Source organism: Archocentrus centrarchus, chromosome 18 (genome assembly GCF_007364275.1).
Source record: "Archocentrus centrarchus isolate MPI-CPG fArcCen1 chromosome 18, fArcCen1, whole genome shotgun sequence".
Lineage (NCBI taxonomy): Eukaryota > Metazoa > Chordata > Actinopteri > Cichliformes > Cichlidae > Archocentrus > Archocentrus centrarchus.
The window spans coordinates 8,942,034-8,993,541 of NC_044363.1; the positions used below are offsets into that span (position 1 = coordinate 8,942,034).

The 51,508-nt window shown below is 41.2% G+C and overlaps 3 protein-coding genes across 3 annotated transcripts; 2 read left to right on the forward strand and 1 right to left on the reverse strand.

The window, feature by feature from the left end:
* The first annotated feature begins 6,473 nt into the window (after positions 1-6,473).
* On the forward strand, positions 6,474-12,164 carry LOC115796693 (uncharacterized). The gene is made up of 5 exons (XM_030753066.1): positions 6,474-6,606; positions 8,498-8,755; positions 8,870-9,127; positions 10,457-10,618; positions 11,871-12,164. Exons 1-5 carry the CDS (start codon positions 6,537-6,539, stop codon positions 11,906-11,908), a joined length of 786 nt encoding a protein of 261 aa, XP_030608926.1. The 5' UTR covers positions 6,474-6,536; the 3' UTR covers positions 11,909-12,164.
* Positions 12,165-21,272: 9,108 nt separating this feature from the next.
* On the reverse strand, positions 21,273-31,498 carry LOC115796685 (uncharacterized). Its single transcript, XM_030753051.1, has 3 exons — positions 31,435-31,498; positions 31,231-31,274; positions 21,273-23,165 (listed from the first exon to the last, which is right to left on the reverse strand). The coding sequence occupies exons 2-3, from the start codon at positions 31,236-31,238 to the stop codon at positions 21,575-21,577; spliced, it is 1,599 nt and encodes a 532-aa protein (XP_030608911.1). The 5' UTR covers positions 31,239-31,274; positions 31,435-31,498; the 3' UTR covers positions 21,273-21,574.
* A 12,835-nt stretch (positions 31,499-44,333) lies between these two features.
* Positions 44,334-46,558, forward strand: LOC115796978 (uncharacterized). Its single transcript, XM_030753474.1, has 3 exons — positions 44,334-44,338; positions 44,969-46,272; positions 46,332-46,558. Exons 1-3 carry the CDS (start codon positions 44,334-44,336, stop codon positions 46,556-46,558), a joined length of 1,536 nt encoding a protein of 511 aa, XP_030609334.1.
* Positions 46,559-51,508: the final 4,950 nt, after the last annotated feature.

Sequence of the window (51,508 nt, forward strand, 5' to 3'; positions counted from 1 at the left end):
CTCTCTCCAACTGAGGTTATAATGTAGGATGATGATCTCTTCGGCTTTCATGGTGTTCAGTGTCAGGCTGTTCTCTGAACACCAGGCTGTCAATGTCAGGACCTCGTCTCTGTAGGCTGCCTCATCTCCACAGTACAGGAGGGGGCTCAGCACACAGTCCTGTGGGGGGGGGGGCCAGAGCTCAGTGTGTGGGTGGAGGAGAGATGGGGGGCCAAGTCTCACAGTCTGGGGCCGGTTGGTCAAAAGGTCCTTTATCCAGGACCATGTGACAGGGGGGCAGGGTGTGCAGTTTGGTGGTGAGAATGTCCAGAATGCCTCAGGCCCCGTTTACACGACACCGTTTCAAAATGAAAACGGTGTCGGTTTGATGCGTTTCGCCCTCCTGTTTACACGACAACGGAGTGAAAATGTTGTGTTTTGGAAACGGGGTCCAGAGTGGAGCGTTTCAGAAACGCACCGGCTTACATTCTTGTGTAAACGGTTGACAACGGGGTGATTTGAAAACGGGTGACTCGCACATGCGCACTACGGTTGCGACCACCACAGTTTGTCACGCATGCGCAAATTGATAAACTGTACTCTCGGATTCTCGAGTGCTTCTTGTGCTTTTCTTGTGTTTTTACCTTTTTGTAATTCAGCGTTGTGTGCAGCAGCGATCCAACCTCATCTTCAGTCCACGGAAAACCTCTCACATTGGCCGTTTTGTAAGTAATGAACAATTTGCCGCGCTTCCTACTGTGTCACTCCACGCATGCGGGTCTTGCATAAACAAGGTTTGCAAAGAAGAAAACAACACCAACTTGTGGCCTGGCATGGGAACTACATCGTTTTATCGTTTCACGCGTCACCGTGTAAACGCAGATCGTTTCTGAAACGCTATCGTGTAAACGGAAGGCTGAAACGCATCAAAATGTGGTTTCCAGTGGAAACGGGGCCTGATTGTAACAAAACCTGAGCTGTAATCCACAAAAAACACAAAGTGTGGGTGTGGGATTACTGCTTGCTCAGAGCAGATGACTCTTCCTGTGGTGTCTCAAAGTGTCATTAATATTCATACCCATGAAGAGTGTGTGTGAACCTCTGTCCACATCTGCAGCTCTTCTGCTTTGCAGTAACAGTTTTCTTTTCTGATTTGCATGTCATTAATGTTCTCACATGTACTGTGATTAACTGATGTGTCTCAACCCGATGTTGTTGAAGCTGCAGCTGCTGCTCTGAGCGTCCATCCCGACAGGTCGGTCTTCTTTTATTATGAAACCGTGAATCTGAGCTGTGCAGTGACGGACAACGGCAGTGTCTGGACAGTGAAGAGAAACACCTCCACAAAGTCTGCTCTTTCCTGCGAGGTCTGGGGCCAACTACGTGGGTCGTCCTGCAGCATTAAGGGTGTCTACCCATCGGACAGTGGAGTGTACTGGTGTGAGTCTGAGAGCGGGGAGAGCAGCAACACCATCAACATCACAGTGAGCAGTAAGCGTGCAGTGACAGACTCGTGTGTTTCAATAAAACATTGGAAATCTGTCTTTCTAGATAAGTAAGCATTTTTTTGTGATTGCACGTTTAGTAGGAACTCAAACTTGTACTAATGTGAAACTAAACACATTGTGAACTGTTAAAAGTGAGGTCACAGTCCACAGTCAGAGACCATAGATTATCTTTTTGTGTTTCAGCTGGTGTGATCCTGGAGAGCCCTGCTGCTCCTCTGACCCAGGGAGCCAATGTTACACTAACATGCTCCTACAAAGAAAAATATGCAAAGGAGTCGACATCAGATTTTAGTACTGCTTTCTTCAGAAATGGTAAATTTATCGGAAACAAGACCAAAGGACAGATGATCTTTAAAAGTGTGTCCAAGAAGGACGAAGGATTCTACAAGTGCAAACACCCCACACGAGGAGAGTCACTGCAGAGCTGGCTGGCAGTCAGAGGTGATGATGATGATGACAATGAAGGTCAGTTTCATGAAGCTTTTTTGTTTGATGGTTTGGTGAAAGCATGTCAGTCTGCTTTAAAACTGTAAGCTTTAAAGAGCAAACTGAATCACCGAATCCGTTCCCATTTCTGGAGCATTGATCAGGTCTTATTAGTCATATTTTCACGTCAGATTTTGACCCACATTTTGTTCCAGTTTCTAAACCTTACAGAGTCGTTTTCAGCCTCCTGTCATGTAGCCCACGTGCTTGCTTGTTGTATAAATGGGCCAGCTGTATCCAACTGTAACAGTTACTTACCTTTGAGTTCCTAACTTACAGGTTTAAAACAGTTACTTCCCCACTTTCATTGAAAAAACACAAACTTAAACCCATGTGTGTTCCTTCAGGTCTGTTAACTTTTCAACACAAATCAATAGTCCACAATGAAGTGCTGCCATAACAAAATAAACACGTTGCAGGCCTGATTCTGGGCGCGGGTTCGTTTCACACACTGGGACCAAACAGATTAACAGGAAATGGACCGTTTGCCTGATATGGCGGCGCGAGAGTTCACCATTTACACATGGTTCCTTCAAGAGCAGGAACGGAGCATAAGGGCACCTGCATTGAGTTGTTGTTTTCCAGAGGAACCCTGAGAGTTCCTGTTAGCTCAGAGCACTAACTGAGTCTTTCCTCTCGTCTCTGGGCCAGAGGGAGCCCTTGTGTTGAGCTGCGTTAGCTAACCACAACTTTCAGTCAATTAGCAATGCTAGTTACTGCTGGGTCCCTCGTTACTCTCCACCTCTCCACCAGGCTCTCTTCCACCTTCTGCCTACTTTACACCATCATAATCCACTCACCTGTCAGCTTGTCCCACCCCCACCTTGAACCCATCAGTCACTTCTACCACCCACCTCACCACGCTCTTGCTGTATTCATACATGTCCTGCACCACCTTCAAATAACTCGGTGCCACTTTTGGGTTCCTTACACCGTACCACATTTCCTCTCTCAGCACCCCATCATATGCTTTCTTAGAAGTTTGTTCTTAGCAGTAGAACCTAAGCAAGTTATTTTTAATCTGCAAACGATTTCAGAAATCATTATCTGAGTATAGGTCACAGTTCTTTGTTCTGCACTTTGCAAATGAAATAAACAGTAACAGAGGAATGAGTCACCCACATGAAGCCTGTCAGGTTTGTTGTTTTCACAGCTGTTATCTGTAGATCCACCTCAGGAAGCAGTACTGTAGGCCAGGTGAAGCGTGGTTTTAACAGATCTCGTGTCTCTATTGTTGAACACTCTGACTCCTTTCACAGAAGCTCTGTTTCATTGCTTGTCCTGAAATGTTTTTGTGAACACACACATTAACTCTGCATTGTTTGATTACAGATTATTACATTATTTCTTAAAACTTTCCTTCATGCAGAAAAGCTGAGCCCACAGCTCCACCTGTCCACACTCTCCTCCTCCGACATCTCCAACCAAACTGCTGAGGCGTGATCCTGCTCTTGATCCTCGTCACTGTTTTGGTCATACTGTCTGTATACATTGCCGAAAGTGTGTTCAAGGTAAGCGAACTGGGCTGTTGGTTCCACATATTCATGGGTTTTTCATGTGACTGTATTCACACAGTGAATGGGAGACGAAACGTGGGGATGGGTATGAAAACATTAGTGGCTCAGGGTGTCTACCAATCAGGAGGTCAGAGGTCATACCAATTATCCCTGGACAAGGTACTGAACCCAGAGTTGCCCACATTGTGGTGTACTGTAACCATGTGCTAGAAAGTGCTCGACATAGAGGACAGTGTGTAACTAGGTGAATGAGACCTGTGGTAACAACCTCAAGGTGGCATCTGTTCGGAAACCACACAGAGTAAAAAAGGTTATTATGCTTTTTCAATTCACTTTAACCACATTAAGGAAAGGAGGGCTACCGAATCACACCTTGTAAAGTTAACTAATTACACTGCGTGATGCGGTCCCTGGCTGCGGCTGATGAAGTGACTTTGATGTGTGCGAGGAAGGACGTTCACGTTGTTTGCACCAAATATCACAGCAGCGTTTCCAGCTGCTGCTGAGTCATTACTGTAACAACAATTATCTGGCACTCTTCCTGTGGATAACGAGGTGTCAGCAGAGCCGGAAGTGTTGTTGTTATTGTTGTTGTTGTTGTTGTTGTTGTATAATGCTGCTTATGCAGGATCGAATTCTGTCTTTACAAAATGCTCCACTACATAAAATTTCTGTTCCTCCTGCAGCTTGAGCTGAGGCTGAAAGGAAAGAGCCGGATTATTTCTGACTGTCTGAGGAAGACGAGCAACAGCGATCAACATAAAAGCAATACTTTGATTTTGATCTTATGTCTGTTAGAACTGCTTATTGTATTATTTTCACTTTCCATTCTAATGTATCTATCTGTACTGTACTATTGATTAAAAAAATAAAATAAAAGTAAAGTAACACCTCAGGATACTCATTTCCTCCCTGTGGAAAGTAATTGGCTACACTACTGTTGTGTTACTCTGTAACATGGCCTGGGAGGCTCTGCCAGCTGTGGGATAAAGAAGTAGCAGTTACCAGGCAGGCAGACCTTTGGGATCATCAGGATGACCCACTTTGAAGGGGAAAATAATGTGGTGGATAAACACAGGACTTTGATCCAGGAGACTGAAGTTGGTGACAACTCATTTTTGCTTTTTGCTTTTTGTTTGTTATTTTTTAACCTTATTTTCAGTTTTTCAGGCACACTTTGGTTCAGTTGAAGCATGAACGCTACCTTGTTAGATTAGCTCGGGTTGAATTGTTAGGCACCGAAGAGCCTTTCTGAGAGACACCAGGTTTTTGTTGCTATAGTGGACAAAAAGGGCCTGCACCCAGAAAGATCTGGAACACTCAGGAATGATCCATGACACGTCCAACTTTAAGGATCTGCAGTGTATCCATAATGTTTCTGGAGAGAATACAGGGAAGATCTGATCTGTCACAGACATTTAATATTAATATTAATATTAATATTATCTGGATATTATATGGATATGTAACAGATGCTCATTCAGAGTTTGGGTTTTTCAGGGTCAAATCTTGTTCGTTTACAGAGAATCTCAAAACGTATCCATCAAAGACCGTCGAGATATTGTCCGTATCTGTGACGGATACAGAGGTATCATACCTCGGATAGTACTGTATTTTAGGGCTTTTATTCCAGTGATGGATTTGTGTCTCTTCATGCAGGTTCAGGTTTGTTCTCGTTCAGCAGATGGAGAATAAATACTTAACAGATCTCCAATAATGAGCGAATCTTTCAAGTTTCAACATTAAGGGATCAAACTGACAATCTGAATCATGTCTGTGATGGATCCATGTACGAGCAGGTGTGTTTGTATATGTATTGATGCTCCCAGTCCTACCTGCATATCTACAGGCAGTGACAAGGTGGAAATAAACTTGCCGGTGAGGAACTTTTCTTCATCCTTACAGTTGATGTTTTCAGGACCTTTAATCATGTAACTTCAACTTTTATCAGATGTTTTGCTTTGATTTATGCTGACAGTTGATTCATGTGCAAACACTGTGACCGATGAAACACTTCTCAATAGATTTAAACTATCAGCTTTTATTTTGATGCTGCCAGTTTGTTATACATTTGTTAATGAAGAGTATCTTTAAGCTTGAGTTCAGCTCTGTGAACAGAAGCGCTTGTTATTGTCTGTCGCCACCTTGTGGACACTTTTTATGTTGCACTAAAGCAGATGCTTGTTGTAATTAATATAACCATTCTCTTCCACTTATCCCGCTCAGGGTTGTGGGGGTGGGGGGGCTGTCATAGGGTAAGAGGCAGGGTACACCCTTACAGGTTGTCAGCCTGTCACAGGGCTAACACAGCGAGACAGACAGCCACCCACAGTCACACCTGTGGGCAGTTTAGAGTGACCAGTTAACCTAACCCCAGAAACCGCATGTGTTTGGACTGTGGGAGGAAGCTGGAGTGCTCGGAGCCCTTCTAGCTGTGAGGCAACAGTGCTAACCACCACACCCTTAATATAACTTATAGTCTCAAGTTAGAGGGCTTTCATAAATGCACCTTCTTCATGCCAGCTGCACGCTGTCCTTACAGCATGTTCAGAGTTGTTTTGTGGATTTAACAGCCTGATTTTATGGCATGAAATTGAAACACACATTTCAATTTAATATTTACATATATTATCATATATTTACATGATATGAGCCACACTCACAAACAGGTGGGACGCTGCGCTTCTATGAATTATGGGGCAGCATTATCTCCTTTCCTTTCACAAAGGATGGTCAGTGTCTCCTCTGTTGAAGGAGGTAACAAAGGAAGCACTCGAGCACTTTTCCTTAGTATGCAAACAGATTTGTTTTGGCTGCCACAGAGATACTTCAAGGACACTTCACTCAGTCAGGAACTTCCCCGAGGAAAAAATGACTATCTGAACACAGCGCCGGGATATTCAGACATTAAGTGACGTAGACACACTTCCTTAATTCATCAAGAAAAACGGGAACACAACTTCTGATTTTCTTAGAAGAAGCAGAAAAATTGCTTCATACCCCCCACACCCTGTGGACTCGGTCTCTTTGATTACGGGTTTATAACATGAAATACATGGAGTCTTTTCTCCCTTTCTCCCTGTGGACGTTCGTGCTCTGTTTGGATTTTGTTACAGGTAAAATATTTTTCTATTACAGATGTTAGTCTTGGTTTATTTACACCTGAATGAAGCAGCAGGATCAAGAGTTACTGATTCTTTTCAGTCCAATGTGAACTATTATGTTCTCATCATGTAACTGCATGTTTTATCCAGTCGATTTTCATCTATTTTTTTTAAAAAAGCACTTAAAGCCACAAAGTATCAAGATGCTGCTGAGGGTTGAAGCCCTTCTGCAGGCCTGCCCATGTCTCCTCGTGTAACAGACTATCTCCTGGTAGCTCTCCCACACTCCTGAGACTCTGCTGGGAGACAGAAAGTCTTCTTGCACAGTCCCGTCCTGGAGGAGCTGGGCTCCCTCAGTGGGCTGCAGGTACTGTCTCATGTTAGCAGCAGTGAGGAAAGTCCATCAGGCGAAATAAGAAGGGAGCAAAACGGTTCAGCTGTGTGGGTTTTGTCACCTCTTGTCACTTTGATTTGCACCACAGCAGCTGAAATTGATGGATTATGTTTCATAACTGCACAGATTGATATCTGTGAAGTTTAACTTTCTGCTACACTGTGTTTGCATACTTTTCTGTGTAGTGCATTGTTATTTTAGTAATATTAACAGCAATAGTAAATTATTTAATAATGCAATGATTTAATAATGTACATTATTAGGACCCAAGCACAACCTGTGCAAAGGCCCTATTGTAATTGCTTTTTTGAGGGCCTAAACATGCTCAAAAACTCATGAAATTTTGCACACATGTCAGGTCTGGTGAAAATTTAAGTATTTTAATGGTTTCAGGCATGGCCCTTTCAAAATGGCTCTACAGCGCCACCTTTAGTTCAATTCCCTCTACTGTGTTTCATGTACATGTATGAAATTTGGTACACATATGTAACATGTCGAGACGAACGAAAAAGACACAGGGTCCAATGGCCTACACCCAACAGGAAGTCTGCCATTGTGAATCAAATGGCTGATTTTAGCCATTTCCTGCCCTTATACGCTCTCTAATAACTCAGAGGTTTTGGATGTTATCAACTTCATATTTGTTTTGTCTTATCTACACACCCGGGGGAATCTGAATTTCAAAAATGGTGAGTTTTCACCGGAGGGCGTGGCCGTGACACCACAGTGAATTTCGATCATTCGCCAGGAAATTTTGATTGCCTCTCATTCAAACCTGCATTATCCAATCTGGATCAAACTTTCGCAGTAGGATGACGGTTCACCCCTGAACCCATACATATGATAATATTTACTGACAGTCGCAGCGCCACCTAGTGGGTATAGGAAATGTCATGTTTTACATTTTGAGGTACAGCTCTAAGGTGGTTGAGCAGAACCATCTCAAATTTCCCCTGGAAAGCCTTCAGGAGTTGGCCTTACACTGTTTTCAAAACTGTGAGTTTTCGCCAAAGGGTGTGACTTAGGTGTTTTGCAATGAAGACAAAAATGGCAGTAACTGATAAGCCTTGTTTCAACATTCTTGACATCATCCTGGTCAAAAAAGTCAATAAGACCCATGCTCTATTTTGCGTGATACAGCCGTGACCACACCCCAAATACTGCATTGGGTTTATATGGAGAGCAAAAGATTTAGTTTCACAGAAATGTATGAAATTGGTTACGGACATTCTGTACACCATCACAATCAAAAAACCTGGATCGACCTGCGCCGGGTGCGAGGGCCCGATCATCACCGCTTGCGGATTTTAATTACAAATAAAAATCCAAATTAGATTAATATGATCATCTGTAACATGTGTAACTCTCATTTGTGTCTGCTGCTGTGCAGCTTAATGCAGTGTGGTGTCTAATGGAACATGGAAAAATAACAGCAAAGCTTTTCATGTCATTAACGTCCTCTCATGTACTGTGTGTTCACTGATGTGTCTCAACCCGATGTTGTTGAAGCTGCAGCTGCTGCTCTGAGCGTCCATCCCGACAAGTCGGTCTTCTTTTATTATGAAACCGTGACTCTGAGCTGTGCAGACACCGAGGACACTGTGAAGAGAAACACCTCCACAAAGTCTTCTGTTTCCTGCGAGGTCTGGGGCCAACTACGTGGGTCGTCCTGCAGCATTAAAGGTGTCTACCCATCGGACAGTGGAGTGTACTGGTGCGAGTCTAAGAGCGGGAAGAGCAGCAACACCATCAACATCACAGTGAGCAGTAAGCATGCAGTGACAGACTGTCTTTAAGTATCTAATCTGAAACTGAACACACTTTGAACTGTTAAAAGTGAGGACAGAAACCACAGTCAGAGTTTGTCTTTTTGTATTTCAGCTGGTCTGATCCTGGAGAGCCCTGCTGCTCCTGTGACCGAGGGAGCCGATGTTACACTAAAGTGCTCCTACAAAGAAAAATATGCAAAGGAGTCGACATCAAACTTCAGAGCGGAATTCTACAGAAATGGGTCTTCAATTGGAAACGAGACCAAAGGACAGATGATCCTTAAAAATGTGTCCAAGGAGAAGGAAGGCTTCTACAAGTGTAAACACCCCACACGAGGAGAGTCACCACAGAGCTGGCTGGCAGTGAGAGGTGATGATGATGATGTTCAGTTTCATGAAGCTTTCATTTGTTGTCTTGTAGTTAAAAACATAAATCATCCTCAGTCAGTTTTTGGTGACCACAGCAGCCAATAGTTCATCATTTCAAAGTAACTTTTGGAAACATTAAAGGCTTTAAACTCCTTCAGCCAGCCACACAGCAACACTCTCCCACTCCTGGAAAACACACTGATGTGTTTAATGTGCAGAGTTTGCCTTTGAGTCGTAAACAGCAGTGAAACACAATCACAGAAAAGTCATATGAACAAATCTGGGATCAGAGTTGACAGCAGCGTGCACCGATTTAGCTTTCCAAGGTAAACAAATAAATAAAAATGTAGTAAAGTAACTTTTCTTCGTCCATGCTACTGTAGCAACACTTGATTGTTTGTGGGACACATTCACAGCTTTTAATCATTTATTAAAACCAGGCAGCCAGAGGCTAGGACACACTTCTACAAACCAGCTCCAATTTTTTAAATTTTGCTGGATGTGAAACTCAAAGTTTATCGAATGTTCTGAAGCCGAGAATCGGGGAAAGGTTTCATCTTACCCAATTCGGCCAAATTGGTGCTTAAAAATGAGCAACGATTGAAAGCAAAGAGTGAATGTAAACAGAGCTTCCAGTTAAGTTTTCAGTGACAAATATGAAGCTTATGCTGCTACGGGTCCTCCAGCCTTCAAACATCTTGTAGGCCTTTAAAATGCGGCTGATAATCCAGAAAAGTTAATGATGCAGCAGCCACTGAGACAGGACGCTGGCACAGAAGTTCACCTTATGTGTAATGGTGAGAAAATGTACACAGGGCCATGTTAACCGCTGTGCCGCACCCCCTCTCCTTTTAACAGCTTCTTTTAACTTTTTGTTACCACTTGCATTTCCAGCCTTTTGCTGTCCTGTCTCAATGTTTGTCAGATGTGTTGTTGCCAAATGAGATTGCAAATCATTGCGATCTGTTCTCCTTTACATCTTATACAGTGTCACGAGTTTTCTTTAAAAAAAAAAAAGGGGGGTTGCATTTAGTATTCATTGTGGGGAAAGTAAATCAAAAACAGGAGTGGAGAATCACACTGATGATGAAGAGGTGTCAAAAGCTCACAGAAATTCACGTATCAAATATGATCCACTGGACATTAAAGGATTAAAGACTGCACATGATGGATTCAGTGATATTACAGGTCGAGTGAAACACCTGCTGATCTGCTTCCAGGATTTATTCATTTATTTTCTGTGATTATCCACAGTGAACTCTGACCGCTGCATGAAATATGTATATATTTTGTTTGTCTAGTTAATGACAAAACTGTTCCCTCATCACAGACAGACCTCAGTCTACGACTGCCCCTCCTCCTACTACTCCTACTCCTACTCTTCATCCTCTTCTGATGTCTCTGCCCTGCCTGGTGTCCACAGTCCTGCTGTTCATCCTCTTCACTGGTTTACTCATACTGTGCATATGCAAATATAAAAAGAGGACTCGAGGTAAGAACACATGTATAAATGCCAATTATATTAGAAAATATTCATTTTCCACAATGGATCAGATGTCAGGTCCGACACGGTAGCTGCTAAACAAATGTCAAAAATCAGTAACTAGTTTGGTCAGGTGTGTGAGACCATGGGTCATTTTCACTAAATCTCAACAAACTGAGATTTCAGATGCTACTTTCCCACCGCCGAGGAACCGGTTCGCGTGCCAGTGCCCGTGCTGTTCCCAATGAACCGGCGAAACGCTTAAGAACGGGCCCGCGTTCCCACCGCATTTCTGTGAACTGCTCCTTTACGCATGAGCGTGGGCGGGTCCTCGTCTGGACACGGAAGCCGAAGCGCACAAACGTGGGAGAACACGCTCCCCTTTCTTGTGCTGCAAATACGTTTTACAGTCCAAACCAAACTACTGCAGCATCTGTGTGCAGCACAGAGGGAAACACAGACAGCGATTAGAGCAAGACGACAAGTACGCACTTTGTGTCCTTTTATCTGTGATATGAACTGATACAAAGCAGCAAGTTCAGCCTTAGAGCCCAACCTAATTCACAGCCGTGAAAACTGCTTCGCTTTTCTCATGTAATACACGTGTAATATGGTAGAAAACATGATGTTGAGACGGCAGAGTCACGCCCTTCTGTCACTTTCGTCACGCGTTCGTGGTTCCAGACCAGCTGGTTTGCGGGGCCGGAATTGAACCCGTTTTTCGGCCGAGCACCGAGTGCTTCAGCGGTGGAAAACCCGCCTAATGGTTCAAATTACTGCACGTGCTCCGGAACCCTGTTGGTGGGAAAGAGGCCAGAGTGGAGGTTAAGCTTCAACCTGTTGTTGTTGATGGTTCAAAATTTGCCCTTTTGTGGGCTCCTCCAGTTGTGCAATAGATGCCGGCTGGCTTTAGCAACACCTTATTACACCAACATGAAGGAAACCTCAGACAGTTCAGTCTGACCACAGGGGGCACAGCCACAGAGGTGTAGAGTCAAGCCTCTCACCTCTGATACAGGCCCCTTGTTGTGGCTTTTGAGGTGACCAAAGGTAATTGTGAGTGTTAATGTTCCTCAAGTGATTCAACACAAACCGTCACAGCAAATGAAAACACAATTATCAGATATTCTTGTTGTGGCTGATGAGGTAGGCCAGCCATAGCTCTCCTGGCAACAACAGGAAGTGTTGCTCATGCTTACATGAAATTAAATTCTGCTTTTTTAAATTTATCCAGTGCATCAAGTTTCTGTTCCTCTTGCAGCTCCTCTTGCTAAAACAAAGGAGGCTGATTGTCTCTAACTGGAGCATCTGAGGAAGAACAAAGATCAGCGTCTCACCGGGTTTACAGCAAAACCTGTTTTCTCCTCCTTTATCGCCTCCCAGCAGCTGTTAGCTTACACTGTTAGCTGCTGATTTAATGATCCACTGCTGAGCTGAAAACTGCCTTTGATGAGTTTTATGTTTGAGAGACAAAACAAGAAATGTCAAAATGTTATTTAGCTTCATGCTAAGCTTTGTATGCTAATGTAGAAATCCATCCACTCTCTTCTGCTTATCCTGTTTGGTGGTGGGGTGGGGGTGGTGTGGTGGTGGTGGTGGTGGTGGTGGTGGGGGGGTTATCCCAGCTGTCATATGCCTCGTTTCTATTAGTACCTACTCAGCGTGGCTCAGCACGATTTGTAGGGAATTCCATTAGGTCCTGGTACCAGGTACTTTTTTAGTACCCACTCCAAGCAATCTGAAAATATGACCTCAAAGAACAGCATGCCACTGATTGGCCGGGAAATGTCATCACCAGTGGAGTTATGAGAGTGACTCCTTCACCAGAATCAACCATGCCATTTTGACAACAAGAAGCTGGACCAAACCAACACCGTGGTCGATTGAGGAGGTGCAGACATTTCTGTGCTTGGTGGGAGATGAGATGAGAAATGAGAAAGTTTATCATCAGCTCTCCTAGCTAATGGCTGCTCACAGGTCCCATCGCACAACACAGCAGTGTAGACAAAAGCTAACACACTTTGAGTTCCACACAGATCATGTCACAACACTTCTGCCTGTGTTGCTATATCGACTCCACCCACACTGAGGTGGCCCTCAATTGTAATGGAAACGAAACGAAACCTTGGCCAGTCAATCCACACTGAGGTACTAATGGAAACGTGGCAATAGGGTACTGGGTACACTTGTACAGGTAGCCAACCTCTCACAAGGCCAGCACAGAGAGACAGACAGCCATTCATGCCTATGGGCAATTTAGAAACACCAGTTAACACTAACCCCAGTAACTGTATGTCTTTGGGAGGCAGAACATGCAAGCTCCACACAGAAGGTGGATTTGAACCCAGATCCTAGCTGTGAGGCAACAGTGCTAACCACCACACCACTGTGCTGCCCTAATAGAGAAATGTTTGTCTGTATTATTGTTGTTAAAATCAAATAAAAAAATGCATAATATTTCTTATTTGCTCTCTTCATGAAGTCATTCATTAAATTATTTTTCTTTAACAAACCAGGAGTACAAAGAACTTCTGTGTTGTCGTATAACGCTGTCAGATTATCATCCACACAACCAACACAGTTGTGCAGTATTATTTTCTGCCACCTCGTGGTTTTTTATCTAAAGCATTTTCATGTTTGATAAAAAGACTGAATCTGACACAAAGTCATATTTAATGACTGCCAATCAGTTTCCAACATTTCACATTGAATGAATAAAGAATGTTTTTGTTTGTTTGTTTTTTCTAATGATTATTTCTGATGTCTGTACCTTTGGCTGCTCTGTGTGACAACGCTGATGTCATAAAAAGATAAAAATGACCAAACGTATGTTTAAATGGTTTGTTCATCACTTTGAATGCAGACAAAACAAAACTGAAGAACTCATTTAAACACAAAGAGTCAAAAAAGTCAAATTCTTAGAATATTTTTTCTTTTGCTTCATATTTTCAGTGTAAACTGTTGGCTCGTTCATTAATTACATTCTACTTAATGCTCATTTTTCTTCAGTTTATTTCCACTCACCTGATTTAGTAGCTATTTATTTCAGTGTGTGAAACAATGTTTGCTGCTCTGAAACACTGAAACAGAAAGTGCTCAGTATTTTTTTTTCAGTCTTCTAGATTTCTTTAGTTTTTCTTATGACACATATGTGGTTCAGCTTTTTTTGTTTTGTTCTCTGTAGGAAACTCTGAGTTTCTGTGTAGTTCCAGCAGCTTTTGTGCTGGTTTGACGTGTCGTGGTGCTTTATTTCTCTATCTCTCAGTTATGGTAACACATTTAATGCAAATTTTGCAAAACTGAGACCACAGCTGCCCAATTTGAAAACTGCAGATCTTCTGTAGCAAACCCAAACCCTTAATCATCTGATTTTCTTTCTTTTTATTTTTTTCTTGAGTTTCACCCCTTCAGTTCCTTTTAAAGTGTGACTACTTAATGCCCATTTTAACCTGTATCACAAAATTTAATGAAATTACTTCTTGTGATCCACCTGCAGTACATTTGTGTACATTTTGGGCTGTGGGCCACCGTTTGGAATCTGCTTCAGGAAAATCTCTGAAGTCTCTTCTGGGCAGTGACTTGCAGTCAGGGGAGTCAGGTGCGGCACTGCCTCCCCTGCCATCGTGAAAATTAAAATGATGATAAGAATGATAAGAGAAACTACATTTGACTACTTGACTGTTCTATAAAACTGTTTTCTGAATTATTTCAACACTTTAATGGTCAAAATCATGGACTTTACACATTTCCTGTTCAAACACATGGAAGAAATGTGGGGCGAGGCAGTGCAGTGCTGTGGCTCACCTCTGGTGGCGCTGTGTCACATACAATAAATGAAGCAGACGGTTGGCGCATGCCCATTGCTGTCTCTCTTTATATCGCCAATATACATGCTTGATTACACATGTGCTAAACATGCTGACGTTCCATAGTATGTCTAATATGCTGAATGAATGTGTGTGACATGTTTATTCTTTATAATTGGTCATAAATGCACGGTGAAAATACACAGGGGGAGGCACAAATTACCGTGCCGCACCGATAGGGGGCAGTGCTGCCGCAGTGCTGTCCCATAGGGAGAAGGATAGACGCATGGTCTTCATCTTCAAATAAAGGTAAGATAATACATGTTGTTTTTTTTGTTTTTTTTAAATTTATTTAAAAAAAGAGACCCCCAACACCACCACCAAAAAAACCCCCCAGTTTTACCTTACATTAAATATTTTGTTTAGAGTTGTATAGAGTTGATTAAAGTATATCATTAGCATAATTTAGATTGAAATATGAGCTTCTAGTTTGAGTTCATTTATGTGAACATCCGACTTCAGGCGAGTCAGTGCCTCACCCATAACAAACCCTACAGCACGTCACTGCTTCTGGGAGAGAGAAAACAGTAAATGAGAAGCCTAACAACATGACAGTGAGCTCTAAAGAGATTATATTCACCACTGTCAAATGTCAAAAATATGTAATGGGTAAATATTTCAGAGATTTAAATTACTTAATATTTCAGTCGGGGCATTCAGATCACTGACCGACTGATTACAAAAATAAAGCAAAGAAAAGCAAAGAAGAGCAAAGAAAAGCAAAGCAAAGAAAAGAAGCACCATTTTACTGGAAACACAAGACTTCACAGATGGGAAACAAATGAGCTGAAGATTAAATTTGAAGTTTTTACCAAAACCCCCGTCAGCAGATGTTCCACCTGTTTTTGTTACATTTTTTTTCCCTCATCAGTAATATAAAGGTTGCAGGATGTAGGCAACACAGCAGAAACAGTGTATTTTTGTACTACACTTTACACTACTATACTTTTATTACACGGTTGTGCCAGCATCCACGGTGGTCACGTGTTATTCCCGACAGACGGATGTCACACTTCACAAATGTGCTGTCTAATTGTGTGTAACTGAAACCATTTTACAGATGTTTACATAAATAAATTCCTGCTCCATAACTGTTCTACATGTACTGAGTAATGGGGTAAACTGAGTGCACTTTTCCACTATAAGTGGTCTGAGATCAGGCTAAAAACATCACTGATCACAGTGAGGTTCAGCAGTGGGTAAGCTCTGATTGTTGTTACTCTGCAGTGAGTTCACAGGTTTTTACCTTTTGCTACTTGAATGGAATCCGTGAAAACTCAGAGTCACCATCACAGCTTCGGTTTAATTCCCCTCATAAACCGAGTCTGCATATAAATATATATATATATATATATATATATATATATATATATATATATATATATATATATATATATATATATATATATATATATATATATATATATGAAGCATGCCTTGAGTGGGTGTCTGAGGTGAAATGTAACACAACTACTTTATTTTCAGCAGCTGTTCTGTGGTTTTTCATAGTAGTGACCCACAGGTCTCTGGATTTACATCCAGCTGTTTTCTAACAAATAACATGTTGTGTATTGCAGATAAAGTGAACCCTGCATCCTCCTACACTGATGTATACATCGCACAGGAAGTGAAACCTTGGAGGTAAGAAGATGAATAATCTCTCTCAATAGTTGAATAATTCTCTTATTGTAGGCTTCTGTGTCTGATTGAACTTTTAAGGCCTATATGTTTAATTAGATTAATTAATTAACAAGAAGAAAAGACACATATATGTTATTAAAATGGTGTTTCTCATACTTTCCACAATCTCATAAAAATAAATTAACAACTGTGTGCTGTGTGCCATATTTATCTTTTGCTACTGTCATGAACACACTGTAGTTCACTTTGAGTCAGTTACACTGTGCTGCCATGGAGGGGCAGTCATGACATATGGAATAAAGCATCTCAGGAATAAGTATAAATTGTAGGATTAGAAATATGCATCATTGTCATTAGCTGGAAAGAACCTAATGTGTAAAATAAAGCTGCTCCAGTTCAACGAGTAAATCATCAGAAGATCAAAATCATTGACAGCACAAAGGAAAATCAGAGTTGTGATTAAAGGTTTGGAGAAAAGAGCTTCAAGCTGTGCTGTGGCAGCCTGAAGTTTGCTGTAAAGAATCCAGTTATAAATACAGTTTTCCAGTAATCCTGGAGTGAGGATGCCACCACAGGAAAAGAAATGTATGGAAAGTTAAACATACTTCCATGTCGAAATAGGTCCTCTCAGTGGTAGTGCTGTGGTTAGCACGGGCACATGATCTGCCCGTACCTGTGTGGGTTCTCTCTGGGTACTCCAGCTTCCTGCCTCACTTCTGTTCCCACTTTGGAGCACGACATGGGAAGGAATACATCTATAAATTGAAAGTATGTTTAGATTTTCTGTTTGGATCATAAAGTAAAACCTTTTTTTTTTGTTTTGTTTTGTCTTTTCAGAGCCACTGTGATCTATAAATTTAAATGACAGCAGATTAAATGTGGAAAAAGAAACATTCTTCAAATAGCAGCTTCCTTATTTAATCAGCTGTTTGTGAATGGATCTGTGTGTTCATTAAATGTGTGACCCCTGAACTATAATGAATTTGACCCCCACGGTTGTTTGTCCACCACTACCATGTCCGGTTGGTTAGTCATCACTAGTTTGTCTGTCTGTATCTGGAAGTCCCACAGGATCTTAGCTCTGTTGTTCTCAACCACCCTTGGGGGCGTGTCCCATTTTGACCTCGGGACTTCCAGGTCATACTCGGCACAGAGGTTCCTGTATACTATGCCATCCACTTGGTTATGGCGTTCCATGTATGCCCTGCCTGCTAGCATCTTGCACCCTGCTGTTATGTGCTGGATTGTCTCAGGGGCATCTCTGCACAGCCTGCACCTGGTGTGGTAGACCCCAGCCTCTATTGATCTTGTGCTCAGAGCTTGTTCCTGTGCTGCCATCATTAGTGCCTCTGTGCTGTCTGTCACTTGTTACTTGTTAATGCTGAGTAAGCTGAACTGTTTCATGTTTTTTTTAATTGTAATTGTATTTTTAAGTCCAATCAACAGCTCCTACTGAAATAAACTAAGTTTATATTACTTAAATATCTGTCATTTTGTAACATAACTTATTAATGCTGAGTAGACTGTACTTTTTGATGGTCTATCTTATTGTAATTGTGTGTTTGAGTTCAAACAACTTAATATTATCAGGTCTTGCACCCACTAAAAATCTACTTGATACCAGTTTTAACAGACTGGCTTAATGAGCAGCAGCACAGTGGCATGGTGGTTAGCAGTACTGCATCACAGCTAGAACAACACCTAAAAGGTCTGGGTTTGAGTTCCACTTGGACCTCTTGCTGTGTAGAGTTTGAACGAGTAGATATTTGGTCTTTGGGTTTGTTTTTTGTTCACCCTCTGGTTCTCTACTTGTACAGTTTTTTATTGTTCCATGGACAAATGTTATTTGTAAATGTTAATGTACCAGTGTTCAGCAGGGCTGAGTTTTATCATGTTTGTTTATTTACCAAATTTAAACAGACACAGTTCAACATCATAAAAAATATAATTACTACAGGCAGCACGGTGGCGTGGTGGTTAACACTGCTGCCTCACAGCTAGAATAGCTATCTAATGATCTGGGTTTGTTTCCACCTTCGCCCGGGCCTCTTTCTGTGCACAGTTTGCATGTTCTCCCTGTGTCTGTGTGGCTCTGCAGGGGGTTAGGTTAATTGGGCACTCTAAATTGCCCACAGGTGTGAATGGTTGGTTGTCTCTCTCTGTGTTAGCTCTGCAACAGGCTGGTGACCTTTATTGGGTGTAATCTGCGTCTCGCCTTATGTCGGCTGAGATGACATAACCCCCCCCCTCCAAAAAAAAAAGGATAGGGGATGAGGTTTGATGGAAAAATATATGTGATGATTGATTAAAGGACATATTTTAATTTGTCCGAAACTATAAAAGATAAGTTTGGTCAATTAGAACATACAATTTAGTTCAATTTAGTTCAATAAATGGATGGTGAATGATTGCTTAAACTAAGTATCTTCAGTTACTGAAACTCTGACATTAGTACATTCAACTTAAATCTTCCATTCTATTCCAAAAGGGCCTCAAGTACATTGAACACTGCACTTACTCAACTGTTTCATTACTTAAAAACTTTAAGGCAGTGAGTTACCTTGTTTTTATTTTTAAGTAGATTCAGCTTATTCGGGTTTACAGTGTGGTAGGATTTCTCTGTCAGCCACTTCTTCTATCTGCTGTTGGTACATGCCGTGCAGAGGCCTGTCCTTTCATGATGGTTAGTGATAAAGTTAATAACTTTGTTGACAGCCAAATGTATATAAGGTGAGTCTAGGAGATTTACTATGATCCAGAGAAATGCCAGCAGGATACTGGCTGACTCACTGAGTGGCGAAAAGTAAACAGGAGAGAGACAACAATAAAAACTACACACCCCAGAGACCTCAACACAAATAATTAGCTCAGTGTATGCACAATTATTCAGGGTAATCCAAAAATCCAGGCTTCACACTGCTCTAAATCCTCACTGATCCTATCACTAAGGCACAGAAGCCACACCCACCTGCCTTTGCAAACCTTCTGTTTAAGAGGAGCAGCCAATCAGAGCAAGGTTGGCTAATAGAGGGAAGAGCTAGATGGACTTGTTTCAGGCAGAGATTACTGTATCAGGAGATTCCCTTTAGCTGTAATATTACAGTATGACATGTATTTAGGTTCACTCACTGTCCCAGCTGTATGTACTGTACTCTCACTGGTATTATGGGGGATTTCTGGACACTTGGGCAGCACCAATGGGCAGATAAATATTAGTTAATGTGAATTATACAAAGCTGCTCTAGTAGAGTCCCTGAATAAAAATGCATGGAGTTGGACATTTGCTATTTTACTGTATGACAGTGCCATAAAAGCAAAACTGAGACTATGAATGAATTTGTCTGTGTCGCAGTTGTAATCTGAAGTGTTATTCAACAATTACTGAGATATTAACTTATTTTACTTACTGAGAGTGACAAACAGTGAGACGGTGACCTAATGAGGGAAGGTCCACAGAGATATGACTAACAAAGATCACTTTTTCCTCCTTATGTGGCAATGAACTCAGTGTTTTGCTACAACAAACCCTTTTCCAGGATAAAGGAGCATTTGTTCCACTAAAGCTCAAGGAATGAGGAAAAAAACTGATACTGATATTTTCACAATCTCGTAGCACAATCACAGGATCTCCTGCAGACACGACTGCACCAGTTACAAGGAAGTTCACAGGAAGATGACTTGGTGATTTCCAGTGAACTTTTCTAGGGGGAAAAGAGTATTATTTGTTCAGGGTTTTTTTAGGGCCCGAGCACGAAATGTGCGAAGGCCCTATTGTAATTGCTCCGTTTATTATTATTTTTTTTATTTAGGCAAATGAATTGGCTTTTTGGGGGCTTTATCATATTCAAGAACTCATGAAACTTTGCACATGCATCACACCTGGTGAAAATGTAAGTATTTTAATGGCCTTGGGCAAGGGCGCGCCAAAATGCCTCAGTAGCGCCCCCTAAAGTCGAGCCCCACCGCTGTGTTTCACGTACATTTATGAAACTTGCTATCATATCCAGACACAAAAAAATCCTCTTGGAGCCATACCCTAAACCCAACAGGAAGTCCGCCATTTTGACTCAAACATGCAAATTTGGCGATTTGCACCCTTCAGACTTTCTCTAATAACTGAAAGGTTTTGGATGTTATCAACTTCATATTTGCTGTGTTTACTCTACACACCAAGGGGAATGTACATTTAAAAAATGGTGAGTTTTTGACAAGGGGGCGTGGCCCCTATGCCCCCTTGAATTTTGATCATTCGCCATGAAATTTTGATTAGCTCTCATTCATATCTACATAATCCAATCTGGATCAAACTTTCTCAGTAGGAGCAGGGTCCAGCCCTGAACACATACATATGACAATATTTTTTGACCATTGCAGCGCTACCTAGTGGGAGGAGGAAATGTCATGGTTTACACTGTGAGGTCCAGCTCCAAGGTGGTTGAGCAAAACCATCTCAGATTTCCCCTGGAAAGCCTTAAGGAGTTGCTCTTACAAAGGGCATGACCCTGGTGGGAGGGAAAAGTTGGATGTTTCACCATGAACACATAAATGGATGTAAATCAAAGCCATATTGCCCAATCTGCCTCAAACTTTAGTGGTTTGATAAGCCCCCTGCCCTGAACACATTGATATGCATAAAGTCCATAAATGTTAGAGCGACACCTAGTGGCAGCTCGAAGTATCAAAAAATAGCATGTTTTTTGGGTAGCCCCGGAGCTACATTTTATCTACAGCTCTGAAACACTCATGTAACATCCTAAGACAGACAAAAAAGTATCTTGGACCCATACCCGAAACCCTACAGGAAGTCAGCCATCTTCAATTGAATGTGTCAATTTTGCTGTTTCCATGCCTGCTATTTGAATGAACTCCTCCTAGGGCATTTGACCCAGTGTCTATTAATTACATGATAAGGAGGAACAATGCATTGATGAAATACTTCCTGGGGTTAAGTTAATTGCCCATAGGTGTGCCTGTGAGTGTGAATGGCTACTTGTCTCTGTGTGTTAGCCTGCTGTCCTATCACAGCTAGGCTCCAGCATATAAAAACCATAAATCGAACTGAAACACATGAAACACTCTGTTCCTAAAATCTGTTTATTGAACATAATGAAGAATTTAAAGCCTTTGAAAGAACACAAGTGAAGTGAAACCAAAGAAAATCAGTGATGAGAGTTCAGAGTTCAGTTTAAATGTGGAGTAAAAACAGTGACAGAGATGGTGGAGCTCAGCAGAGAACACAGAGCAGCTCTGTGAGGCTGTGGATCCTCTTCATAAACAGCTGTAACATCAGGTACAGATCAGGCTTCTTGATCATCTCTCTACAGGACTTTGCTCAAAGAAATTACAGAAGGAAAACATATAGAACACATTTGAAAGATGATCACATTTACATTTTAATTCCACCTGTCAAAGTTATAATGAAATATTCTTGTTGTCTGTCTGCTCATGATGTCATTCTTCACTTAAACAGTTTACCAAACTTGTACCACTGAGCTAATCTGGTTCCTTCATCCACTCTGCTTCTCTTCTCCTCCAGCTTCTGGACCTTCTCTCTGTCTCCTTCCTCCTTCATCTTCTCAATCAGGAAGTCCAGGTGGTCAAGAGTGGATGCTGAATCAGCTTTCAGGGCGATCTGCTCCAGTTTGAGGACATATTGGTAGGACTCATCCAGTAACTGCTTCTTCTCTGTTATCAGTCGGTTCATTTCTTCATTCAGATTTTCCAAAAAACTCAACTTGTACTTACTTTCTGATTTATTCTTCTCAAACTTCTCTTTCAGATGATTCAAAGTCTTCTCAACGCTCCTTGTTTTGGTCACATAGATCCACTCTTCTTTCACATGATCTGATACAGGACACTTGTTGGTACAAACGGTACAGCAGCCATCTTTCATGACCGCACAGCTTTCAGGATTATTGGCCCATGTGCAGTCTTTAGGATAGTGACAGGTTTCTTCACAGTGTGTACAGTTAACAGCTGCTACATAGAACCACCCAAAGAACCACCACCTCTGACCTGTGAAATCTTCTTTATCTTTGTAGACCTCATTAACTTTTATTTTGAAGTTCTTATTCTTCTTCATCTCTTCTTCATTTTTCTTCAGAGCTTCTTGAATCTGTTTGATTTCTTCCTGTTTCTGTTCAGTGGTCTTAATTCTGTCTTTCAGGTTTTCGATGCAGGCCTTCAGTCTGATGCGTGAATTCATGACTTCAACTGTTTTCTTTGTGTTTTGAGGTGCAGTTTTTGTTACAAAGGCAGTGAATTGACTCATTCCCCTCTTTGATACTTTCCATGCAAACTCCAAACTCATCTCATTTTCTTCTGTTCTCTGTTCTTTCTGTAGGCTATTAAACAGGAAGTGAGTTGGTTGATTCTTCTCATTTCTGGCACATTTAATACCAGCATCTTCAAGAGCTTGGAGAGCATTTTTAGGTGTTACTCCGTCTGAGTGTGTGATGAGAGCTACAATGTTTTTCTCCACATCGTTTCCAAACAGAGACATCACTGAATTGAAGATGTACCTCAGTCGGTCACTCACTCGATTCTCACTCGCCTTTATCACCAGACCCACTGCAGTAACCTCACGAACTCCATCATCTGATCGAAACAAGTCAAATAACCTCTTTATGACGATGTCATCTTTATCAGTGCCTCTGGTGTCTCCATATCCAGGAGTATCGATGATGGTCAGAGAGTAGGGCAGAGTTTCATCTTCAAACCCAAAGATCTCATACACGATCACATCTGATGTCTGACTTTCTGTCTGCTTTCTCTTCTCATCCTCCACGATCTGAAACCAGACCTCATCCTCAAACTTCACTCCTATGCTGTAGTTGAGCAGAGAGTTGATCAGAGTAGATTTTCCTGTTCCTGTTTCACCCACAAGTAAGATGGTTTTATTTATCTTGTTTGGATTTCTTTCACCAACAGTCAGTCTGGTCAGATAATCAGTTTTCTTTTTTTCTGGTTTCAGCTGGTAGACAGCAGGAGGTCCTGAAGAGATCAGAATACTTTGGGAGATGAAGTTCTTGTATTTAGCTGAGATATTCCTAAAAGGCAAAAGTAAAAACTAACTTAGTACACGTTTATGTAATAGTAATGATGATACATTTTTATTTTCGATCATTCAGTTTCTGATTTTCGACCCTAAAAATTCAATCTACAGATGTTATGGACCATCTAAATGTCAGAGCAGTACACTTCTGACACACAAACACTGACAGCTGCATTCAGTTTTTAGATTTGTATTTAACTTTGTTGGATTGCCTTTTTATTATCTTCTTTGAATGCTTTGATTTGCTTCAGTGGATCAGGAGAGCATTTTATGCTACAGGAACCTTTACAGGGTTAGATGAGATGCTGCAGTGGTGATGACAGCAGATTTGGTGATGGGTTTCAAATGTGGGTTAAATGTAAGTGAGGAATCAGAGAAGATGCTCAGAGAGGAGGAAGAAACCATGTGGATCAGGGAGAGCAGAGTCTTCACTGCTGCTCATCAGTGATCTTCACGAAACATAGACTTAAGACCCATCTTCTTAGACAAGGTTTGAATTAATATTTTTCTGATTGTTCCTCACATTAAATATTCCATGTTTCCTGAAATGTGATGTTATTAGAACCTTTCTGTAGTTTAATTTCAGTTCTTTAGTGCCGTGTGTTTTTCTGTTATTAATAATTACCCCATGCATGTCAGTGACCCAGTTTCCAAAAAGTTGTGATTTTAAGGAAAATATAAATAATACAACTTGTCTGTGTCTCAAGAGCCTGAAAAACGTGACTGGACTTCTTTCATTTTTTTGTTTGATTTTTTTGAAGATGTTTCATGTCTCATCCAAGAGGCTCCTTCAGTTCTAAAACCCCAAATAGTCCCAGGTATTTAAACCCTAGTGGGGGTTGTAACCAGGGGCGGACTGGCATACAGTACTACCGGGGATTTCCCCGGTGGGCCGATGGGTTAGTGGGCCGCCGGCTGTTTAACTCAGGTGCCGTTTACACGAGACCGTTTTCATTTTGAAACGGTGTCGTTTTGATGCGTTTCGGCCTTGCGTTTACACGACAACGGTGTCGTTTTGATGCGTTTCGCCCTTCTGTTTACACGACAACAGAGTGAAAATGATGTGTTTCAGAAACGGGGTCCAGAGTGGAGCATTTCAGAAACGCACCGGCTTGCGTTTTCGTGTAAACACTTGAAACCGGGGTGATTTGAAAACGCTCGACTCGCACATGCGCACTATGGTTGCGACGGCCAGTTTTTCGCGCACGCGCAAACTGATAAACAGTACTCGCGGATTCACGAGTGCTTCTTATGCTTTTCCTGTGTTTTTACCGTTTTGTAATTCAGCGTTGTGTGCAGCAGCGATCCAACCTCATCATCTGTCCACACAAAACCTCTCACATTGGCCGTTTTGTAAGTAATGAACAATTTGCCGCACTACCTACTGTGTCACTCCACGCATGCGCGTCTTGCGTAAACAAACTGCAAAGAGAAAACCAACGCCAACTTGTGGCTTGGCATGGGAACTACATCGTTTTCATCGTTTCACATGTCCTCGTGTAAACGCGGATCGTTTCTGAAACGCCATCGTGTAAACGAAAGGCTGAAACGCATCAAAACGACACCGTTTCCAGTGAAAACGGCTTCGTGTAAACGGCACCTCAGTCCGTGGAGGAGCCATTGCCGCGCACTGCGGCCCCGGCCCATAGTCACGCTGCTGTTTAACGGTGCCTATTACCTCTCCCCCGCTCCAGTCAGGCAAATCTGCTTAGCGCGCGGCCGCGGAATGAGCCTGTAAACACATGAACGAGCATGCCGGCCAGCTGATGCGGGCTGACGGCATGCAGCGGAGATCAGAAAAAAAAAAAAACTTGTCCCAGAAAATCCGGGCCGGACTACGAAAACATACAGCAGCTGTGTCACTTATTAATACAAGTAGTCACGAACTGGAAAAGCCTTGTCTATACTAATGCCACATTAATTACATCTCCCTTCTCTCTTCCCATGAGTGACAAGTCAAGAGAGAGACGCCAGTTGCACACTGACACTGCTGAGGGGGTCTAACTCATCATGTGATCCCTCCGCGACACTGTTGACACTACTGAAACGTGAAAAAATAAGTCCGCATTGCCATAAAGATGGAGCAGTCTAAGCCAGGGTCTAAACAAACGACGAAACGTAAAGGTGGCGCTGAAAGCTGAGAGAGAAAAAAAGAAAAGCTCTCAAGGATAGTGCAGCAACTAATTTTAAAATTGCTGACTTGTTTGGTGGTCCGTCCTCAAGTTCTGGGTCAAGACATGATGAGAGGTCAGAGGCTACTGCAGTTGTTTTTCCCCTGTATTTTGTCAGGGTCAAGTTGTTAAGTGTGTTAGTTATTTTGTTATGCCATATTATTGTATTATTGTAATCATATTATTGCTGGAAGTAATATTGTCCATATGACAATAAACGTCATATACACTACGTGCCATGTATAGATTCATATACAGTATACACACACACACACACACATACAGATATATATATAGTGGGCCAGTCTGTCAGGAACTCCCGGGCCACTTTTTCTACCCAGTCCGCCCCTGGTTGTAACCTTTGGAGGTGGTTGTTGATCCACTATTATTCATGTGCATCATCATCACAGGAGCCAATGTGTGAAAAAAGGCATGGGTCATTACCAGCAGGGGTTTCAGGTGAAACCACTGTGTGACCTTGCCCCACGCAGGGGCGCAGCTATATACTTTCTGAGGTGTATGCGGAGTTGCGGACACATTTTTAGGCGCCCCCCCCCCCCCCCCACAGGGGCGGGGGTGGTAATGCTAATTAGCAAGCTAATACTAACCGCTAAAAGCTGCTCCCGATTGTTAATTGAGTGAAGGGGCCTACACATGTAACCAAAAAGCACATCTAAACCATAATCACAGTCTTTGTGAACCTGTAGTTACATTTCTCATGTTCATGTCATTTTTCTTAAAGGCCTTTCACAGCTCCACTGGTGCTGAAAACTAATGTTTGACTATGGCTTTCTGAATACAGCTATCGATTATTTTCAGAATCGAGTATTGTATCAATTATTCCATCAATTAATCAAGTAATCGGATAAGAAATAATTTTTCATACTAACAATTCATCTGCACATTTTAACTTCCGCACTGCAGTTTTTCTCTATGTCACATGTGTCAGACTCAAGGTCTGCGGGCCACTTCCGGCCCACAATCTAACTTTATACGGCCAGCAAGATGATTTCATATAGTTATTATTAATAGCCCGCGGGTAAATGTGCTCCCACCACTTATACTACAAATTCCACGCACTGCAGCAGCTGCCGGCAGGCCAACAACTGTGCGCTAACCCGTTTTCCCTATTGCCGATTGATCAGTGATCAGGGGATAAAACATCGGTCAGCACTTTTTACAGTGACATTTAAGCTGCCTGACACCCCAAAAATGACCCAATGAAAAGTGGAAAACAGGGATTTTCCAAACAGGGGGAAGGCAAAAGACCTGAACCCTGACATCGGAGGTAAACCATCTGTCTCTTTTCCTCACTTGCGCTGCGGGGAAAGAGCGGATTGGTGGGACAGATACGGAAAAGATGAAGAGGAGACCTGCACAGGTGAGCTGACAGTGCATCACTGCGTCACACAGCAGGAAACGGTGCGCAGCAAAGTCCTGAAGACAGAACGCGTCATAAACAGCGAAACACAGACAGGGAACTTTGTAAAAGGCATTTTCAGTCTTTTCTGGAGTAAATAGCTTCTGAATTTGGTGACGCGCCTTATTACACAGGTGCGATGAGCTGCCTGAGGAAATCTGTCAGTTCATAGAAAGTGAAGGAAAAGCCTCAGCAGGGCTCCGGGATGAAAGGTGGCTGAGAGTCGACTTTTCTCATGAAGCATCATAATGCGTCCCTGCAGCTTTGGGGACTGGACCGCGTGATAACTTGTCTCCACCGCTGTGTTTGCAGCTGCGCTATTTGCTGATAAACTGGACACACTGCAGTTTATGCAGCGTTTTTCCGACTGTGAAGCGCAGAAATTCACATTACAGTTTTTACCTGAAAAATTTGCAACTTTTCATCAGTTTGAAATATATTCATTTTTCCTAATGTGATTTTTGAAGGATAATATAATTTTATATTTTATTTAATGTGTTGAGGAAAAAAGCTGCTGTATTCTGGCCATTCAAATTTATTTTACTGATTTAAATAAATCCTGTTTGCTAAATGCAGAGACAGCAGAGCTCCGAAAGTGAAGCGTCTCAGCCTGGCGCCGCGCCTCGCGATCAACCACTAGCTAGAACACTACACACACACACACACACACACACACAAAACGCACCATCCGCATCCTCTCAACGTTTACTGTGTTCATGTGTGCAGATCACTTATTCATGGACTTATAAAATACAAGACTTCTATGACATAATTTACCGACTGTCTTTAAATGGGACAGGAGGAGGGGAGGTGAAGGAGCACAGGGGCGCCTAATCAGCGCAGCGCCTCTGTTATTGATCATGTCATATGCACAGATGTTAAATACAGAAAATGCAACTAGAGAAATATTTTCCCACATCGTTTTGGCGCCCCCCTCTTGTGCGGCGCCCCTATGCATTGCATATAGTGCATACCCCCTTTTTGCGCCACTGGCCCCACGCTATCATGTGACCTATTGAGGTCACCTGAAGTAAGTTGTGAGTTAGGGTTGAGGCGCCTGGGAAGGGAAATAAATAAAAGAAGCACATTGATTTTTTTATGAAATGTCAGTACTTAAGCATTTAATTCTGATCTTAAAGTACGTCACTGCACTGAAACTACACCTTTGAATTAATTAATTTTAATAATCACTCTTCTGGGATTTTAGTACTTTTAGGCTTCAGAGCTGCATTTGATAACATGGATCACGGTATCCTCATCTCCAGGATTCAGGAATGTGCTGGAAATATGTAAATTCCTCTCAGGTTTGATCTCATTATTATTTTTTTAATGCCATCTTGTGTTACTGCTTTTGACAAAGTGATTTATATTTGCATTCGTATTATAGTATTGTTGTTTGTTTCTTTGTCGGTGCATGGGTCAGCACCTCATTACTGTTCTGATCTTTTAATCTTTCCAGCGTGATCACTGAGATCTGCTGATCAGAATCTCCTGATCCACATTAAACACGCCGGAAATTTTTTTTGAGCTGTTTTGGTTTATATCTTTATATGTTTGATTGTCATCATGCTCTGTTATCACTTTAATGCAAATAAATGGATTTTATTTTCAAATGATTAAAACACTGTTTTCTTGTTTAAAATGGGACAAAAACAACAAACAACAAAACTGAGAAGTTAGATTTAAACCAAGATAAAAATTTTTTTAGAAAATGAATAGAATGTTTTATAAAAGCTGGGACATGAGTAGCAAAAGACTTGAAGATTTTAGTTTTAACCATTTAGGATTAATTCTTTTTTTTTTAAGAATTTGTGGATTCCAACATCTACAGTTCATAATATTAAATGACTGAGAGAATACTGAGGCTGAAAACAGATCTTTAAGCAGCATGGCATCAAAACAGACCTGATGCTGAAAGAAAAACATGGGCTGTCAATCAAAGTTTAGAGGTGTGTAGTTTAGATCAGGTGTGGTCTGAAAATGAGCACTGACTGTCAAAAAGCCTTTTTCTGCCCCTGTAACAGTAACAGCTGGAGGTAGAGATTGAGCAGAGCTACAAATACTAGATTGGCAGATCTTGAAGGTCTATGACAGCAAGAATTTAGCAGTAAAATTGTAGTGGCCTGCTACGCCCCACCTCACAGGGACAGAAAAACAAAGTCTGCCATAACGGTCAGGTTTATGAACAAGAAGCTGATTCTAACATGAACATCTAACAAAAAAAACTTATGGGAACAAGAACAAGGAATCAAAAATAGTGATGAAAGAATGCAAAGACGGATGAAAATGGGGAACTATAAAATCTTGTCTGCTTGCATTGTCAGCACAAGCTGAGGAACAAGACTGTGTGGATGATCAGTTATACAGAAAACATGAATTATAAATTTCTAGATTTGTGTGAACAGATAAACTAAGAATAATGGAAAATGCTCTGTCAATAATACACTGCAGCTGTAGAGGCCTCTATAGAGACTCCAAAGCTCACTTTAATGGTGGCTGTATGTGAGCTGTTTATGATTGACAGGATCAATAGTAAAGGAGGAGGAGTTACTCTGTATGTTGCTGCACCTCTGAGATGAAGAATTTGAAATCTGATCCCGCTTAAGCAGAAAAATGGTAAAAGAAGAAAACTGAAGATGAAAAATGTGCACACAATCAAAGTTAGATGTAGACTCACTGGAGGAGGAGCTGTGGAGCAATTTTGCTACTTCTGTCCTGCTGGCTTAGCTAGCCCCCACTAACATGATAAGTTATCCAGCTCAGCTATCTGGCAGTGACTCTTAGTATGCAAATAAAACCAGCTTTAAACAGCATGTGCTCTATGACAGGCTAAAATGAAACTGTCATGTGACTGGACTGTGCTGTGAGACTGATGGACTGAAGTGTCAGATTATAGTGAGCTACAGAGCATTTTGTTTGGTCAGAATTACACTTTGTGGAATGCAGGATGCAGAGTTTCCCATATCTCTACATATTCTAATATCAACCTTATTCACCACATCAGACCTGATGTTTTTTTTAGAGAATTGTAAAGGGTAAATCGTTTAATTCTAAGCTGCACACCTGCACTCACCTCCTCTCTCTATCTCCTCTTTCTTTGACCACCGTGATCAACTCTCTGTGCATCATTTAGTGCTCATCATTAACTTACTGCTGCTTTTATTAATTTCAAGAGATAAAAGCAGAAAACTTTGAAATTAGATGCATACTTTAAAGGGACACTGAATGTTGTTATATAACTAACGATTAGTTATAATTATTAAACATTATGAATATTTATGTTCTTATTGTAGATAATGTGCTATTTTGTTTTATTTTTTTGGTTCTTTGCACACTCATATGGATGCTGGTTACATTTTATTCTGAGTAATGGTTTCATTCATTTTCTGTTTTTTTTTTTAGATGGAAAGGTGTTGTTATGTTTTGTGTTGAAGAACATTATTGCCTAAATTTAAAAGTTGCATTTTTGAGGAAAATGCTGCATCTGTTGCTTTTATGGGCATAGAGGAACCTAATTATTTATTGCATTATTTATCTCTAAGTTTAAAATGCTTGGGTCATCTGGAGATTTGAATTTGAGGTTCAAATATGAAGCCTGTTTTCTTCTTAAAATAGCCATTTTTTATCTTAAAGGCTTTGAACTCCGCCGATCATAGTTTTAAAAATAGGATCTCCCAAGCAGAATCTTGGGCCCTCAAAAAGCTGGAAACAGCTAGAATCTAGAAACATTTAATTGATTAAAGCTGAGATAAATATCTGTTCTTGACCATAATAAAACAATTTGTCTTCTTTTACTATTTTTACCATTTTACTATTTTTTTTACAGACTTATTAGAAATTTTTGTGATGTTTTTCTTTTGGCCAAATTTGATATAACCTGATTTTATTTCAGATAAATTATGTTTAAGATTATTTCATCTATTTTTTTTTTATTTTATTGTATTTTATTTTATTTTAATGTACTTTTCTCCTACTGAAGGACCATTACATTTTTTATGAATTTACTTGATATTTGTCACTTTAATTCATTTTTAAATTTATTATTGGCGCAAATTAAATTTTTGGTCTCATGTCAATTATCTGTCAATCATGTTGAACTGCACTAAACTGCCTTAAAGGTGATTACAATTATAAATAATATAATTATAAAGATTATAATGAACACATCAATGAACAATTTATTAAACCCCATCTGTAAAAATTTTATGATTTAGTTGATCCTGACACTACACCAAAAAAGCACAAAATAAAAAAATAAAATAATCTCCTTGTAATGTTTATTAATTTTAGTTAAAGAGATAAATGATAAATTAACCCTAACCCATTAAAAAAAAAGCAGGTTGGATATTAATTTACATGTGTATCTGAAACAGTTTAAACGCGTAGATAATTTTAACTATGTATGATGACATATTAGAACATGAAGCTAGCATTTTGTTTTATCTGTTAACTGTACTTATTGTACTTACAAAGCCATGGTGATGATCTCCACAGAGTCAGTGAAGTCTGGTCTCTGGATTAAAACAAACAAAATTAACTGAAGAACTGTAAAACTGTTAAAATAGATCAAACAGAGCTTTTACAGGCATATTCTCAAACTTTAATCACTGATAAACATAGCAGACTTTTGAAAAGGTCTGCTGCGCCAACATTTGTGAAAACGTGATTTTTACCTGCTGTTAGTTTCAGGAAGCTCTCTGATGCTGCAGAGGCAGAAAGAGCAGAGACGAGTGAGAGCGCAACGTTTTTATATGCCTGCAGCCTCATATTGAAAGTGAAACACAAAGAGCAGAGAGGAGTGTGAGTTCATAAGACCATCAATAACCACGTGACTTCTTTGAAACACCAGACTTATCTGGAGTAAATCAATCAATTGTAATTTTCAGAACTCCACTACAGTCAGGCAACATTAGATATTTAGACAGAAATCTTTCTGCCAGGCTATCAGGCCCATACCTTTGAATCATACTCCTTTTCTAAAAACAATAGAGGATGATCTCACACGTTGGAATGCTCTGTCTATATCTCTCAAGGGAAGGGCTGCCACAGTTAAAATGATGATTCTACCTAAAATCAATTACCTGTTCTCACTGATTCCTGACAAACATTCTGTTGCTTGGTTTAGGTCCTCGAAATTTAAATTTTTTTATGGAAGAATAAGACATAAAGAATAAGTTTAAATACTTTACAAAAGGCAAAACACAGTGGTGGTCTAGAACTTCTAAACTTTTATCACTTCTCAGCCAACAGATTCTAATATATTTTAAACTGGATCAAATCAAGCTTTTTAGACAGGCCATGGCTGGATTTAGAACAAGCTTTTTGTAATCGTGTGACAAGTAAGGCACGTTCTTGTATAACTCAGCACATTTATTTAATGTAGCACATCAGACACAAAACTACACGAAGGAGGAGCACAGTATCGTAACCTATCCGGTCTTTAAGTCTGATGTCATTTCTGGGTCCAGACGCTCCTAAATAAACAGCAATGGCATAACCAATAACTGTTCACTATTAAAGATAATTGTAACATACCTAATCAACTGCAGCCATTTCTGCTTCTCTTTCTCATCGGTAAAATCACAGCTGAGTGTGTTTTTTTCGAGTCAGATCGGTTAAAACAACCAGGGACACAGCATATTGATCACATGACAGTTTGGACCCATAAATGGAATCTACATCATCACTTAACAACCGGATAGCTGTGTCCAAATTGAGGGGCCGCATCCTTCAAAGGCTGCATTTGTAGGCCAATTATGTCACAGCAAGGCGACGAAATATTGTGCAAATGCAAAAAACAGTCCTACATGTTTTTTTAATATGTGCATTGAAGAACAAATCTGGTCAAAAATGACTCCAAGATTTCTCACAGTGTGACTGGAGGTCAAAGTGACGCCATCCAGAGTAAATATCTGGTTTGACACCATGTTTCTAAGATTTGTGGAGCCGAGTACAAGAGCTTCAGTTTTATCTGAATTTAGAAGCAGGAAATTAGAGGTCATCCAGGCCTTTATGTCTTTAAGACATTCCTGCAGTTTAACTAATTGATGTGTGTCATCTGGCTTCATTGATAAGTAAAGCTGAGTATCATCTGCATAACAATGAAAATCGATGCAATGCTTTCTAATAATACTGCCTAAGGGAAGCATGTATAATGTAAATAGAATTGGTCCTAACGCAGAACCCTGTGGAACTCCATAATTAACCTTAGTGTGTGAAGAAGACTCCCCATTTACATGGACAAATTGGAGTCTATTAGATAAATATGATTCAAACTACTGCACTGAGGTCCAACAGGACAAGACCAGAGATGAGTCAGCAACAGAATACTTGTCAGGAATCAAGGAGAACAGGTAATTGATTTTAGGCAGAATCATCATTTTAACTGTGGCAGCCCTTCCCTTGAGAGATATAGACAGAGCATTCCAACGTGTGAGATCATCCTCTATTGTTTTTAGAAAAGGAGTATGATTCAAAGGTATGGGCCTGATAGCTTGGCAGAAAGATTTCTGTCTAAATATCTAATGTTGCCTGACTGTAGTGGAGTTCTGAAAATTACAATTGATTGATTTACTCCAGATAAGTCTGGTGTTTCAAAGAAGTCACGTGGTTATTGATGGTCTTATGAACTCACACTCCTCTCTGCTCTTTGTGTTTCACTTTCAATATGAGGCTGCAGGCATATAAAAACGTTGCGCTCTCACTCGTCTCTGCTCTTTCTGCCTCTGCAGCATCAGAGAGCTTCCTGAAACTAACAGCAAGGTAAAAATCACGTTTTCACAAATGTTGGAGCAGCAGACCTTTTCAAAAGTCTGCTATGTTTATCAGTGATTAATGTTTAAGAATATGCCTGTAAAAGCTCTGTTTGATCTATTTTAACAGTTTTACAGTTCAGTTAATTTTGTTTGTTTTAATCCAGAGACCAGACTTCACTGACTCTGTGGAGATCATCACCATGGCTTGTAAGTACAATAAGTACAGTTAACAGATAAAACAAAATGCTAGCTTCATGTTCTAATATGTCATCATACATACCGTATTTTTCGGACTATACGTCGCTCCGGAGTATAGGTCGCACCAGCCAAAAAATGCATAATAAATTAGAAAAAACATATATAGGTCGCACTGGACTATAAGTCGCACTTTTTGTTGGGGGGGGGGGGGGGGGGGGGGGGTTGATAGAATCTGAGACCCAGAGCAGAAATACCATCTTGAACGGCAATTTAAAATAATAATGGATTAAAGAACAGGACGAACACGGTTACGCCTACGTTACGCTAACGTAACACATTTAGCTACATGACGCACAACGAACACGTGTTCGGTATGTTAACGTAACATTAAGTATTCAGATAACCATAGCATAAAGAACATACTAACAAGTTAACCAAACCATCAATCCATTGAATTCTTCATCCTCGGTGTCACTTCTAAACAATTCCGTACACTCCGTAGACGAAGCGCCGCTTCCTCTTCTGTGTCGCGTTAGTCAGACTCGTCGTCAGCTGCAGTTCCAATTATTCCAGCCTTTCTGAATCCCAACAGGATGGTTTGTCACTGAAGCCCATGTTTTCTTGATCCATCCAATGACTTCCAGGAAAGTTGGGTGGCGCATTCTCCCAGTTGCCGTTAAGCTGTGCTCTCCATCCATCATCCACTGCGCCCACAGGTTACGCAAGACTGCCTTAAAGCTGCAGTTCACGGAGATGTCAAGTGGCTGGAGTATTTTGGTTCATGTGTTATAAATGTCACATATACGTCGCTCCGGAGTATAGGTCGCACCCCCCAGCCAAACTATGAAAAAAAGTGCGACTTATACTCCGGAAAATACGGTAGTTAAAATTATCTACGCGTTTAAACTGTTTCAGATACACATGTAAATTAATATCCAACCTGCTTTTTTTTAATGGGTTAGGGTTAATTTATCATTTATCTCTTTAACTAAAATTAATAAACATTAGAAGGAGATTATTTTATTTTTTTATTTTGTGCTTTTTTGGTGTAGTGTCAGGATCAACTAAATCATAAAATTTTACAGATGGGGTTTAATAAATTGTTCATTGATGTGTTCATTATAATCTTTATAATTATATTATTTATAATTGTAATCACCTTTAAGGCAGTTTAGTGCAGTTCAACATGATTGACAGATAATTGACATGAGACCAAAAATTTAATTTGCGCCAATAATAAATTTAAAAATGAATTAAAGTGACAAATATCAAGTAAATTCATAAAAAATGTAATGGTCCTTCAGTAGGAGAAAAGTACATTAAAATAAAATAAAATACAATAAAATAAAAAAAAAAATTGGATGAAATAATCTTAAACATAATTTATCTGAAATAAAATCAGGTTATATCAAATTTGGCCAAAAGAAAAACATCACAAAAATTTCTAATAAGTCTGTAAAAAAAAATAGTAAAATGGTAAAACTAGTAAAAGAAGACAAATTGTTCTATTATGGTCAAGAACAGATATTTATCTCAGCTTTAATCAATTAAATGTTTCTAGATTCTAGCTGTTTCCAGCTTTTTGAGGGCCCAAGATTCTGCTTGGGAGATCCTATTTTTAAAACTATGATCGGCGGAGTTCAAAGCCTTTAAGATGAAAAATGGCTATTTTAAGAAGAAAACAGGCTTCATATTTGAACCTCAAATTCAAATCTCCAGATGATCCAAGATAGAGATAAATAATACAATAAATAATTAGGTTCCTCTATGCCCATAAAAGCAACAGATGCAGCATTTTCCTCAAAAATGCAACTTTTAAATTTAGGCAATAATGTTCTTCAACACAAAACATAACAACACCTTTCCATCTAAAAAAAAAACAGAAAATGAATGAAACCATTACTCAGAATAAAATGTAACCAGCATCCATATGAGTGTGCAAAGAACCAAAAAATAAAACAAAATAGCACATTATCTACAATAAGAACATATATATTCATAATGTTTAATAATTATAACTAATCGTTAGTTATATAACAACATTCAGTGTCCCTTTAAAGTATGTATCTAATTTCAAAGTTTTCTGCTTTTATCTCTTGAAATTAATAAAAGCAGCAGTAAGTTAATGATGAGCACTAAATGATGCACAGAGAGTTGATCACGGTGGTCAAAGAAAGAGGAGATAGAGAGAGGAGGTGAGTGCAGGTGTGCAGCTTAGAATTAAACGATTTACCCTTTACAATTCTCTAAAAAAACATCAGGTCTGATGTGGTGAATAAGGTTGATATTAGAATATGTAGAGATATGGGAAACTCTGCATCCTGCATTCCACAAAGTGTAATTCTGACCAAACAAATGCTCTGTAGCTCACTATAATCTGACACTTCAGTCCATCAGTCTCACAGCACAGTCCCAGTCACATGACAGTTTCATTTTAGCCTGTCATAGAGCACATGCTGTTTAAAGCTGGTTTTATTTGCATACTAAGAGTCACTGCCAGATAGCTGAGCTGGATAACTTATCATGTTAGTGGGGGCTAGCTAAGCCAGCAGGACAGTGTCGTGTATTTTTATCTTGATGACATCAGTATTTTCTATCAATATTTTTATATCATGTATTGTTATATATATATTAATCACACACTCTAATTAATGGTCACATTATGTATTATTTGTCACCTATATTGTCACTCACACACTGGAGCACTGCATAGGTAGGTGGAAAAGGCCTGCCGCGACCTGGGATTTTTCCATTAAGTAATGCTAGCCCCCACCTTTGTGAGGAGCTTCCCCTTTTACACAGTGCACTTTTGACCCAGCTTCTCCCGAGGGGAGGGCGAGTAGCCGGAGTGAATCCCGAGGGGAGGGGCAGAGGCGCACCTGGACTTCGGAACGTGGGAAAGATGGGTGTTTTGCTAGCCCCCCGAGATCAATTCATAGAACTGTTGCTTAAGGAGCATCTTAATATGTCCCCTCCCCTGATAACAGCTGGAGGAGGTGTGAGATTGGGCTATATAAGGGCATGGCAAACTTGGGAGGGAGCGCTCTTCTTTGCTCTTCCTCTCACCCGTGTTTGCAGCGGCTGCTGGGCTCTCACTCCCGAGAGGGCTTCTGTTTTTTATATTCTGTTAACTCTGGACGTTTATTTCTTTGCTTTTCTACCACCTTATAACAGCACCAAGGCACTCACTCTCGGGAGGCTTTTTGCTTTCTTGCATTTTGTTTAACTTTTTGCTATCTTGTACTTTGTTTAACTTTGTGCTTCAATAAATCCTGGAAACGAAACCTGCTCATCTCCAGTGAGTTTCTGTGAAGTGTGGAGCTTTTCTCAAGGTGCATTTGCTTCCACTGGTCTCCCCTCCGCCTGGTAAGAGCAACAGGGGGAGAGAGCCGCAAAAAAACCCGACAACAGAAGTAGCAAAATTGCTCCACAGCTCCTCCTCCAGTGAGTCTACATCTAACTTTGATTGTGTGCACATTTTTCATCTTCAGTTTTTCTTCTTTTACCATTTTTCTGCTTAAGCGGGATCAGATTTCAAATTCTTCATCTCAGAGGTGCAGCAACATACAGAGTAACTCCTCCTCCTTTACTATTGATCCTGTCAATCATAAACAGCTCACATACAGCCACCATTAAAGTGAGCTTTGGAGTCTCTATAGAGGCCTCTACAGCTGCAGTGTATTATTGACAGAGCATTTTCCATTATTCTTAGTTTATCTGTTCACACAAATCTAGAAATTTATAATTCATGTTTTCTGTATAACTGATCATCCACACAGTCTTGTTCCTCAGCTTGTGTTGACAATGCAAGCAGACAAGATTTTATAGTTCCCCATTTTCATCCGTCTTTGCATTCTTTCATCACTATTTTTGATTCCTTGTTCTTGTTCCCATAAGTTTTGTTTGTTAGATGTTCATGTTAGAATCAGCTTCTTGTTCATAAACCTGACCGTTATGGCAGACTTTGTTTTTCTGTCCCTGTGAGGTGGGGCGTAGCAGGCCACTACAATTTTACTGCTAAATTCTTGCTGTCATAGACCTTCAAGATCTGCCAATCTAGTATTTGTAGCTCTGCTCAATCTCTACCTCCAGCTGTTACTGTTACAGGGGCAGAAAAAGGCTTTTTGACAGTCAGTGCTCATTTTCAGACCACACCTGATCTAAACTACACACCTCTAAACTTTGATTGACAGCCCATGTTTTTCTTTCAGCATCAGGTCTGTTTTGATGCCATGCTGCTTAAAGATCTGTTTTCAGCCTCAGTATTCTCTCAGTCATTTAATATTATGATCTGTAGATGTTGGAATCCACAAATTCTAAAAAAAAAAGAATTAATCCTAAATGGTTAAAACTAAAATCTTCAAGTCTTTTGCTATTCATGTCCCAGCTTTTATAAAACATTCTATTCATTTTCTAAAAATTTTTTTATCTTGGTTTAAATCAAACTTCTCAGTTTTGTTGTTTGTTGTTTTTGTCCCATTTTAAACAAGAAAACAGTGTTTTAATCATTTGAAAATAAAATCCATTTATTTGCATTAAAGTGATAACAGAGCATGATGACAATCAAACATATAAAGATATAAACCAAAACAGCTCAAAAAAAATTTCCGGCGTGTTTAATGTGGATCAGGAGATTCTGATCAGCAGATCTCAGTGATCACGCTGGAAAGATTAAAAGATCAGAACAGTAATGAGGTGCTGACCCATGCACCGACAAAGAAACAAACAACAATACTATAATACGAATGCAAATATAAATCACTTTGTCAAAAGCAGTAACACAAGATGGCATTAAAAAAATAATAATGAGATCAAACCTGAGAGGAATTTACATATTTCCAGCACATTCCTGAATCCTGGAGATGAGGATACCGTGATCCATGTTATCAAATGCAGCTCTGAAGCCTAAAAGTACTAAAATCCCAGAAGAGTGATTATTAAAATTAATTAATTCAAAGGTGTAGTTCAGTGCAGTGACGTACTTTAAGATCAGAATTAAATGCTTAAGTACTGACATTTCATAAAAAAAATCAATGTGCTTCTTTTATTTATTTCCCTTCCCAGGCGCCTCAACCCTAACTCACAACTTACTTCAGGTGACCTCAATAGGTCACATGATAGCGTGGGGCCAGTGGCACAAAAAGGGGGTATGCACTATATCAGAATCAGAATCAGAATCTTTATTGTCATTGTACACAGAAGTTGCACAACGAAATTTAAAATGCATTCCTTTCTAGGTGCCTCAGACAATAAATAATAAAATAATAAAAATATGAGTGATAAAATGATTACTAAAATACAGTGCACAATAGTAAATTAAGATGAATCTAGCCCCAATACACACCAACGCACGCACACAGTCAGCACTACCACCCCACATCACTGTCCAAACCACACAGAGTTCAGTTCAATGATAGCCCTGGCATAAAAGCTGTTCCTCAGTCTGTTTGTTCTGGCCTTCATTGTCCTGAAACGTCTGCCTGATGGCAGAAGCTGAAACAAGGAGTGTCCAGGGTGTGAGGGGTCCTGGAGGATGTTCTGTGCCCTCCTCTGGCAGCGGGCATTGAACAGTTCCTGGAGGGAGGGCAGGGGACAGCCTATGATCTTTTGAGCCGTGTTGATGATTCGCTGGAGTGTTTTCCTGTCTGCTGCTGTGCAGCTGTTGAACCACACGCACAGACAGTAGGTCAGGATGCTCTCTACAGAGCAACGGTAGAAGGACACCAGCAGATTCTGGGTCAGATGGTTGCTCCTAAGAACCCTCAGGAAATGCAGTCTCTGTTGGGCCTTCCTGACAATGCTGGTCGTATTGATACTCCAGGTCAAATCATCCTGCAGATGTACTCCCAGGAACCTAAAATCTGAAACCAGCTCCACTTCATCCCCCTCGATGAACAGAGGTTGAATGACATGTGTTGTCCTCCTAAAGTCTACTACCATCTCCTTTGTCTTAGTGGTGTTCAGGATCAAGTTATTCTCACTGCACCACCTTGACAGCCGCTGCACCTCGTCCCGGTATGCTGACTCATCCCCGCCTGATATGAGCCCCACCACAGTGGTGTCATCCGCAAACTTAATGATGCAGTTACTGGCATGTATGGAGGTGCAGTCATGTGTGTAGAGGGTGAAGAGTAGGGGACTCAGCACACAGCCCTGTGGAGAGCCGGTGCTGAGGCTGATGGCTGAAGAGAGGTGGGGACCTACTCTTACCCTCTGGGAACGGTCTGTCAGGAAGTCCTTGATCCAAAGACAGGTGGAGCGTGGTATCCCCAGATCTGACAGTTTAGTCACCAGTCTGCCAGGAAGGATGGTGTTAAACGCCGAGCTGAAGTCCACAAAGAGCAGCCGAGCGTAGTTCCCCCCCTGCTCCAGGTGAGAGAAGGCAGAGTGGAGGGCCGTGGCAATGGCGTCCTCTGTGGACCGGTTGGCTCTGTAGGCAAACTGGTGGGGGTCTAGTCTGGGGGAGAGACTGGAGATGACGTGAGCCCGGACAAGCTTTTCAAAGCACTTCATAACAATTGGTGTGAGTGCTACTGGCCTGTAGTCATTCAAACCTCTGATAGTGTTCTTCTTGGGGATGGGGACGATAATGGAGGACTTCAGGCAGGAAGGGACAGCAGCCTGGCTCAGGGACTGGTTAAAAATGCTGGTAAAAATACCAGCCAGCTGAGCCGCACAGACCTTCAGTATCCGTCCAGAGACACCATCGGGCCCCACAGCTTTCCTGGGGTTCACAGTTTCCAGCATACGCCTCACCTCTTGCTCTTGCAGCCTGAGGATGCTGCTGCTGCCTGCTGATGGATGTTGGATGGCTGTCTCTGGTTGCTGTACCTCAAAGCGTGCAAAGAAGCTGTTCAGCTCCTCTGCCAGATTGATGTTAGGCTGATCAACTAACAGGCTGGGTTTGTAGTTCAAAATAGGCCGAACCCCTTGCCACACCTGCCTGAAGTCGTGGCTCTGGAAACAGTCCTCAATCCTCCTCTTATACACAGCCTTGGCCTCCCTGATGCCCCTCTTCAGGTTGGCTCTGGGAGCGCTGTAAAGCGCCCCATCACCAGCTCTGAAGGCGATGTTCCTCTCTCTGAGTAAGCTCTGCACCTTTCCATTCATCCATGGCTTTCTATTTGGAAAAACCCGGATATTCTTGTCCACAGTTACAGTGTCGGTGCAGAACTTGATGTAGTCCAGAACAGCCGAGGTGTACTGCTCCAGGTCCTGGTGCTTGAATACGTCCCAGTCAGTTGTTTCAAAGCAGTCCTGCAGCTGTTGAGAGGCACCTTCAGGCCAGGTCTGAACAGTCTTAGATGTAGAAAGAGCAGTTTTGCTGAGGGGGGTGTATGCTGGAATCATAAGCAGGAACAGATGGTCTGACTGGCCCAGATGTGGCAGTGGCACAGCCCTGAAACCCAGCTTGATGTTAGAGTAGACTTTATCCAGTGTGTTGTTCCCTCTTGTAGGGCATTTAACATGCTGATGGAACTTGGGTAGAACAGTCTTTAAATCGACATGGTTAAAGTCTCCTGCAATGATGTGTACAGCCTCAGGATATCTGCTCTGTTGAATGCAAACCGTGTCATGTAAGAGACTAACAGCCGAGTTAGCATTAGCATCAGGGGGAAGATAAACAACAGTGATCAAAACAGCTGTAAACTCACGGGGCAGATAGATGGGCCTGCATTTAACAGTCATGTACTCCAGGTCCGGAGAGCAGTGGCTGTTCACAGTCATACTGTCTGTACACCAGCTGTTGTTTACATACAAGCACACACCCCCTCCTCTGCTCTTACCGGAGGTCCGCATTCTGTCATGCCGGTGCGTTGTCCTGCCGGCTAGCTCGATGGCTGCATCAGGAATGGATGAATGAAGCCAGGTCTCAGTGAACAGCAAAACGCAGCAGTCCTTCACGGTCCTGTTTGTAGCCACCAGCAGTCTCAACTCATCCATTTTATTCGGGAGTGATCTTACATTGGCGAGGAAAACACTGGGTAACGGAGGTCTATGAGGCCGTTTACTAGCCTCTCCAAAACGCCAGCTCTGCCGCCTCTTTTCTGCCTCCTTTCTCTGCGCCGTCTCCGTCTGCGACCCCCCCTCACAGGGATGATGAACCACAAAGAGCCAGGTGGTCTGGCGATGTCCACCGGGATGTTGTGAGAGTGGAGGAAGTCAGCCATAACCGCCTGCTCACTTTGTGCTCCTATATGTAGGAGTTCGTGCCGTCTGTATGTTATAATGTCCGCCCGACATAATGGTGATGTGTTGAGCCACAGTTGAAGCACACATAACAACATACACAATTTCACAGAGCACCGAAAAGGAGAGCACTGAGCCGCTGCGACTATGCGCGCCGCCATCTATATGCAATGCATAGGGGCGCCGCACAAGAGGGGGGCGCCAAAACGATGTGGGAAAATATTTCTCCAGTTGCATTTTCTGTATTTAACAGCTGTGCATATGACATGATCAATAACAGAGGCGCTGCGCTGATTAGGCGCCCCTGTGCTCCTTCACCTCCCCTCCTCCTGTCCCATTTAAAGAGAGTCGGTAAATTATGTCATAGAAGTCTTGTATTTTATAAGTCCATGAATAAGTGATCTGCACACATGAACACAGTAAACGTTGAGAGGATGCGGATGGTGCGTTGTGTGTGTGTGTGTGTGTGTGTGTGTGTGTGTGTGTGTGTGTGTGTGTGTAGTGTTCTAGCTAGTGGTTGATCGCAAGGCGCGGCGCCAGGCTGAGACGCTTCACTTTCGGAGCTCTGCTGTCTCTGCATTTAGCAAACAGGATTTATTTAAATCAGTAAAATAAATTTGAATGGCCGGAATACAGCAGCTTTTTTCCTCAACACATTAAATAAAATATAAAATTATATTATCCTTCAAAAATCACATTAGGAAAAATGAATATATTTCAAACTGATGAAAAGTTGCTAATTTTTCAGGTAAAAACTGTAATGTGAATTTCTGCGCTTCACAGTCGGAAAAACGCTGCATAAATTGCAGTGTGTCCAGTTTATCAGCAAATAGCGCAGCTGCAAACAGCGGTGGAGACAAGTTATCACGCGGTCCAGTCCCCAAAGCTGCAGGGACGCATTATGATGCTTCATGAGAAAAGTCGACTCTCAGCCACCTTTCATCCCGGAGCCCTGCTGAGGCTTTTCCTTCACTTTCTATGAACTGACAGATTTCCTCAGGCAGCTCAACGCACCTGTGTAATAAGGCGCGTCACCAAATTCAGAAACTATTTACTCCAGAAAAGACTGAAACTGCCTCTTACAAAGTTCCCTGTCTGTGTTTCGGTGTTTATGACGCGTTCTGTCTTCAGGACTTTGCTGCGCAGCGTTTCCTGCTGTGTGACGCAGTGATGCACTCTCAGCTCACCTGTGCAGGTCTCCTCTTCATCTTTTCCATATCTGTCCCACCAATCCGCTCTTTCCCCGGAGCGCAAGTAAGGAAAAGAGACAGATGGTTTACCTCCGATGTCCGCGTTCAGGTCTTTTGCCTTCCCCCTGTTTGGAAAATCCCTGTTTTCCACTTTTCGTTGGGTCATTTTTTGGGGAGTCAGGCAGCTTAAATGTCACTGTAAAAGTGCTGACCGATGTTTTATCCGCTGATCACTGATCAATCGGCAATAGGGAAAACGGGTTAGCGCACAGTTCTTGGCCTGCCTGTAGCTGCTGCAGTGCGTGGAATTTGTAGTATAAGTGGTGGGAGCACATTTACCCATGGGCTATTAATAATAGCTATATGAAATCATCTTGCTGGCCGTATAAAGTTAGATCGTGGGCCGGAAGTGGCCCGCAGACCTTGAGTCTGACACATGTGACATAGAGAAAAACTGCAGTACGGAAGTTAAAATGTGCAGATGAATTGTTAGTATGAAAAAATATTTCTTATCCGATTACTTGATTAATTGATGGAATAATTGATACAATACTCGATTCTGAAAATAATCGATAGCTGTATTCAGAAAGCCATAGTCAAACATTAGTTTTCAGCACCAGTGGAGCTGTGAAAGGCCTTCAAGAAAAATGACATGAACCTGAGAAATGTAACTACAGGTTCACAAAGACTGTGATTATGCTTTAGATGTGCTTTTTGGTTACATGTGTAGGCCCCTTCACTCAATTAACAATCGGGAGCAGCTTTTAGCAGTTAGTATTAGCTTGCTAATTAGCATTACCACCCCCGCCCCTGAGGGGGGCGGGGGGGGGGGGGGGGGGGGGCGCCTAAAAATGTGTCCGCATACACCTCAGAAAGTATATAGCTGCGCCCCTGCGTGGGGCAAGGTCACACAGTGGTTTCACCTGAAACCCCTGCTGGTAATGACCCATGCCTTTTTTCACACATTGGCTCCTGTGATGATGATGCACATGAATAATAGTGGATCAACAACCACCTCCAAAGGTTACAACCCCCACTAGGGTTTAAATACCTGGGACTATTTGGGGTTTTAGAACTGAAGGAGCCTCTTGGATGAGACATGAAACATCTTCAAAAAAATCAAACAAAAAAATGAAAGAAGTCCAGTCACGTTTTTCAGGCTCTTGAGACACAGACAAGTTGTATTATTTATATTTTCCTTAAAATCACAACTTTTTGGAAACTGGGTCACTGACATGCATGGGGTAATTATTAATAACAGAAAAACACACGGCACTAAAGAACTGAAATTAAACTACAGAAAGGTTCTAATACCATCACATTTCAGGAAACATGGAATATTTAATGTGAGGAACAATCAGAAAAATATTAATTCAAACCTTGTCTAAGAAGATGGGTCTTAAGTCTATGTTTCATGAAGATCACTGATGAGCAGCAGTGAAGACTCTGCTCTCCCTGATCCACATGGTTTCTTCCTCCTCTCTGAGCATCTTCTCTGATTCCTCACTTACATTTAACCCACATTTGAAACCCATCACCAAATCTGCTGTCATCACCACTGCAGCATCTCATCTAACCCTGTAAAGGTTCCTGTAGCATAAAATGCTCTCCTGATCCACTGAAGCAAATCAAAGCATTCAAAGAAGATAATAAAAAGGCAATCCAACAAAGTTAAATACAAATCTAAAAACTGAATGCAGCTGTCAGTGTTTGTGTGTCAGAAGTGTACTGCTCTGACATTTAGATGGTCCATAACATCTGTAGATTGAATTTTTAGGGTCGAAAATCAGAAACTGAATGATCGAAAATAAAAATGTATCATCATTACTGTTACATAAACGTGTACTAAGTTAGTTTTTACTTTTGCCTTTTAGGAATATCTCAGCTAAATACAAGAACTTCATCTCCCAAAGTATTCTGATCTCTTCAGGACCTCCTGCTGTCTACCAGCTGAAACCAGAAAAAAAGAAAACTGATTATCTGACCAGACTGACTGTTGGTGAAAGAAATCCAAACAAGATAAATAAAACCATCTTACTTGTGGGTGAAACAGGAACAGGAAAATCTACTCTGATCAACTCTCTGCTCAACTACAGCATAGGAGTGAAGTTTGAGGATGAGGTCTGGTTTCAGATCGTGGAGGATGAGAAGAGAAAGCAGACAGAAAGTCAGACATCAGATGTGATCGTGTATGAGATCTTTGGGTTTGAAGATGAAACTCTGCCCTACTCTCTGACCATCATCGATACTCCTGGATATGGAGACACCAGAGGCACTGATAAAGATGACATCGTCATAAAGAGGTTATTTGACTTGTTTCGATCAGATGATGGAGTTCGTGAGGTTACTGCAGTGGGTCTGGTGATAAAGGCGAGTGAGAATCGAGTGAGTGACCGACTGAGGTACATCTTCAATTCAGTGATGTCTCTGTTTGGAAACGATGTGGAGAAAAACATTGTAGCTCTCATCACACACTCAGACGGAGTAACACCTAAAAATGCTCTCCAAGCTCTTGAAGATGCTGGTATTAAATGTGCCAGAAATGAGAAGAATCAACCAACTCACTTCCTGTTTAATAGCCTACAGAAAGAACAGAGAACAGAAGAAAATGAGATGAGTTTGGAGTTTGCATGGAAAGTATCAAAGAGGGGAATGAGTCAATTCACTGCCTTTGTAACAATAACTGCACCTCAAAACACAAAGAAAACAGTTGAAGTCATGAATTCACGCATCAGACTGAAGGCCTGCATCGAAAACCTGAAAGACAGAATTAAGACCACTGAACAGAAACAGGAAGAAATCAAACAGATTCAAGAAGCTCTGAAGAAAAATGAAGAAGAGATGAAGAAGAATAAGAACTTCAAAATAAAAGTTAATGAGGTCTACAAAGATAAAGAAGATTTCACAGGTCAGAGGTGGTGGTTCTTTGGGTGGTTCTATGTAGCAGCTGTTAACTGTACACACTGTGAAGAAACCTGTCACTATCCTAAAGACTGCACATGGGCCAATAATCCTGAAAGCTGTGCGGTCATGAAAGATGGCTGCTGTACCGTTTGTACCAACAAGTGTCCTGTATCAGATCATGTGAAAGAAGAGTGGATCTATGTGACCAAAACAAGGAGCGTTGAGAAGACTTTGAATCATCTGAAAGAGAAGTTTGAGAAGAATAAATCAGAAAGTAAGAACAAGTTGAGTTTTTGGAAAATCTGAATGAAGAAATGAACCGACTGATAACAGAGAAGAAGCAGTTACTGGATGAGTCCTACCAATATGTCCTCAAACTGGAGCAGATCGCCCTGAAAGCTGATTCAGCATCCACTCTTGACCACCTGGACTTCCTGATTGAGAAGATGAAGGAGGAAGGAGACAGAGAGAAGGTCCAGAAGCTGGAGGAGAAGAGAAGCAGAGTGGATGAAGGAACCAGATTAGCTCAGTGGTACAAGTTTGGTAAACTGTTTAAGTGAAGAATGACATCATGAGCAGACAGACAACAAGAATATTTCATTATAACTTTGACAGGTGGAATTAAAATGTAAATGTGATCATCTTTCAAATGTGTTCTATATGTTTTCCTTCTGTAATTTCTTTGAGCAAAGTCCTGTAGAGAGATGATCAAGAAGCCTGATCTGTACCTGATGTTACAGCTGTTTATGAAGAGGATCCACAGCCTCACAGAGCTGCTCTGTGTTCTCTGCTGAGCTCCACCATCTCTGTCACTGTTTTTACTCCACATTTAAACTGAACTCTGAACTCTCATCACTGATTTTCTTTGGTTTCACTTCACTTGTGTTCTTTCAAAGGCTTTAAATTCTTCATTATGTTCAATAAACAGATTTTAGGAACAGAGTGTTTCATGTGTTTCAGTTCCAATTATGGTTTTTATATGCTGGAGCCTAGCTGTGATAGGACAGCAGGCTAACACACAGAGACAAGTAGCCATTCACACTCACAGGCACACCTATGGGCAATTAACTTAACCCCAGGAAGTATTTCATCAATAATGCATTGTTCCTTCTTATCATGTAATTAATAGACACTGGGTCAAATGCCCTAGGAGGAGTTCATTCAAATAGCAGGCATGGAAACAGCAAAATTGACACATTCAATTGAAGATGGCTGACTTCCTGTAGGGTTTCGGGTATGGGTCCAAGATACTTTTTTGTCTGTCTTAGGATGTTACATGAGTCTGCAAAATTTCAGAGCTGTAGATAAAATGTAGCTCCGGGGCTACCCAAAAAACATGCTATTTTTTGATACTTTGAGCTGCCACTAGGAGTCGCTCTAACATTTATGGACTTTATGCATATCAATGTGTTCAGGGCAGGGGGCTTATCAAACCACTAAAGTTTGAGGCAGATTGGGCAATATGGCTTTGATTTACATCCATTTATGTGTTCATGGTGAAACATCCAACTTTTCCCTCCCGCCAGGGTCATGCCCTTTGTAAGAGCAACTCCTTAATGCTTTCCAGGTGAAATCTGAGATGGTTTTGCTCAACCACCTTGGAGCTGGACCTCACAGTGTAAACCATGACATTTCCTCCTCCCACTAGGTAGCGCTGCAATGGTCAAAAAATATTGTCATATGTATGTGTTCAGGGCTGGACCCTGCTCCTACTGAGAAAGTTTGATCCAGATTGGATTATGTAGATATGAATGAGAGCTAATCAAAATTTCATGGCGAATGATCAAAATTCAGGGGGGCATAGGGGCCACGCCCCCTTGTCAAAAACTCACCATTTTTTAAATGTACATTCCCCTTGGTGTGTAGAGCAAACACAGCAAATATGAAGTTGATAACATCCAAAACCTTTCAGTTATTAGAGAAAGTCTGAAGGGTGCAAATCGCCAAATTTGCATGTTTGAGTCAAAATGGCGGACTTCCTGTTGGGTTTAGGGTATGGCTCCAAGAGGATTTTTTTTGTGTCTGGATATGATAGCAAGTTTCATAAATGTACGTGAAACACAGCGGTGGGGCTCGACTTTAGGGGGCACTACTGAGGCATTTTGGCTGGCCCTTGCCCAAGGCCATTAAAATACTTACATTTTCACCAGGTGTGATGCATGTGCAAAGTTTTATGAGTTTTTGAATATGATAAAGCCCCCAAAAAGCCAATTCCTTTGCCTAAATAAAAAAAAAATAATAAACGGAGCAATTACAATAGGGCCTTCGCACATTTCGTGCTCGGGCCCTAAAAAAAACCCTGAACAAATAATACTCTTTTCCCCCTAGAAAAGTTCACTGGAAATCACCAAGTCATCTTCCTGTGAACTTCCTTGTAACTGGTGCAGTCGTGTCTGCAGGAGATCCTGTGATTGTGCTACGAGATTGTGAAAATATCAGTATCAGTTTTTTTCCTCATTCCTTGAGATTTAGTGGAACAAATGCTCCTTTATCCTGGAAAAGGGTTTGTTGTAGCAAAACACTGAGTTCATTGCCACATAAGGAGGAAAAAGTGATCTTTGTTAGTCATATCTCTGTGGACCTTCCCTCATTAGGTCACCGTCTCACTGTTTGTCACTCTCAGTAAGTAAAATAAGTTAATATCTCAGTAATTGTTGAATAACACTTCAGATTACAACTGCGACACAGACAAATTCATTCATAGTCTCAGTTTTGCTTTTATGGCACTGTCATACAGTAAAATAGCAAATGTCCAACTCCATGCATTTTTATTCAGGGACTCTACTAGAGCAGCTTTGTATAATTCACATTAACTAATATTTATCTGCCCATTGGTGCTGCCCAAGTGTCCAGAAATCCCCCATAATACCAGTGAGAGTACAGTACATACAGCTGGGACAGTGAGTGAACCTAAATACATGTCATACTGTAATATTACAGCTAAAGGGAATCTCCTGATACAGTAATCTCTGCCTGAAACAAGTCCATCTAGCTCTTCCCTCTATTAGCCAACCTTGCTCTGATTGGCTGCTCCTCTTAAACAGAAGGTTTGCAAAGGCAGGTGGGTGTGGCTTCTGTGCCTTAGTGATAGGATCAGTGAGGATTTAGAGCAGTGTGAAGCCTGGATTTTTGGATTACCCTGAATAATTGTGCATACACTGAGCTAATTATTTGTGTTGAGGTCTCTGGGGTGTGTAGTTTTTATTGTTGTCTCTCTCCTGTTTACTTCTCGCCACACAGTGAGTCAGCCAGTATCCTGCTGGCATTTCTCTGGATCATAGTAAATCTCCTAGACTCACCTTATATACATTTGGCTGTCAACAAAGTTATTAACTTTATCACTAACCATCATGAAAGGACAGGCCTCTGCACGGCATGTACCAACAGCAGATAGAAGAAGTGGCTGACAGAGAAATCCTACCACACTGTAAACCCGAATAAGCTGAATCTACTTAAAAATAAAAACAAGGTAACTCACTGCCTTAAAGTTTTTAAGTAATGAAACAGTTGAGTAAGTGCAGTGTTCAATGTACTTGAGGCCCTTTTGGAATAGAATGGAAGATTTAAGTTGAATGTACTAATGTCAGAGTTTCAGTAACTGAAGATACTTAGTTTAAGCAATCATTCACCATCCATTTATTGAACTAAATTGTATGTTCTAATTGACCAAACTTATCTTTTATAGTTTCGGACAAATTAAAATATGTCCTTTAATCAATCATCACATAGATTTTTCCATCCAACCTCATCCCCTATCCTTTTTTTTTTTTTGGGGGGGGGGGGGGGGGGGGGTATGTCATCTCAGCCGACATAAGGCGAGACGCAGGTTACACCCAATAAAGGTCACCAGCCTGTTGCAGAGCTAACACAGAGAGAGACAACCAACCATTCACACCTGTGGGCAATTTAGAGTGCCCAATTAACCTAACCCCCTGCAGAGCCACACAGACACAGGGAGAACATGCAAACTGTGCACAGAAAGAGGCCCGGGCGAAGGTGGAAACAAACCCAGATCATTAGATAGCTATTCTAGCTGTGAGGCAGCAGTGTTAACCACCACGCCACCGTGCTGCCTGTAGTAATTATATTATTTATGATGTTGAACTGTGTCTGTTTAAATTTGGTAAATAAACAAACATGATAAAACTCAGCCCTGCTGAACACTGGTACATTAACATTTACAAATAACATTTGTCCATGGAAAAAAAAAAAACTGTACAAGTAGAGAACCAGAGGGTGAACAAAAAACAAACCCAAAGACCAAATATCTACTCGTTCAAACTCTACACAGCAAGAGGTCCAAGTGGGACTCAAACCCAGACCTTTTAGGTGTTGTTCTAGCTGTGATGCAGTACTGCTAACCACCATGCCACTGTGCTGCTGCTCATTAAGCCAGTCTGTTAAAACTGGTATCAAGTAGATTTTTAGTGGGTGCAAGACCTGATAATATTAAGTTGTTTGAACTCAAACACACAATTACAATAAGATAGACCATCAAAAAGTACAGTCTACTCAGCATTAATAAGTAATGTGAAATGACAGATATTTAAGTAATATAAACTTAGTTTATTTCAGTAGGAGCTGTTGATTGGACTTAAAAATACAATTACAATAAAAAAAAAACATGAAACAGTTCGGCTTACTCAGCATTAACAAGTAACAAGTGACAGACAGCACAGAGGCACTAATGATGGCAGCACAGGAACAAGCTCTGAGCACAAGATCAATAGAGGCTGGGGTCTACCACACCAGGTGCAGGCTGTGCAGAGATGCCCCTGAGACAATCCACCACATAACAGCAGGGTGCAAGATGCTAGCAGGCAGGGCACACATGGAACGCCATAACCAAGTGGATGGCATAGTATACAGGAACCTCTGTGCCGAGTATGACCTGGAAGCCCCGAGGTCAAAATGGGACACGTCCCCAAGGGTGGCTGAGTACAACAGAGCTAAGATCCTGTGGGACTTCCAGATACAGACAGACAAACTAGTGATGACTAACCAAACGGACATCGTAGTGGTGGACAAACAAACGTGGGGGTCAAATTCATTATAGTTCAGGGGTCACACATTTAATGAACACACAGATCCATTCACAAACAGCTGATTAAATAAGGAAGCTGCTATTTGAAGAATGTTTCTTTTTCCACATTTAATCTGCTGTCATTTAAATTTATAGATCACAGTGGCTCTGAAAAGACAAAACAAAACAAAACAAAAAGGTTTTACTTTATGATCCAAACAGAAAATCTAAACATACTTTCAATTCATAGATGTATTCCTTCCCATGTCGTGCTCCAAAGTGGGAACAGAAGTGAGGCAGGAAGCTGGAGTACCCAGAGAGAACCCACACAGGTACGGGCAGATCATGTGCCAGTGCTAACCACAGCACTACCACTGAGAGGACCTATTTCGACATGGAAGTATGTTTAACTTTCCATACATTTCTTTTCCTGTGGTGGCATCCTCACTCCAGGATTACTGGAAAACTGTATTTATAACTGGATTCT

Coding starts and splice junctions, on each gene's coding strand:
- LOC115796693 (XM_030753066.1), top strand. CDS start 6,537: ATGAAATACATGGAGTCTTTTCTCCCTTTCTCCCTGTGGACGTTCGTG. Junction 8,756..8,869: donor CATCAACATCACAGTGAGCA/GTAAGCATGCAG, acceptor TTTGTATTTCAG/CTGGTCTGATCCTGGAGAGC. Junction 10,619..11,870: donor ATATAAAAAGAGGACTCGAG/GTAAGAACACAT, acceptor TTCCTCTTGCAG/CTCCTCTTGCTAAAACAAAG.
- LOC115796978 (XM_030753474.1), top strand. Junction 46,273..46,331: donor TGAGAAGAATAAATCAGAAA/GTAAGAACAAGT, acceptor GACTGATAACAG/AGAAGAAGCAGTTACTGGAT.